The sequence below is a fragment of the Poeciliopsis prolifica genome, unplaced genomic scaffold, assembly GCF_027474105.1.
Source record: "Poeciliopsis prolifica strain line A6 unplaced genomic scaffold, Auburn_PproV2 SCAFFOLD027, whole genome shotgun sequence".
Lineage (NCBI taxonomy): Eukaryota > Metazoa > Chordata > Actinopteri > Cyprinodontiformes > Poeciliidae > Poeciliopsis > Poeciliopsis prolifica.
In genome coordinates, this window is record NW_026562402.1 from 5,526,541 (window position 1) to 5,595,901 (window position 69,361).

The following is a 69,361-nucleotide window of genomic DNA, read 5'->3' on the forward strand; positions in this document are numbered from 1 at the left end:
AGGTATTTTTTTTTGTTCTTATATAATGTGAAACAATTATTTGGTTTAAATTGCAGCCTTAAGGGACAACTCACAATTTTATTTGGATTTCATGAAGAGTGTCATATTTATGGAGAGCAAAACTAATAGGTGTCAATACACATTGCTTATTCATTTATTTGATTTTGCCTCTAATGGTACACAAGTTCATAAATAACTGAATTACTTCAAAGGTCAGACAGGTCTGTTTTGTCCAAAAGCCTTCTAAAGTTAAACTGAGATGGCACCAGATTTCTTTCCCAAACCTGGGAAGCTCTAAAACTTCCCAAACTGTTTCCCAGACCGGAAATGTGGCTGTTCAGTCCCGTACTGACATCTTCTGATAGATGGAGAAACTGCAGCTCTGACTGGGATGCACTGGTCTGGTAATACTTACTAAAGACCAACCAATAAAAATTTCTAGCAAATTATATAAACATTCAAAGCACAAAAATGATTACGTTTTAAATAGACGTGTCATGCAGACCAGTGAATACGTTTTTTGCCCTCAGAGATTTCTCCCACATCAAAGTCGTTGCCAAACTTGGATGTTTTGCATCATGAAACAAATTGGAATATCACACAAACATAACCTGAGTAAATCCAAAATGTATAAAATAATTTAATTTAATACTAAGTAAAGAAAAAAAAACATGTCATGGAAAACAAAAAATTGCTTCGCCCTTGTCAAATCGTTTATGAATTAACTGTACTTAACCAGATTTATTGGAAATCACAAGCCAAGCCCAGGTCAGATTACTGTCTGGCCTGTAAAATAAGATGAAATCACTTCAGCAGAACCTGTCAGACAAGGCTGAAAGATCAGACGGGAAGGTGAGGGATTTACGTCTCAGTCTGGAAAGAGTTTGACTCTCGTGAATTTATCCAAGACCGCATCAACAACTCGTCAGGAAGGTCACAAAACATCTAAAGCACTCTATAGAAGAGTTTCAAGATAAAAACAAATAAAGCATTGCTGATTTGAAGGAATCCAAATGCCAATCAATTCGCAACAAACATCTGGACCATCCTCAAAACATTTGGTAAATATTCTGTGGACTGAAAAAAGTTGAACTTATTGGAAAGCATCTGACCCGTTACATCTGATCTCACCTAAATATAATGGAGATTGTAGCAGTACGGTGGTTTAGGCAGCAGCGTTGCTCTCCTATAACTTTTATCCCCCATCCAACAAATGAATGACCGCCTCAAATTGTCTTCACGATCTGGGGACATTTCATCTACAATCTCTAAGGATTTCTAAGGAATCTCTATGGAGATTGTAGCCTAAGATCCAACACATCTGGATGTGTTGGATTCGATTCAGATGTGTTAAAGAAGCAGAAAGACGTCTGAACCCTTGAGTGTTATGGTCAACCAGAGTATAATTTGTGACCTTATGTCTAACTTAGGGACTTACCTTGACTTACCTTAGGGAGCCATTTTTTACTAATTGCTTTACACCTGCAATACCAAAAAAAGTCCACTAGATGACACTATGTCTTCTTGTGACCTTCCTCACAAGAAGTTTGAATGAGAATGTTAATAAAGAAAGAGAGATTGGGCCAAAAAACATCTGACAGGTGAGCATAGGTTTTCTAGTACAATGTCAAAGGTTTTTAGTGTAAACCTCAGAGGGTCAATCCAAACTTTAGCGGCTTGAAGCTTATTTGACTTGTGAAGCACGATAATAATCCAAAGAACACCAGTAAGTTCACTTCCAAATGGCACAGATTTTTGAGGATCACAAAAAAGAAAGAAAAAACCCCCGAAATGCAGAGTCATGGACCATTTAATGATCTTCAGAAGTAAGTTAAACAACCATTTATGTTACAGTTTAAAATGTCCTCATGGAGGAACAGCAAAATACACTCAAAATGAAGGTTGATCAAAAGACATTTTTTCATATTAATCACTGTTTTAAGACTGCTCTTCTTTTCCTTCTTCCACTCGGATATCAAAAATTATAAGTGCCTTCAACATGAACCATGAGAGTTTTCAGCTTGCAGCCATAGAAATATTTACACCACAAAACTGACAAGCATGGTTTTACTTTCAGCATCGGTTTCACGCGCTTCATCTCCCGTCTCTTTTTAGACTGCTTTGTTTTGTTCCACAAAACAAAAATAAAGACCCTGAATAAAGACAACTGCAAAGTGAGGGCGGCGGGGAGTGGGCATCTACACGGGAGCACAGATAAGAGACGTGGGTATTTACAGCTCGGCTCTAGGAGACAGACAGGAGGAAGGATGGAGACAGATGATCAACACATCCATTAGCGGCATAACGTCAAGTTTAAGTCACATTCTTTGCCTTTATGATCCTACCTTACAATTTAAGATATGAAAATAAAGCATGCTATACAACAGGTGACACAAAGTAGTGGCATGAATAAATTTAGTATGCAGACTTCCACATATTAAGGGGGGGCGGGTTTCAGACACCAGGGGGCAGTACAGGACAACGTGGGGAATGACGAAAAGACAGAGAACACCAACCTCTTCAGTACAAAAAGTTCCTTCAAACCAAAACGCAGCGTCGTCGTGTAAAAAGCACTGCAGTATTAGAATCATGTCGATAAACAAAATATTTAAAAATGAATCGATGTGCCCTCTGAACAGCAAAATACTAATTTAAATATGAAAATAGGTTTAGATAACTTTTTTTTTCTTCCCCCAAACACTTGCACGTAATGATCACTCGCAAGACATTTTGGCACAAAGTCCTTTTTTTTTTTTTTCTTTTTTTTCTCCTTTTCTCTGCAAATCCCCTTCCGACTCCCACCGATTCACATTCTTCCCCGGCTAAAAACAACAAATGATTCAGAAATAAATAAGAAAAGACATGAGTCAGCATACTTAAAGAAACACTGAAAACACGATCTGTCTTGTAAAATAATTTGCTTGGTCTCTCCATTTTTGCTTCAGTCTTTAAATATTTACAATATCTACAGCTTCACAATTCCCCACAATACCTTTAGGCATACAGAAGATGCAAATGAAAAGGAACAAATTAAAATAAGTCTCTCTCTTCTTTTTTTTTTTTCTCGTTTTACTGTCCCCTGTTGAGGCATTGAGTGTAAAATATACAACTCTACGGATCCCATCATGAGTTCCTTGGGGCAGGGAACACGTCGCGATGGAAACATGATGTGGCAGGAACCTGCAGATGGTGTTGGAGGAAAAGCTTTGTGATTGATGAAGCTGAGAAGATTCTCCATCATTCCGTAGGCAACAGCTTCCTTTGCTCTAGCACAAGCATGACTGATCACTAGAATAAATTCATAACATGTATCAATCTATGCACAAATATGTACAAAGTCCATAAAGTTTTGTCAACATAGTGCAATGGATTCTCAAGTTTAAAAAAAAAAGAAAAAAAAAATCACAATCACTTTTTATGAAGGTAAAAAAACATCCTACTTGTAGGTCTCCATCCACAGCTTTATGAATGTTATGAAATACAAAAAGGCAATGCAGAACACCTCCAAAAATGGCAGAAAGAAAAAACAGTAATCCAAAAATGATCATCAAAAATCCCCGTTCGACCCTTTGCGTTCTATTTTTTTAAAAAAGTCTAGCTTTTGGACTTCATCATCACAGGGTGATTTAAGGACCTGGTGAATTGAAGGACAAAACTTGAGTCCCAAAACAATTAAAGATATGTTTTTGTTGTTGTTTTGAAGTCAAACTCATAAAGATGAGGCATTTCCAGGTTCCAAACTGGTTCAATCCAAAAGGGCTGGTGTTGGCATTGTTCAGGGAAAAAGACATGTAAAAAATTTAAAAATAAATAAAAAAAAACAATGGAGGTAATTAAACAGAAGCTATAACAATCATGAGGTGAGGGGAAATGCTGGAGATGCTGTTGAGAAGGTCGGGAGCCAGGCGCGAAAGATGGCTCTCCGAGAATTCACACGGCGGGAATATTTGCACCACGTAAGCTGCCTGTAGTTGCAGAGATGAACACAGTGTGAGTGGAAAAGCGACAACATCGACAAAAGGGACGGGAAAAGCTGAAACGAGAACAAACCTGATTAGAGCCAGGATTGGGCACATTAATGATGCCAGCTGCCTGTTTGGCTTGCAGGTAAGTGATGAAGCCACTTTTCAAAGCTTGGGTTTGACCAAGGACGTCTTCTTGGTCTCGACCACAGGGTAGAGCCAGGAGCAAACAGTAGTCATTTTCCATCTGACATAAAGAGACTTGAGTCAGTTACACATAAAAAGAAACATCATGACAGACTTATGACAGATTTATGTTTTGCGACTCTGTGATCCATGTTGTTGTGGCCATTTATGTTACATTTTGTAAACTGTTATTTCTAGCCATTCACTTTTTCTTTGGACAGTCAGAACATACTTAAGTCAGGTTAGAACCAAAATCTAACATTAAGTTTTACATTTAGAATTGTTTCGATGATGTTGGCGACCTTCAGAGTGGACCCTCCCATTAATTTAAGTGATTAAGAACACACCAGGTGGTCCCTATGCTTGGCAAATGTCTGACGTGAAGATGAGAGGATTTTGTAAAATTATTTTTTTTCATCACTTTTTGAATTTGATTATATTAAGTTGTAAGAGATTTTTTTGGAATTGTTCTGTCTATATTTTTCAAGAAATAATACATGTGTATTTGGATTTTCAAACAATCAAGTCAGAAGTGCGTGCAAGAACCAAACCACCTGTTAAGCATCCCACGGCCTTTGGTGGAAATTTTTGGCTTTGGAACCTAGAAGGTTGTGACACGTGTATTTTGTTCATTCATCTGTGTTGCTCAGCTGAAATAATAAGGTGCTCACAGTCATTCTGCGTGCCACACTGTCCAACTGGGAAGCCTCAAGCCTCATCCTCTGGACAATACGTAGAAGAGATCCTCCTTCTGGGGGCGGGAGGGAGCGCTGAGCCAGGATGGTGTTTCCAGACACAAAGTGTAACTGGACGGCAGCCTGGTCATTCTTCAGCGCCAAGAGTCCTTGCCAAACTATAGGATACTTCTGCGAAAATTAAAAAAAACAGGAAGTTATTGTAAGCATAGCTTCTCCTATGCTTCAGAGCAAAAATAATTGTATATGATGATAACTAGAGATGGCAGAGAAAAATCTGAACGGCGAGTTGCAAACTCAAATCTAAGATCTGTGAATGCATGATACACAAGTGCTGGTCATTGTTCAAGAGGGACGAAGACTCAGAGGGAGCCATTTTCAACAGCAGTGAGGTGTTTAGAAAGAACGTTCGCAGGAACACAGAAAAAATAAAAGGCATGTTGAAAGAGAGCGAGACTTTTAGAGATAACAAGAAGGCTGAGAAGACTGCAGCAAAGTTGCCACATTTTATCCTTGTGAGAGTTCAACCTCTGTCTGCAAAGGAACATGCTTAATTTGAAACGTTGGAAAACACCAGAGCTAAAGTAGATTGCCGTTTTAGTAATTCTAACCTCACTAATTGAACTGTCCTCTAAAGTTAGATAATGTATTCAAAATATTCAATTCTTTGTTTTAAAATGATACAAGTATTTTTTATACAGATGCTGTCGCCTCTCACACATGGTGTGATGTTGTCTCATATTCTTTATGTTGAAATTGATGACAGCTAAGAACAGAAAGTGTAGAAAGTCTATTTTAAGTGCTCTTCTTATTCCTTCTTACACTATCTCTCTCTAACAAGCATACTGATGGGTCATATAATTCTCTTACTTTCAAAAGCTGCACCATGTCAATTGACCGATGCCCGGAATGTTCCAGCTTGGTATCATGTCGTGGCTGTTGTGAACTTGATGGGGGTACTGTTGGCGGAGGAGTAAGGAGGAACGTGCGAGGACCTTTCTGTAGAGACAGATCTGACTTATGAGTGAGACCCATGGGTGACATCAAGGGGGACTGGTATGATGGAGAGATCGTTTCTCCTGATATTCGAGAAATATGTGACGATTCAGAAGAGGTAGTGTGACGGAGATGTGGGCTTTCAGGTGTGGAATCATTTCCTCCTCCATGGGACTGAGATATTTTGCTTCGGTTTCCCAACTCGTGCTCTGCCGGGATCTGATAAGAAAAATTAAAGTCACATTCAAAGTTCAGTACACAATTCTGGTTTAACTGTAAAAATATCCTCAGAAATTACCACATGATGAAATCATGGTATGTTTCTTACCTGTGTAGATGAAATGCCCTGGTTGGCCAGATTGTGTCCTGGAAACTGGGAAGGGAATCCCCGCATGTCTCGATATACTGGAAAGGAGCTTGCTCCTCCTGGATGCATTAGTTGAACTCCATGGGGATGAGAAGACATTAAAACAGGGCTGGATGCATGGACTCCTCTAATTCTACTTTCATTGGGGCTCAAATGCATTAGCTTTCCTTCTGGTGATTTGAGAGGCTCTTTTGGTGAGAATTCAATGCTCTTTACCAGTATTGGACTTCTTGAAGGTCCAGAGATGTTGCTTGGAGATGTTATTGCGGTCTCTGAGTTGCGAGACTGCCGTGCTTCTGCAGATGCCTGTTCTCCTAGTTGCTGGTGTAGAAGTATGCGCTGGTGAATTTCTCTGTACTGGTCCATGCGGATGCCTGGGTGGAGCCCTCTGTGGTCACTGTGAACCACCATTACATCTGACTGTAAATGGGGAACTGAAGGTCGACTAAGAGCTTGGTTAAAGTGTCTTGGCTCTTCTTCACTTACACTGCTGCCACCACTCCCTGACATTGACCTTTGGGGACTTGAATGAGACTGCAAAACCATATCTCGAATAACAGGCTGTGGTGTATTTGAGCTCTTTGTAGATCCTGGGTGCGGCGAAGATAGACAGCCTCCTCGCCTTCCATAGTTTATCCCTGGCATTGTTGGGTTGTTCATTCTGGCTTCATGGGCTAACGACTGAGTGACACTGTGAGGCTGCATTATGACAGAGGACTGTTCTGGGTGGGAGTGATGCATGCTGGAAGGGTATGTAGACAGCGTTGGCATACCATGACTTAAAACCACAGAAGTTCCAATGGGAGAGCTGCTTAGTGGACAGGTTTTCACAAAGGGTGCAGGGGAATGACCAGCTGTTCGTGGAGACTGAGGTTCTTGCTTGAGATGTAAAGCAGACCTATCATTTGTGTTGCCGGGACTAGGACTCATTCGTGTTACAGGAATAGATGGGTGGTGTGGACTCGTGACTGGGCTCAAGTTAGACTGTGGAACAGCTTTGCTAATGTCCATTTTTTTTGTCAATGTATCCGTCACTAGCCCTCTTTTGCCATGTTGCTGCTGGATCACAGCTTGATTGTACATCAAAACTTGAGAGGAACTAACAGGCGACTGGAACATCTTCACCACACCTGGTGACATTGTATGATAAGGAGCTTCAGACTTGTCGCATCCATGAACATCTTGCTTGATACTGGAAATGACTGGTTGAGAATTGTAGGACTGATTGGTTAAAAGGACTCCAGGGTGCCCATAACCAGTAGGAGCTGAAGAAACTTTGGGGTTAGGTGACTGAGATGATGTGATAATAGGGTCTTGCTTTATCTGGGATTTGGACACAGATTGTTGAAACTCTATATCACCAGCACTGGCTTCAGGGATTTGACTAATTTTGGCTCTCATCCTGTGTGGTCCCTCTGTCTTTTGACCAGAATAACTTAAAACAACAACACCCTCTGATGTATTTACCCTCAAGCCAGGGCTAGAACCTGTATGGTAAGGAGTCGGCTCAACAACAGACCGCCCTCTAGAAACATCTTCTGCTATCTCCACATTATGACAGCGGTTATTCTCATTGGAGTTTGATCTAAATTTCTGTTTGGGAATGGTCAGGCCAATGCTTCGATTGCTTAGGGAAATTCGTGGAGTTTCTTCTGTATCATAAGGCATTGGAATTCTACTTATGACTGAGGTAGTAGGAGACATAATTGTATGCGGTTTCTTTTCCCCACAGTTCTGTTGGGATTCTGTGAGAGGGGCTGGCTTATGGCGCAGTGACTTGGGAGGTAGAGGTGGTCTTTGTTCAGAATTTAAATGTCTTGAAACAAGTGTATCTGTGGGATTTTCATTCTCTGACATCCTTGAATGATCCGACAGTGCCGTTGATACCATAGTGGTAGTTATAGAATTGTTGTTTGACGCAGAGACATATTTAGGTTCCATTAATATTTTTCTCAAGGTACTGGAACTTGGATCAATGTCAGAGGCCTTGGTGTCAGGGGGCATTGGAGGATTTGCTGTAGGCGTTCCAAGTGCAGTTGATGGAGGTATCGTAGGAGTTACTACTGTGACATGACAGGAAGGATTAACATAGATTCTGCTTTCTTCAGATCGCTGAGGCCAGTCAGGAGAAAGTGGCATTTTGGCAGGTCGCAACAGAGGTACACTAAGCTGGGAAACTGGTGATGAATTAGCAGGGCCAAAGGTAGGAGTACTTGGTTCTGCTGGTTGGAGAGGCTTTTTAGTGGCAGAACTGCTGCTTGTGCCTAAATGAAAGGCAGATTCCTTGGGAACAGGCTGTTCCACTTCAGGCTGTTCTGCCTCTTTGGGGTTGTCTACAGTTATGGCACTTGTAACATCACGTCTACAAGTTGCAACGGCAGTGACCACAGAAGTCACTGCAGAAACTGCAGCTGTAACAGTCACTGCTTTTGAGTCTGTTTCTGGATCTTCTGGAATTGACTCAGGTAACTTTACAGGTGAGGGCTCTGACTGAGAGACTTCATCAGCAGTGTCCCCCTTTCTGCTAGCTGAACCTTTACGATTTCTTGACTTCTTTGGGGTTCTGGCTCTAGATTTAATTGTCTTCTTGGGCGTACCAAGAAGAATGGGCTCATCAGCTGTCTTCAATTCAGTCATTGATGCTTTTGGGCTTGAAGTTCGAGAGTCGTCATCCAAGTCTCCAGCAAGGATATTATTGATTGCCATATGTGTTTCCGGTTCCATGATGTCATTGGAGGAGGATGAGGAAGAAATTACAGATTCTGGTGTAGGAACAAGAGCAGAGTAAGTAGGAGCAGCCGTGAAGCCATCTGCATCCCCACAGGTTTCTTCAGCTGTGATGGAATCAATAGCAGCAGCTAGTTCTGTTTCACTTGCAGGATTTTCTCGCTTCTCCTCTTCAACTTCAACTTCTGGTTCCACTATGACAGGGGGCAATGCAGTAGGTGGACCAGGGGGTGGTTCTTTATAAGGTCTTGGAGGCTGGTCAGCTGTAAGTTTGGCAATATTTTCAACTGCCTGCTCCAGTTCCATCTGTCGTGCCAAAAGAACAGCAGCTGGATCAGCAGGAGGTTCAGATTCTGATAGCGTGTCTTCATTTTCTTCTGTAGTAATTTCTTTGGTATCTTGTGCAAAGTCTACCATCTTTGTTTCTTCATCCTCTTTTACTACAATCTTGCCTTTTGTAATATTAGCTGCAAACGTATCTGACTCGAGATCTTCAGAGCGAAGTAGGCTTTTTACGTCATCAACGCTTACGCGGATTTCTAGATTTTTCAGAGTGTGCGATTTGTCTTCGGTTATCTGTTTAGTATTCCGTTTTAACCTTGGTGTTTTAACTTTTAAAAATTTTTCAGGCTGTTTACCCCTTTCAGAGGCGCTAATGTCAAATTCTGGATCAATGGATATTTTTTCAACAAAATCTTTTGTATCTTTTTCTTTTCTGAGCACGGGTGAGCTTTCACTTTCTCCCCTGTCTGATGACTTGCCAGTGGGTTCTGAGCTAGCTTTGGGCTTAACCTCTGATTCATCATTGCTTGATGGATCAGCTTGTTCTGCTGACACGAATTTGTTCCCAGATTTGTCAATTCTACTTCCTTTTTTGTTGGGAGTAGAGGAAGTCAGCGAAGTTTGTTGGACTTTTTGTGTACGAGGTGAACGCCATCCCTCAGAGGCTTTCACAACTTCTGCAGTATTTGATGCCTCTCTGGCTTCTGTGTCTGCTTCTACTGTTTTCTTCTGATCCCCTTTTACTGGTGATATATCTGCAACTCGTTTGACACCTCTTTTAGGTGGGCGTCCCCGTCTAGTATTGGTAGAAATTTGAACCTCTTGTTGTATCTGGTCTTTGTCGGCTGCTCGTTTGCGCATGCATCGGGGGGACTCTGTTACTTCCTTCCCAGCTTGTTCATCATCATGTAGAGTGGCATAGACTGACCTCACATTCCTCCGCCGTGTTCTCCCAACAATTAAACTCGACTCAAGGTTTTGTTCTGAATCAGATGCATGAATTGGAGACTTAGATGTAGTTTTGGATTCATATGATAATTTAGGTGCTTCTGCTCTAGGAGACGATGCCCTTTTGAGTTTCTCTCGGTCAATCCGTTCACTTTTCCGTGTCGCAGGTTTTTCCTTGCTGATAATATTGGTAGGTTGTGTTGTACGTAATACAGAAAGGGTTTTGGCCCTTTTACCCTTAGTTTGTCTGCGAGTAGGTAATGGTTTCACTTCAGCCTCTAGCTCTGGCATACACGGCTCACTATCTGTCTCAGTTTTTTGAGAGTCCTCAAAGTTTTCTATGGCCTGGCTTTCAATTTCAGGCTCTGACTTACAGACTCTCACTTCTGAGATTTTTTCTGTCTTTGAGCAATCAGAATAAGCAAATTCCATTGTCTCTGTTTCACAGGCACTTGGGGAGACAAAGGGTGTGTGATGCTTATCTTCTATATGTTCAACCACCAAACTATTATCCCCATCTGTTTTGGGTTCAATTAACTCTGTTTCAGGTTGTGGTTCGGAAACTGAAAGTGTGAGGTTTATGGGTACCTCAGGAGCAGCTAATTTGATCATATTTACAGGAGGAGAATGAGATGGGCATATCTCAAGAGATGGCTCAACTTTTTCTTTTTTGACAACTGGCATTGATTGATCTGTGGATGGATCTGAAGCTTCCTTCTCTACTAGGCATGTTTCCTTGGGGGAAGGGAGGAATGATGACATTTTTATAGTTATTGGGGGGCTTGGTGATTTGTCACGAGCCATTAGGGGAGCTTCTGGTTCCTTGTCAGATATCACATTATCACAGCTCAGAGTTTCATCTCTTTTCATCTCCAACAATACTGGGTCACTTTCAGAGTCAGGTAGATTATGGTCCTTGTCTTTTTGTTGCTGAAGCTCCAAAAATCGACTATGAAAAAGCACAATAGGCTCTGTTGGAACATCAGCTCCTCCAGATTCTGAATGTGTCTCTATAGCACCAGCCTTGATAAAAGGCCTACCACTTCCGGTTTCTAAGTCTTGGTCTTTACGTTCAAGACGCTGAAGTCGACGTGAATCCTGTTCAAAGATGGAGCTGTGCAAGAAACGAGAGGCAAATAATTCCTGACGTTCTTGGTCCTGTGGCTTGAGTTCTTCCTTTTTATCATGCAATTTTTCCACAGAATCAGTCCGTATCTTCTTTTTTTTCATGTACCAAGAAGGAATAGGGCGTGGAGCTAGCACTGCCTTGTCTTTTTCAGAACAACTATGAGACACTGGAAAGCGTGAGGGGAGAAAAGACCAATTATCTTCCCTTGAGGAATACAAAGTCTTGGCTCTTTCAAGGAGTGCTTTTGTGTCAGGAGTTATTGTTTTGTCTAATGCAAATGAGTAAAACTTATTTTTCTCCAGGGAGCCTGAAAGCTTGAGGTCAGTCATTCTCTCATCACGACCCCTGAGGATATAAGACAAAGAACTGCTTGGTTTGTGAGAAATGTGTTTGTTGTCTCCATCGTCGTCTGAATCAGACTGCAACTCTCCTGGTTCCAAGTCCTGACTAAGGCGTTTGCAAATATTTTCCCGTTTTAGAGTATCATTTGGGAATGTCATTTCCATTCTGAGAGAATCTGACTTTATTCTCCTCTCCCAGTGTTGCATCACTTCATCATCAAATCCAAGTAAGGACGTTTTCAGCTTCGGATGTGCATTGTTAGAAGACGGTAAATTTCTGGCTGTCAAGCTGAAATGATTTTTTAAGGATTCTGTGCGTGAATAGCTTTCATCAGTTGGAGACGATTTTTGTTCCTTTTTTGTAATTAACAGACAAATGCGGGAAGTCTCGTCATCTTCGTTTTCTGAAGACGGACCAGCTCCGATAGAAGATGACATGTTGTAGATGTCTTTATTGAATTCCTGGGTATTTGGAAAGTCATGCTCTCGTTTTACTTTCAGGACCTCATGTTCAAAATTCTCCAATTTCTTTTGTTTACTAGAAGAGAAGACATCGTGGGTAATGTCCAGATTTGTTTTCCCAACATCATGCAAGATATACTCTTTCTCCAAATGACAAGCCTCATTGTTTGGCGACTTTCCAAACTTGGTCATTTTATCAGGATCCCTAAGCTTGGATTGAAGCCATCGATCTTGCTCAATTTCTTTCGCACAAACAGACTGGTTAATGTTCACACAATGTTCATCTCCGTCATAGTCTCTGCACTTTGCACTTCCCTCCTCATTTTCGGACAAAACCTGCTTCTGTTCTTTTAATTCATCCATATCAAAGCTGCCGTCATCTGATATCTTTGTGAGACTGGCGCCGTTTTCCCTTTTTAGAGCCTCCAAATCCATTCTAAGGAAAGGGGAGTTCTGTTGTGATGTAGAATCTTCAAGCAGCTCTCCAAAATGCGATTGCCCCTCCAGAGGCAGACCGAGAGATTTGCCTTCGCAGTCCCGTCCATCTTTAGGACTGCTTACTGAAACAACACAGACAGCTCTATCCTTGTGTTCTTTTTTATGCACCCCTCTTATCAAAAGGACTTTCTCCAATCCTGTCTCCTTTGTGTTGTTCCACAGTTTGTAAAGTCCAGCTCTACCAGTGTCTTCTTCGTTAGATCGCCTTTGTCGATCGGTTCTCACAGATTCTTCAAATCGCCTTTTTCTTGCAGCTAAACGATCAACATCCAGAGAAACATTGTTATCAAATCCAAACTCAGACTTCCCGTGTTTTTTGGATTTGATTTTACCATCCTTTTCAGCAATCTCTATTAAGCTGTGTATATTTTTTTCTCTAGGAATCTTCCCATGCTTGTCACCTTTGGACGATTCTGAGCGGAATGTAGGACTTCTCTGGTCAGCTCCTGGCGATGCCAATTTAGGACTGTCACTGCCAGCCCTCAATGTTTGCTTTTCTTGGACAGCATGACCAATCAATTTTCCTTCTTTTTCTTTGACACGCGTTAACTGCACTACACAAGGCAGAAGATCTAGCCTTGCTTTGCTGGAGCTTTCTTTTGAGGTTTTGCTGGTTTTACTCCGTAGTCCAGACTCAGGGCTAGTGTCTTTTTCAAGTTCTGGTTCTATCTCCAGCGTCGTCGGCGATGTGACTTTAAATTTCTTAAGCCTTTGCTTCTCGCTTTTCTCTTTATCTCCTCTCTCTTTTCGCGCCGTTCTCTTCTCCTTTTCAACCAGACTCGCTCTTTCAATTTCAAAAACACGATCCTTCTCTAGTTTATCAGTTTTATTATATCTTTCAGCGCGTGCCTTTTCCAGTTTTTCAAATCTGGGCGGGGAAACCGAACTGCAGCTGCCACTTCGGTCAGATGATCGACAACAAATTCGCCTGTCCGAGTCGCTTGGTATTCTCTCAGAGAGTGAAGGCGATGCGGTGGGGCTGACAGGACGTCGAGTGGAGATGTGAGTAGGGCTTTGGCTGCGCTCGATGGTCCTTCTTCCATGATCACGACCACGATCCGTTTCAAAGCGCTCCCTCTCTCTTTCTCTCTCTCGTTGCAAGTAGCTGTATTTGCGAATGTCCTGCTCATAAGGATCAGCTCTGTATTCCCGATACTCTCTGGGGTCCTCAAAGTACTGTGGATCATAATAATCTCCTTGATATGGGTCCCATTCAGTATAGAACTCTCGACTTCTGGCAGGGTATTTCCGCCGTGGATCGTCCGTATAAGTTCCAGGTGTTCGAACATTCTCGTAATACTGTCTTTCTGTTTGAAATTCATATTGGCTTCGTCTGTCATCTCTGTCAAGAGAAACAAGAAAAAAAAAATCAATTTTAATTGTGAGGGTGAAAAGGTACTGAAGTCAAATTGCCTCAAAAAACAAAAAGATGCAAACTGCAAACCTTCTTTCAGAAAGAAACTCATAAAAGTCACGAATATCTTGCCCAGATGCCTGCATTGCACGATAAAACGCCATCTGACTTTCCTGATTGGCAAAGTCCACCTGAAAACAAAAACAGAAAATCCAGATGCAAAATTAGTCAACAAATCTAGAGACAAGTCCAGAAAATGAGTTTCCAACACAGCTATATTTCCACTTGCCTTGATTTTATTGCCCCCTATCTTCCAACCTTTTGTGTCTTTGACTGCTGCTTGGGCATATTCAATGTTGTTGTACAGGATAAGGGCCATTCCTTTCATCCTATCAAGTACGACCTGTAAGCCACCGGGGAAACAGATTTAGATGTTCAAAAATCACAAAGGTGGTAGTAGGGTACAAAAATAGACATGCTTACCTTGACAACATGCCCATAGCGGCAAAAATGGCGAGTGAGAAACTGCTCTGTTGTATTTGAAGCCAAACCATCCAACCAAACACAAGTTGTGGGCATGCTCTTTCCAAACCCCAGCTGGAAAAAAAATCAGATAAAATATTAAGTTGGAATTTAGGATGAAGCAGGAACATATTAAAATTGCTAAATTAAGTCACCATAAGGCTCACCTTGAGTCTGTTGTTACCAAGATATTCGCCATCCATCTTTTTCATTGCTTTGCAAACACTTGCAATGTCGCAGTATTGAAGAAAAGCATATTGAGGGGCTCCATTCACCTTCTTAATGTCAATATCCTTGGGGAACGGTGAAGAAACACAGCTGTCAGTAAACAATTATTTTGCTGAACTTCTTATTGCAAAAAAAAAAAAAAAGCTTACCACTATTTCTCCAAAACGTTGAAAGATGTTTAGCAGGTCATGGTAAGTGGTAGTCTTCTCCAAGTTTCCAATAAATAATGTCCGTGTGGCTTTTGGATGAAACTCATCAATCCTCTCATCGAGGGGTCGAAATTCGTTTTCGCTTTCTGTCTCTGAAAGGACAGAAAGGTGCAGTGAGTAACTTTGATTTTTTTTTTTTTTTAACTTTCTGTTTTTAGTATTAATTTGCAAAGCAGATCAAACTGAAAATTCACCGGGACCATTCCAGGCTGTGACGTCAATTTGCATTCCAAAAAACAGCTTCCCTTTGGAGGCGCAAAGCGCTTTCTCTTGATCTTCTGGTTGGCGGAAAAAGACGAGTCCATAACGCTCCTCTGAAGCCCCATGGATTTGCACAGATGTAACCTTTCCATGTTTTTTGAATTCATGGAACAAACCATCCTTGAGGCTTGTATCTGTAGCAGGCAAATTAAATGTGGCACAAGTTGAAAATGTTTTAATTGTGGCAGACAATACACATTATTCTACATAAAAAAGGTTTTATTTATTGTGGCAACTCAATATTACCTACCTGTAGAGCGCACAGGAAGATTTTGGACCTTGATGCCAAAGCTTTTACGCGGTTCGTCTTTGTCAAGGGAAGATAAAGGAAGAGCTGAGGGTGCAGGGACAGCAGCAGACTGCACTGAACGGGCCGGAGAGTCATCACTCGAACTACTGCTAGAATCACTGCAGCAAAGCAAGAACATAAAGCAAAAATATGACTCGATCCAATCTGTCGGCTCCATTAGACAAAAATCTTTTGTATCAATTTGAAACGGACTCTATGAAGATGACACACACTAAAGTGAGTTTTATTAAAATCTGACTTTGCTGGATAGAATTGCGACGGAGTTACGTTGTTTTGTAAATGACCCGATGTTGAAATGTTTTGAGAATTGGTGTGTACTTTAATTAAGTGTTACTTCAATAAATAAAGCCAAACACATGACAATAAGAACTTTTTTATTCCTGTTCAGCAAAATAAATAAATAAATACAGTTTAGTCTATTTGTGAAACCCTGAAAGCACCGCTGTCAACTTCCATGAGTCAAATCATGCCTTTTACACGCACTGGACTGGTCTCACTGGGTATTAATGAAATTCAGCTACATATGGTTTTTAATCAGGACAGATACAAAAAGGAACACAGGGCACCATGCCTTAAACTGCAGCAATGAGTTAAAAAACATAAAGGAATATTTGTTCAGGGTTTTATACTTCAAAGTCAAAATGGCATGACATAATTTTGTGAAATTCACTCAAAGACAAAAAAAAAGCAGCTTTTTCTCTCCAAATTCTAAAAATGATGTGAAAAACATGGCACACAAATTTCTGATTAAACCTACAGATAGCGGGAAAGCCCTTGCAATGCAGTAAATACCGAAAATGGCCCCTCCAAAAAACATCCTCTATTGCACACCTTTTTCTTCTTTATTTCACTGTTATACAGAGCATCCTGTAATCCGTGAAGCAGGGGGGGAAAAAATTGCACAGTTGCACATTTCTGTCTGCCTCATGCACCTACTCAGACAATTCCCATGTCTGTCTCAGCTTTCTAGGCCCTCTGCTGTTTGTGTCCTTCTCACTTTCTCCTCCTGCGCTCAGACACTCCCGGAAGTGCTGCTGACGGAGCCTGGCCTGTGGGAGTGGGCAGGCAGCCAGCGCTGGCCAGAAATTTCCAGTTCCAACTGGATCTCACGGAGAGGGTGGGAGGGTGGGGGGTTCGCAGCTACCCATACAGAGGTAGGCAGTGCGAAAAATACAGCTGCCATCTCCCGACAGTCTCCCCGCAGCACTTCCTGGACGAACCGCATGTGTCGCTGCACGTCGTTAAAAGCCACGTCCAAAGGCGATGCAGTCAAAGAAAAAAAAACTGGAGAGGAGCTAGATAGAGTCATTTCCTATGAAACAGTGTCACTGTGATTTTTAATCTTTATATTTATGCCTAGTAAAACATTTTAGAGGTGTCATGATAACAGTGAAAGAAACAAAACTCAGATTAAGAATCTAAATTCACAAGATTGAGAATAATCACTCAGTGATGCAAGACACTGAAATAACATTGCAGAAAACAACTTTAATTTATCTTTATTGCAATCTACTGCAGTGTTTGCCACATGAATAATCATTTCCTAGTTGTAATAACCTCCGTCATATTTCTTCAGAAAGAAAGTGCTCCAGCAATTGACGAGAAGCATTTAGTGAATTTACCACAAAGTATTAGAAAGAGGTAAACGTTTCATCTTTTATGATGGTTTTAAAAAGCCGTGGTCCACTGCGCTCAAAAACCACCCCCCATGAGGCAAGCTAAGTAAAAGCATAAATCGACGTTGGATAATCTAAGTGAACTTTAGCAGTATGCAAATAGTTATGATACAGAGAGAGTGCCTTTATAGCACTTACAAAGATCATTTTTCCTTCCTTTATAACCTACAGCCACTTAACACATGTGGAGACAATCTTACCAACAACAATTTAAATTGGAAGAAGGATTTTATTTTGAATATAAGTAACAAAAAGGCTGTGCGTGTGTGTGTTTTGTGACAGGCAGTATCTTTTCTTGGCAACGTGTGCCTTCAAATAAATGTTCCAACATGCAGACAGAGCACCTGAAGTGAGGCATTAATCAAGCAGAAAAACCTCAGGGTGCCTTCACTTTGTCTTATGTGACCAAATGAGGAATACAACGGCCGCTGAAATGAGTCGCCATCACCAACTGAACACTTCTGCCGATTAATATAAAATCCATTACCTGCAGGACAATGGTATGTAATATTTGTGGGACAGCTCCTCGGAAATGACTGAACACAGGAAATGGGAGCGTTGCTATGGTTGCTGTCTAAAGCTAAAGCAGGAAATCAGAGGCACATTTGGCTAAATTTGAACGTTGTCTGCAATTGCTGATCAGAAATAACCCTCACAATCCAAGCACAGCAGTAAATCTGCTGCTTTGGATTTCAGTTTTCACCATGTAACATTTGGCTGCCTAAATACACGGTAAGCAAATATTACACATTTATTTTTAGGCCTGGTAAGTAGCCTAACAATACATTTAGAAAATAAATGCAAGTGTCTCACTACCATCAAATATGATTTTATGCTTTATAGAACAATTTCCAGTAGGATAAAAGAGTGATATAGTGAGACAAGAGGTTCATAATATTGAGATGTTATTTTGCTGTCGTCACTGACAAAGCTAGGAATCCCTCTTTACCTTGACGCGATGAAAGGTTTAAAAATCCCAAACTGTGTTATAGATAATCTGTAGTCAGAGTAGAATAAGCCAATCCAATCTCTACATAAGAAAAAAAAACCTACAAAAAGTTATTATTAAAGGCCTGTACACACTCTGTAAAAACCAAAGAATTACATTTTTTATTACCGTAACCATTAGAAAAGAATGGCAGCATTATTTTTCTCACTTGTTGGAAGGCTATGTCCAAAGCTCTTTTGTGTGACACGTCCAAAATCCTGAGTGGCAGTGGTTGATCCGGTGAAGGGAAATGTTATCATTCCAAATGTTCTGCCTTATGACGACTTCTAGATCACATGTCGACTCATTAGAAGGCTAAAGACGAACACTTTTGTTGCTGCTACCATCAGGGAGAGACTAAAACATGCGGGACGGCGGCCTTTGAAGGACCAACTTTGGACACTGCTGTCTTAAATCACTCATCGTCATATTCAAGCCACATACAAATAACATAGTCATATGCTTCGTAAGGCATAAGCGTCAAAAGATTTGTCAAATAAATGTGATTATACAAACACCAGTTTTGTGCTAAATTAATCTTAAGCAGCATCCTGACGTAGATGAGATCTCCGCCTCATTGGTAGACATCTTGCACAATCTTATTTGAAAATGTGGTATGGACTTAAGAAAAGATGTTGCACAATTTTTTGAGGTCAACATAGCTGATTAAGGCATTTAATGAGGAAATACAACTTTCGTTGAGTTCCTCTGAAACACTTATTATCTTGGGTTACTTCCATGCATAGGACTTAATCATTTCAAAAGGGAAGTAAAAAAAAAAAAAAAAAATCTGACTGTATAATTCAGCTCACCTGCCACTCGTGCTGCTGCTGGTGCTGCTGACTGAGTCTGAGCTGGATGAGCGGCTGCGAGATCCTGACCCACTGTGGGAACGTGGAGGACGAGTAGTCTGAGTCACCAGTCTCTGAGGCGAGGGATTTCGCGAATGTGTCGAGTGTGGAGACCGGCTGCGACTGTGGCGGTATGACCTCTCCACACGCCGTCCCCGGTCATCCCGGTACAGGTCCCTGTGAACCACACTGGCCAACGTAAACGGTTCCCTGGAACGAGACTCATAGCGAGGCTCTGGTGCCTCAAACCGACAGGGACTCCTGCTGTGGGAGCGATAGAAGCCGACACCGCTGGAAGTAGATCCTGCGCTCCCTCCCGTCGACGCCCCAGCCGATCCGCCGGCTCCCGTGTTTCCAGCAACGGGACCAACTATAGTTCCACTGACACCTGACGGCACAGTTGTGCTACTTCCACCAGTGGTGCCAGACCCACTTCCAGCATTGCTAAGAGTCCTCTCTCTTGCATCACGGTAATAGTCTGTTTCATAGTGCCGTTGACGGTCGAAGCTGCTGCCAGGTCGCTCATGATGTCCGTAGGTGGCGTGATCGTATGTCCGTTCCCGACCTTCCGCAGTCCTAGCAAACACAAAGAGAAGCCAAGTTACTTTGCAGTTTTATCAATCCAGGTTGGTGGACAATCAACATGGTCTGTTATATACAATAAGGGGGTTGCCATAATTAGACACAGGGAAAGACGGAGCAAAATGTTTGAGAAGAATTGAGAAAGACGTTTGCATTTCAAGGGGAAATGAGTCACTAATCTACCAACAAAACTAAAAGAAGGGTTAAATACGTGCCTGATAAGACAAGTGAGCATCAGGTTTTTTCTTTTTTTCCATCTGTGACTTGAAGACCGAATATAATCGTTTCCTTTGTCATCCACAAACAAGCCATGTTGACATGCTTTATCCTTTTGCTGAGGATTTTTGTTTAGCCAATAACACATAAGCCATTAAGTCATAACTACACAGTCTGATTCCTTTAGATCTTTAAAAACAACCTCCACAGACCAATGTGTTTTTTGGAATCTACGTTTAAAAAAAAATTGGTTTTAATGAGGACACTTTGTTCAAACTTGAAACAAAATGTCTCTTCTAAATCCAGCGATCAGAATTTAAAATGGTATTACAAGCGATTTATCATTACGGGAGTCATATTACAAAACTCACCATAATGAGCGGGACGGGACAGCAATTACTGCTGTTTGAAATCAGATCGAATTATAAGCAGCAAATTAGGCACGCCGTTCCAACTCAAGGCCCAGTGTGTTTTCATCCAAAGACACTTACGGCCCTCATTATAGCAGGACTTTGCAAAATAGATGAATGGGTTTTAGATTTGGTTAAAACAGAGAAATAGGAAAAAAAAATTAATTTAAGGTTCTCAGTTTAAAAAAAATTTTAATTATGGGGAGCTGCTTAAGGTTAAGTTTTTGTAATTGTTCAAGAAGGTGCAGAAACAGAGAGTAGCTTAAAATAGTATCTGCCCACCTAAAAGACAAAATAAAAAAAAATAATTAAGAAACTAATTCATATAATAATGTACTTGCAAACCCTCAAGATGCTACACTATGATTAAATTATGTGTTGCAAACAGAAATTGTATTTACTGTTTATTTTCTTTTTTGTTTGTATAATTTACTATCCTAAATTGTATCCTGCACAGAGAAAATTAAATTATTCTGATGCAGGATTATTTTCAGAATGTACCATTTTTTAATTTTCATGTGCCATTTGTCCAGCAAAGATTAGCTTCCACAAAACTAATAAAGGCACTGACTTTTTAACTTCACTGTCTGGGCCTCTCAATGGGGACCTTTACTGGTCATGCTGACCGCAGCTGACCTGTGGTTTCTGTTTGGAGCTTTGGACGAATCTGAAGTTTTCAAACCCATCACAGCAACGTCCTGAAATTACGTATGTAAGATTTCTAGGTTACCCTAATTCAAATTACAGTGATGCATGAAGATTACTGAACTTATTTAGCAACCAGCAGCTAGTATTCAAAAACTGAATGGAATGGCCTAAACAGTAAGCATTATCTAAACAACATTACAAATCAGAGGCTGGCTATTTTTACATTGGAGGCGTGGCTGTCTGTCACACTCGTGGTCCGCTCTCACGCCTGCTGCAGTCGGTTGTATTGATCGGACTAGAAGTGTCGCGTTGTAGCAGCCACTCCACATGTTACACATTTATTCATTCTGGCTCATATTCAAAAGGGATTTAACTTTTTTTTTTTTAAAGGTCTTTTGATCGCAGTAACTGTGATATCAAATATGAGAAAAGCTGTCAATATTTTCCCATGATGGCTAAATCCTACTATCTTCACAAACTAATGTTTCCTGTCCAAAGCTGTGTGAGCTGGAAATGAATCCCCTGGACAACATGTATGTTGTTGTTTTTTTCTCTCACTACAATTTTTTTATCCAACTGCTGTTTCTTTTTTTAAAAAGTTTTTTCTGTCAGGTATTTTTGTGGGAAGCAACGGCAACTGTGACAAGATCCTTGAGAAATAGTTTTTGTTGTGCCGTACAATTGAAAATGCGGCATCTCTTTCAACGAAACGAAAATATAAAAACGTTTAAGAATTTGTCCAGATGGATTCAAATCAAACTGTCACTTCATCATATAAGCACATTTCTATGCAAGTCTCTGCTGTCCTTTGAACCAATAGAAATCCACAGGACAAGTGGTATCAAAGGCTGCTGATATATTTCTCTAATGATGCCGTTACACAAGCATCTTCCTCGGTGTCACCGTACGATGTCCTGAAGGGGGATTTTCGTAAATAATTAGTGAGGACTCAACCTGGCCTTTGCACCTGACGCCTTCATTTTACTGCCACTGACGAGAGGACTTTGGTAGAACCCTTTGTACTAAGAACATAAATCCCTTTATGGTAACCCTTTGTGCTGATATGGGCAAAATGAGAACAAAATATTTTGAATCACAAATAGAAGCCTTGCTTAAAAGAGCAGAACACTGTGTGAACTTTAGACAGTGCCCTAGATTATTTGCTTAAGGAGACAAGCATTGAGTCTTTTTATGGCACGATACATACGGAGCACGAGAGGGTCAGGGGGCGAGGTCTGTTTCGGCCTATTTGATTTGATCGTCTGCATTCTGGATTCATGAATAGCATGTATGGCACAAGGATATCTGCTGTGAAATTGATGGATTAGCTTGACCCCCAGATGCTCTCCAAAATGGTTAATTCAGTGGCGCCGGCCCAGTGCTCAACAGATACCCTTCATTTTCACGTCAAAAAAAAAAATATATATATATATATAAATATAAATATATATATATATATATATATATATATATATATATATATATATAAATATAAATATATATATATGGTTTTACATTATTCATAGAACTTAAAAATAATTCAGTTCTTTTTTTTCTTTTTCACCTTTGTACAGAATTTCCATCAGTGTGTGATTATTAGTCCACTCGGGTGCATGCTAAGCACATCAACTGTTTTGGTTCTACGTGAGCAGCATATTCATGAGGATTCATTCCTGCTGCATGATAAAAAGGAGGCTTATATATGCGGGCTCAGTCATATAGCAACAATGCATTCAAAATCTTTTGAAATGGCTTTGCCAAGCTACGGCCCAAACATAGTTATGACATAAACAGACTGACAAACTCGACACTCTTGTTCTTGCATACTAAATAAAAATCCGTAGTAATGTGATTTTCCGATATTAGTAGTGAAGTAAAGCCAATTATAGTGTTCTCTCAGGAAACACCTGAAACTGGATTTGGAAATAAAACCAGCTGAAGCGGGAGCGTGTCTTTTGTGCTCATCGAGGTTACAAATCAGTGTAATCCATCAAAATGACAATTTGGTGAGCTCGAAATAAATGATGTGCTCGATGACTTGCAACATTACCGTATGCTACACCGTAAAATCCGCAACAAAGGGAGGAAAGAGTGGGAGAAAATGTTGAAAAATAATACGCGAGGGAAGCGCAATAAAGATAGTTTCAAAAGAAGAATGTTTTTCAACATTATGTGTAGGATAACATAATAAGACAGACAGCTAGATACCAGTTTATTTCTTAAAAATTAAAAAAAAAGTTTCAAATATTAAATGTTGTAAATTTGATTAACACTGCCCTGTAATTTTTTTTTTATATAATTTTATTATGACTTTTAACAGCTTGATTTTAACATGTAGATAATCAAAAGTACTTCTAATTTAGAACTGATTCTGATCACAGGAGAGTGTTTGCTTAAAAAAGGTTTTGTGACGTAAATGTTGCCTGTCAAACCGTAAGAATGAGATCCTGGGGGAGTGTCTGGGATTGACTCGATGTTCTGCTGTACAGCTGTTTAAAGAAATAAGCTATATATATATATATATATATATATATATATATATATATATATATATATATATATATATATTATATAATATATATATGTGTGTTTTTTTCTGTTTTTCAGGGAACATTTGCAGTTGTGAGAAGGAAAATTACTTTGAATCAATTCATTAGGAATTAAAAATATTTTAATTATCAGTCTAATAATAAGTGAATTGCTTCTTGATATTTAGGTGACTTTATCTGCGTGAATGTGTTTATATATATTTTTTTTTTTTGCTTTTTGCTTGTTTCATTATGGAGTATCGTCAAAACCTGCATCGATTAAGAATCTGTCAAAGACAAGAGGGCCGGGGGTTGGGACCAGGAGCTGAGGGTGGGGTGAGGTAAGAAGAGGAAGAAAAAGGAGAATGACACAAGGTAAAGTAACATATTTCAAAAAGCAGTAAATCTATGCACCAGCTATTTGTTAGTGAGGAAATGGAGAGAGACAGGGGATCAAACTAGGGGGTTAGAGAGGACAGCTAAAATACACAGGGCAGGGCATACCAACCTTTTGAGAGAGTGGTAACTTGACCTACAATTCCAAATACAATTTAGGGAGATAGAACTTTGTGAGCAAAAACATGGCAAAAAATGTTGAGTGGAGGTGAAAAAAAAAAAAAATGTTCACATTGCAAAACGTAATCCTCATTTTCAGGCCAGCCGGAGTGTTCGGTTTTGTTCAAATATTCCTTCAGTGATCCGATTTAGGGTTTCCATTTTGATGCTGGAATATGTCTGAGTTCACAAATCCACTGGAGAAAAAACAAAACAAACAAAAAAAAAAGTTTCACTATGTCCAGTTAAATCCAGAAGTCCATCTTCAGAAAGCTGATCGATGAGTCTGCAGTGATGAGCGCCTTCTGTTTTTTTGAAGTCCTAACATCCACTGTGGTAGTAATGCCCACATCCATAAACCAGTCAGGCTCCTGTTGCACATCAAGGAAGGTTTACGGGGGTAAATAATAGGTAAAAATGTAATCCAGATTAAAGTACTGTCATTCCACAGGTAGGCAACACTAATAACGACTCAAAGTCTCCTTGACGTTTATGTCTCTTGACTGTCTTCCATGTCTTTCACATTTAAGAGCTTGTGTGCTCTCCAATCTCAAGCTAAGTCCTCTGCGAATGCGGTCCAAAGGTAAAACTTAGTCCTCTACTTTTGTCCGATTCATTAATTGTATCCATGGTTTAGTTATAGTTCCACAGTTAGAAGAGGAGCTGTTAATCCACAAAGGAGAGATAGGTTTTCTCCATTAGAAACAAAATTTAAACACTCCAGTCAAAACTACTTCCAGCATGTCTCTTTATTTATACGATCCAAATGTAGTCCAAGTTGATCCTCAACTTTTGCAATATAAAAATAAACTCCACAAAAAAAATCTGGTGGGGGAGGGGGAAGTCTTTTGCTCACGTGTTTTTGTCGTCTCTACTGTTCTGACTCATCAGTAGAGGTCTCCCAATGCTCAATTTGTAATGCCCTGATTAGATATAATCCCAAAATTAAATGAACAAAAAAAAAGTACACAAATAAATGGAGAAAAAAAAGGGAGAATGCAAACCATACCTTTAGTACGAAGGCACATTCTTCACGTGTCATGCCATTGTTAATCCAACAGTAGGGAATAAATATCCTGTGTACGGTATCCACATAACTCCAACCCATGAGAGAAGTGAGCACCTCCGTGAGGTGAGAAACCAAATCAGACTAATCCAGACAATGGGCTCTTATACGTACATGTAATGTGTGCTGGTGTCTTGGTAGATTTGTTACATGAAGAAAAGATGAGTGAAATTAATCCACTGAACAGGGCAGGTAGCTCCACATTTACAGGAATCCCAGGGATGGCCGCTGGACCACTCTCTCTCTCTTTCTTTAACTCCCTCTCTCCCTTTTTTATTTTTCCTCTCTCCAGTAACTTCCAATAATCCTGGGAAATTTTGCGGTATCCAATCTTTGCCCCGTGTTTTCCACATTTGATCATTCCAACTCACAGGGATGACCAAGACAACAAACCTGATCCCCAGCGGCTGTTTGATCTCCTATCTGCTCATAACAGCCGACAGATGCCCTCGTGCACAGACACGTTTTCATTTAGGAAAACACCGAGGGTGAATCCAGGAGCTCTGACTACTCTTTGGGGTACTTTAGAGATTATCCTCAGCAGTTTTCATTCTGAAACATGATTTCTACTCTGTACCTCTACATAAGTAAATGAATAGATGGTGGAAAGATGCTCGGAGGAAAGGCGTTTACCACAAAACACGGTTCGCTCTGTCTTCAGAGGACGAACTTTCTCCACTTACCCGTCTAGCCTGCGTTCATAGCGTCCATCTCTGCTGTGAAGCGACGTGGGGGGCCCATACACGGCCCCCCCTGTCGCCCTTGTGAACCCTGACACATCCCGGCCACGTGAGCCTAAGGACAGACTATCGTCCAGCCCCCTCGCTGCACTAGGAATTGTTCCTGGTTCATTGTAATCTGTGCGCAGGTCTCTGTCCCCCATCTTGTTGATTGCATTGTGAGCCTTTTGAGCACTTTTGATGTCCACAAAATCCACAAATGCTGCAACTCCACCCTCTGAGCCTCGCTTGGGCAGGACCTTGACGCTCTCCACTCGTCCATATCTGAGGGAGTGGGGATGGGGAGAAAGAAAAAGGGATCAAAACATGTCAGTAATCGAGGTTACAAATGAAAATGTATCATCGCACACGGCTTAAAAATATTCAGTTGTAACAGTTTATTTGTGATTCTCCTAATCCGAATAAGCGCGTGTGAGCGACGCTGTGGGAGGTACAGTGGTTTGGTTGCCGTACTCTTGCTTTCCGCTCAGTCCCAGGTTCTTACAAGGCAACAGTAACCCAGCAACTAGACTTGAACCTTGAAATGCCACATGTCAATAAACACACAGGCAGGAAAAAATACAAAAGAACATCTCAGGAAGACAAAAATACATTTCTTGAATACAAAATGTTCTAAGTTCAATGTAACGTGAATTTATTTAGCATTTCAATGCGTTGTTGGGTAGTGTGCTCCTATTTTAAAAAATACAGATGTCTAAACTGCTTACATTTCTGTCATTGCACAACAGATAATAATCTGAATTTGCTGACTTTGGAGTGATGATGATGATCTTAAAGAAATAGCTCAATAAATAGCTCAAAACACCTTAAAGGTTATTTGCAGTAGACTTCTACCACCTTCCTGTCTCAAAACCACATATAGATTTTTTTGCTAACACTGTTTTATGAGCCTTTAAGCGATTGTCACACCATCATCGGGGCGTTTATTACAAAGAAGCTGACAATTATTTACACAGCAAATGGCGGTAGAAGCAGGTGCCCCAACAATATACTTCTTGTGTTAAATATTTGGTCTGAAAACAGAACAGTGGAATAATATTGTTGTATTAATGGTACGCTAAGCTACAATATTTTACGCCACTTTATTTTTATATCAGAGAGCAACTAGATGTGTTTCACACAGGAAGACCATTAGTAGTACACTACTTCCTATCTGCTACTCTAGAGTAAATAATCACCAACTTTCGTGACAATGACTGCTCAATGCAGATCTATTAACAGCTTGAAGGTTCAGAAAATACACTTTGAATGAACCACAATAATTATTTTGAGACTGGAGTTGTTTTAAGGTGGTAGAACTTCACTTTGGTCTTTGCCTCTCTCGAACTGGCCATTAGCTTAAAAGCTTCCAGTCCTAACTAATGTGCAGTTGTGCTGCTGGAAGATGCCACAAAAGATATTAACTTAAAAAAGGAAAAAAATTGAATTGCTATCATTTTTTACGGGTTCTTGCTGCAGCCGCAACTTGGGCCGCAACTTGGGCCGCAACAGCCCGACTACAGCCTCTGTACTTGGGTAGTGAGCACATGCAACGCCACTCATTACTTCCCTACTCTAAGTTTAAACCTTATTTAAATTGAAGTGGTCACCTCTTTAATCTCCACATTGGGACCATCTGTCTTTTTGTGAGCAGAACATTTTCCAAACATCTAAATTTTGCTCTGTGGCTTTCAGCCAGCTGATGGCAATGTGCAGCAATAGGTGGGAGAAAGGTAGAACAGCTTTATGCTCGATATAGTCAGAGGAAGTTCTGGGGACTGTTTTTCTGACTCCTTAATAAAACGACTTTAACATTTGTAAAAGTTGCAATGTTTCTTTTTTTGTTTGTTTGTTTGCCTTTAATGAAACTATGAATGACAAAATTAATAACCGCCACTCAAATATCAAACCTATTAAAGCAATTGCAGAGCTTGGTGTCTCTTTCTTGGACCGGATTAATCACCAGCGCGTCTCTGCAGTTTGACACAGTCAGTGGGGAAACTCAAATGTATTGGCATCCCGGTTCCCAAACACCGAACAGCCCCCGACGCCATTTTAGAAAAGCTTTTCACACTGCTTACTCATTCTGCCGTCCCCCATCTTCAATGACTTCTATCACACACTGGGCTGTCATGCACCTGCAAACCCCAACTACCTCTGGGTGAACGCAGGGGCTGAGGCAGAGATGGGCTCCGTTTTCCCCTACACACACGCACGCACGCACACACACACACACTCTCTGCTGCAGTACCAGCCTGCCAGTCACCACCATCCCCCTCAACACAAACCCCCCTATCATTACGCACATCATATCAAGGGATTATGTAAATAAAACGGCATATAGAGAGGAAGCCCGTCACAGCGCGGTGTGCGCAGCAGCGTGAATCAGACATAAAGCTTCTCCTGTTCTGTCGCCTCACGGCGTCAAACGGGCACGAAAACAAAAGACGTCGACAGCAGCATTTCACTGCATTGATCTGATAGGAATGCTTTTCGTGTTTTGGTACATTGTTTCTCTCTCTCTCTTTTTTTTTTCTTTTGTTTAGGTCAGCCCATATGTCGACGCTTTTATGGCTTCCATCCGATATGGCGGCGTCTGTGAAGTGAAAACGAAACGCGACGTTTAGCCTTTTTTTTTTTTTTTTTTTTTTTGAGCTGTCTGGTTTTCTAACATATGCACAGAGCAGCGGGACTGCTGTTTCCCTGACAGCCCTGAAAACACACAGACACGCTCAGCCCCAAATTAACATTATTATCATCATCGTTATTATTATAATTAATTATATTATTATTATTATTATTATTATTATTATTATTATTATTATTATTATTATTGTTATTATTATTATTTTCCAGTCCAGAAAGAGACAACAAAGAGCTGAATCGTTGATAAGCGCCTGATAGGTGTTTCTCATCCTATCTGAAGCCCAACACTGCAGCAAGAAGAAGAAGAAGAATAACGGGCTAATTTAAGAAACTATGGATCTGATTTGGCTCGAGTCGCAACACCCTGCGGGCTCTGCAAGTCAGCAGCAGCGGGGAAGAAACGCGGTTTTCATGGGAGGGGTGGGCGACCTTTTTTTTTCTGCTCACGAAAGTAAACACTCCGCCACAGACTGTGTGCTCCAGCGCTGCACATCAGCGGAGCGGCATCACCGCTCAGCCACAGCCGGGCTGGCTGCAACAAAGCTGCGGCGTGAACTGCACGTCACTTCTGGGGAGGGAGGGAGGGAGAGAGAGAGAGAGAGAGGGTGCGATGGAGGTTGTAGACGGATACTGTGGACTCTGAAAGATTTATAATGCTAATAAGCACACTTTGTGCAAAAAAGTTTTTTAAAAAAAGATAATAATAATTAAAATGTGTCTGGTTAGGAAACAATATCTGAGATGGCCAAAAGTCGATGCAAAACATCCGAACCACCGAGAGATCCAGGCGGTGAAACGCGCTGCTCTCCAGCCCCCCCTCCGGGAAGGACTGGGGTTTGTTTACATTGCCTGACTTGTGTCTTCCTTTGCGGAGATCAGGGAGCAAAGGTGGGCTGCGCTGAAAGTCAGCCTGCAGCCTGATGGAAACGTGCGCCCGGCCCGACGTGAAGGGGAGGCAAGTTGTGGCAGGCGCCGAGCGCAGCGGCTGCGTCCATATGTCTGCGAGCCGAGCGGATGAGTCTCCGCCGAAAGCGCAGGGAGCTGACAGCACGGCTGCCAAATGGGACCTGGCTACAGGGGGAGACCTCCTGCTCCATCCCGACTTCCCTTACAAATATGTCACAGCACAGACTGAGAGATGCTGGCCGTGCATAATAATAATAATAATAATAATAATAATAATAATAATAATGAAAATATCGGGGGGGTGGGGGGGATGTACACATGTCCTAATAATATTCGTACTCACCGTTTGAAGTGCTCAATAATTTTATCCTCTCGTACATTTTCGGGTAAATTTCCCACCCATAAATGTCTGGTTTCCCGGACCATACTGTGTGCTCCTGCTCCCCGATCATACAGATGAGTTTGCTGTGTCAGTTCCTCCCGGTGCAAAATACAAAAGACCTGCAGAATAAAAGCCGGCCGAGAAAAGGACCGTCGCCTGCTTGACGCGAATCATTGACTGGTCGTTGTGACCCGATGTAAACCATTAGGCTGGATCCCCCTGCACGCTGGTTTGATACTCTCCTCGCTGTTAAAGCGGCGCGAGCGCTTGCACTCCTCCTCGCGAACGCGCCCCGGTTCTGTTCCCGTGACGAAGGCGCGTCCCTGACACCACGCGACCTTTGGGTGTCGAAAGAAAGCATGTAGCTTCCTAAAAAGATGCAGCAACTTCGCTTGTAAATGAGAGGCGCACCGCGCAGGCGTGGCTTTGTGTGTGAACTTCTTTTCCTTTTTTTTTTCTTTCTTTTTTTTTTTCCTTTTTCCCGATGAGATAGTTACATGCCCGTGCGCATGCGTGAGAAAACCCCTGGTTGAGCGATGGTGCTTTGACATCTGAGAAGCTCGCAGGAGGATCCCATCACTGCCTGTTAAATACAGTGAGGCGAGGGAGTTTGAATACAAAGCAAATGAGACTATCTCTGAAATTTGTAGGACTATACCTATACATATATACACACACACACATATATATATACACACACACACATATATATACACACACACACACACATACATATATATATATATATATATATATATATATATATATATATATATATATATATATATATATATATATATATCTTTTTTTTTTTTTTTTTTTTTTCTTTTTTAAATCGAATTCAGTTTATGCTTATCGGTGCACAAGACATACCTCCAGAATGTTTGATTGCTCAATATCCGCACATATTGCAGATATTAGACAGTCTGACTCCATGCTTAAGGCAGACATGGAGTCAGACTGAGGGTGTCAGTCATTTGCCATCACAGCGAAGTCGCAGCATCTCCCGTTTAAGCTCTGATTGATCCAACTCTAATGGGTTGAAAAATGGATGGGTGGACCTGCAGCTGATGACCACATGTTTGGATAATCCGAGTAATCACGTTTGAAATAAAGCGCATGCAAGTCGCAAATGTTTGTCTACACAACACAGAGAAACGGTTGCAACACACATTTTCTTTCCTGGCAACTTTGAAGCGGTATTTTCATTCCTGAGGTGCTCTGTCAAGTTGAGTTCAGGGCTTGGACCAGACCAGTCTACTTCCTCAATACTGAATTCAAAACATTTGTTTGCATGCTGAAGCATACAAACTAAATCACAGCTGTCAAACTCCAGTCCTGGAGGCCTGCAAATTTTAGATGTGCCTCTGGTGCACCACCTGAACAGAATAATTAGGACAGTCTTTAGCACAGCACTGGAGAACTGATCTACACAAGGTAGAGGTAATTAAGCCATTTCATTCCAGCGTTTTGTACTTGTGGCACATCTAAAAACTGCAGGACAGCGGCCCTTGAGGACTGGAGTTTGACACCTCTGAACTAAGGGGTCACCACAATCCCCTCTGTACTCAACTTTCCTGACTCTGTTGTGTTAAGTGTTGCTTTCCTGCCAACTCCCAAACCCCAACTTATCCAATGGATTGTCAGACAGAAAGTCATGCTTTGTCTCTCCATAAAACATGTCTCCTCTTCAGTCGAAGCATTTTCTTTTTAAGAAGTGACATTGGTTTGTCTTTTTAAATGACTGCATGTAGTTGCATTGCACTTGTGAAGCTTGGATCTCACTGCTCAACCATGGAAACCCACAAATTATACTATTCTTGCACTGCTCTTCAGGTAAAATGAGGTTTTGAGGCTTGAAGGCATTTTGAACTTGTTGCTCAGTAGCCAATGGCTGATTCTATGTGGCTTAGCCTGTCAGGGCTGAGTTATCATTGTTCCCAATGGATTCCAGTTGAGTGTGGCATTTTTAGCTCAAAGAAAATTTTACAACCGGACTTGTTGCACTTATGGCATCCTATCATATTACAAAGCTGGAAATTCACTGAGCCTCTGGGAGCTTTTTGTCAGAGGTTCGTCTTAGGAAACAAAAGACTTTGATCATTAGTTATCAGAGCATGTCAAAAGTTTCTAACAGATAAGCTTTTAAAAAGTAACTTGAGTTGATTAAAATACTTGTAAACTACAGTATGGTTTTCAAGGTGTTGATCAGAATCTCTTCCTGGGTCTGGAGACTTTAAGCTGGGAGTCTTGAGATAATATACAAAAATCAAGGTAAATAATAATAATAAAAAAAACAATCTTTTTGTGTTGTCTTTAAAAATGGTAAAAAAAAAAAAAGTTTTTTCACATGGTAAATTGGTTTGTCTTTTTATCAATTTATACCCTCATTTTGAACCCATCTGTTTCATCAGTTCCTGCTTTCATTTGGTGCTGATTAACAAATCAGTTTGTATCAATGTAGAAGTTTGTTTATTCATTTTCAAGAATTTTTTTTTTTTTTTTGAAATTATGAAGTTAGTCATCAGAATTCTAAAACGTTCACAGCATTACTGTTTCAATTTACTTTAGTTCTGATCCAGAGTTAAACTAGTTGACTTTGGCAAATACAATATATTCAATAAAATAATTTTCTTTTAACCAACTGTTGGTCAAGGATAATTACTAACTAAGACTGTTTTATTTGATACAATAGATTATTTGTATCAAATTGGCAGATTGTCACCCCAAACAATGTTTGAGGTCAAAAGTCTGCCATTGTTGTTTTGTGGGTTTCAAACAAAAAGGTTTTGGACTCTGAATTATAACTAAACTAAAAGCTGATGTGGGCAAAAACCTCTGGCATCACATGGCAAAAATGTCATAAGATATGTTTTGATGCTGTAGTCACATTTTAAAAGCAAAACCAAGAGAAAATATTTCATTACTCCCACAGGAAAATGAACCAACCCCAACAAAACCACACAGTAAAATGAAAAAAGATGTGATATAACTGGTTCGGAAATTAAATAAATTTGTAGGTGAGATTTGATCATTTCTGACTCACCGTCTCCCTAATTAGTCACAGCAGTTATTTATGAGGAAAAAGAAACTGCTACTATTGCTAGGTACATGTTTGGGTGTTTTTTTTTCTTTTCACACTTATATCACAGAAGTAGGTTTGTGCAAAATGGTGTTGGGGTGAAGTAATCCAGAGATATGCGAAAGGACAGTATTTACAGTGGGACAACAAGGACAGATATCTCCAGAAGAAACTCTTGACATTGAAATATAAATCCCCCTTTTACCCAGTTTGTCTTGTTCACATATGTGTGACCTGATTAATAATATGTGTTGAGGAATAAGTGAGATAGTACCGGGCTGGTGTTTGCTGTAGCATCTCTGACGCCTTAACATGTCAATGCATTGTGCAGATACGGAGTAGTTAGAGTACTGAATAATGCTTGAGCTCATCTGACCTGCAAGTAGGGACAGTCACAGTTCACAGACATTTATAGGAGAAGTGACGCAAACAGAACATGTCGTTCTACTTCACCACATAGTTGCCGCCCGTCTGACTCCTCCTCGACAGAGGGAGGCTTTTTAAAAATGCTACCTGGGAGGCATTTTGCTTCCTGTGTTTGGTCAGCACAAACAAAGAAAAGCAGGCAACAATCTCATAACAGGGTAATCTTTTTACTCAACGTTCGTAGCAAACACCTTAAAATGCCTGTGAGACTGCCACTACTGCACATTCAGAGGGTACAACACAATTGATAAAGATGACAATGAAGCTTTTCAAAGGTCCAACACTTAGGTCTATAATAGTATATGTAAAATCAAATGGTCACAATTATTAAGTTCTGAATATGTAATATCTAAATGTCCAATATTGGAGTTTTGGGTGGGTGGGTGAGAAGGAGGGACAGACAGATGGCAATGGTTTTGGTCAAAAATACGGAAATACAAAAATATTTCATCTCCATTTTTTCTCCGTACTTTTCCAGACATGGCTTATTGTACAGGCTGCGAGGCATGCTGCAAAATTGATTTGTGGGAATGACCACAAATTGGGAGAGTTGTTTCAGAGACCAGTGTTCATACCAGAATTTGTGCACAACAGAAGATAAAACAGTTTGTAACCGATCAATCCTAAGAAGTGATGCATGCAATAAACAAAGGAGTTGATTTTCACAAAGAAATAAATTACGCAAATTTATTATCAGCGTGGCAAAAGACGCATTGTGACAGTTTGCAGGTTGGGATGATGACCAAATGTTTTGTATGTACATTAGACTTGATACGTGGAAAATGCCTCTCTTTAAAAAATATTACTGTGAAGAATGCATGTGTAAGACACAATAAATTTGACCAGATTGATTATAATCAGGCTCTTTTGTTGTTGTGTTTATTTATTTGCCTCAGTTATGCAACACAAAATGTCCTACAGGACAAATAAAGCTTGGAGGGGGCTATTAAATAAGGAACTCTGACCAGGTCTGAGCTCTTTTCAGCTAATAAGTAACAGAATAATCTCTGTGTCCAAAGGTCTACAGTAATGGAGGTCAGAAGCTATAATATAATGTGATGTATTTTCAATGTATACAAATAATAAACTGTTTATTCCATTTTCTAAATAGATTTTTATCATTTTTATCAAAAATGCCCTCATCTGTCTAAATTATCACCTAACTGTCACGTAAGTGCATCGTGCCCAGAGCTCAGTCCAGGCCTGGATGAAACATTTTCATGCAGAGGTGTTTTGAAAAAGCTCTGTCTCCATGGCACCACATCTTTCTGCTTTTGTTACTATATTAAGCCTATGAACCCGTTGTGCGCATGCGCCCCGCGTGCCTATCAGAGGCCTCCAGAATAGTCTGGAACTCTCCGGAGGAGGCGTCAAGAATCTCTCAGTCACTCCAGCACCCTCACTGCAGTCGGCTGCGTTCGGATACCGTCTTTCTCAAACCTACCGAATCCGTCCTGATGTGGAGCTTTATATCATTATAAATCCATTAAACCCATGGGAGTACAATTTACTATTTTGGTGGATCGACCAGACACCAAAACGCAAATGTCATCTGTGGTTCTCAGGCTTGGATTACTACGGATACGGGACCGCCAGCCTCATATTGTTCCCCTTGTAAATTTTCTTTTTTTGAGAAGGAACTGGAGTGATATATCAGAAATCCTCTCTTGGAATATGTCTCTGTCTGTCCTCAGCTCTAAATAAAAGAAGTCTTCATACCGACGACAAAATGTGGATTTCATTCAGAACATAAATCACGAAAAGACGACAGGCTTTAAAAACGTGTCGCAAAGACGAGAACGAAACCTGAATGTGTGCTGGGTGTTAAAACAATGTTTGGTGAAACGAGCCAAAGAAAATGTGGATTCATTACTGTGAAAATACGTACAAAGTCCACACCAAAAAAAAAAAAAAAAATCAACAGCCTCCAGGGGCCTAGGTCTTTGTTCTACGCCATTTTGTGAGAGTAACAGTGGTAATGGTTTCGTCAGCCATTTTGCCCTTACGTTTCAATAAAATAGTGAAGTAAATAACGCAGCTAGCAAGCGACGCCGACAACTGTTAAATCCATCAACAAATGATAGTAATAGAGGCAGCAAGTTAGATTAGCTGGCGTCTAGAACTATCATTTAAAAGGCAAACTACGTCTGTAGCCAGCTGAAGTGTCCGTTTACGTCTTTTTATTCAGTTAATATAATGGCTAAACGGACAGGTTACCATGATAGCGAAGGTGAAATGAAGGATGAGTCCACGGTGGGTTTTATGCTCTCAGTCTCATAGGAAGTGTTATTGGCGTGTGTAGTTTTAAACGTTTTCTTTTCCTTTGTTTTACTGAATACTTTTGAGTGCAAACTTTTCCACTCGTGAAAAATAACAGGGGGAGAATAAAAACAATAATGCCTTTTACGTACAAATCTGGTTTATGTTTTTATACAAGCCAAAATACAATTCAGACTAATACTTTAGCACAAAAGGAAAAAAATAACAAAAATATGCAGGGCTCTTTAGTTACAAGGTAACTATATTCCCAGAACTGAGTTTTTTTTTTCAATTAACCACACTTTCAAGTATTATTGTGTCAAATTTCTGACTTTATAATAAAAATTATGTGTCATAGGTAGTGGTGATCTATTGTCACTTCTGCAGAGCAACTGCATTAAATAACATGGGAGCAATTGCATGACAAGATCCAACAGTACATGTCTACATGAACATAGCAAAAATCCGATGTTTACAAATAATGACCTCCTCAGAATAGCCCGTGCTATCTCGGATGCTGCTTCACGTGTGTTTGTGATGTTTGTCGATGAGCTCTTCTTGCGTAGTTTATAAAATCCTCTTCATCCTGTGAGCAGAGACCACATGACAGAACAACAAATGCATGAATAACTTCTGGAGACAGAGTAAGATTCTGATAAATGGGAGTACAAGTACCACCGTTTCATGACAAAGGGTGTTTTATTTAAAACACAAGTCTACACCTAAATCTGCTAATTACCACACCTTCATTGCTCAAAGCATTTGCAGCTGATCATAATGTTGTAGCTTATCAGTATTTAAATGGCCTTGTGACCCCTTATGTCTAAATTTAATAGTCTAGATATTTTAATATCAATATTTAAAGCACAATTTATATTTTAACTTAGCTAGTTACTGAAAGTCATTTGTTCTACTTTTTATAGTCTGAAGAGATTTCACTTCATTTTCTAAATCAGAGGATTAAATAGTTAATTTCTCATGTGTTCTGTTAATATCATGTAGTGTTTTAAAAGCCTAGTTATTACTGCAAGATGATATCTGTGAAAAGAGAAGTAGGGTTGGTTTTTTTGTTGGTTTTTTTACACAAGTTAGAGACTTCTCTGACCTAAATCTGTCGTCGGGCCTCCTAAACTGTTTCCCTCCTGGGATAAAAGTTTGAGAAGTTCTTTTTCTCCCTGGGATTCAGTTTGATAAGCACGTTTGGTATTCTGCCCCAGTTTAGTGGTCTCTGGAGAAACCCACTGACCTGCGAGGATGCTGCATCCAGCAGATCCATGTTTGGGATGAGACAGCTGGCCTCACCGAGGAAACATATTAGGATGTGGAACACATCGGCCCAGCGTCCCACAGTCAGCATCAGGACCATCAAGCCCCCGAGACGCACGACGACTGCATTGAGGACAGCTTGGCTGCTCGGCAGACGATGCTGTTCTTCTGCAGGGTTAAGAGATTTAAAATGGGGAAATAAACAGGAGTGGTTGGGTGTATTCAGCTGCCAAAACATCAAATTGTTTTCATTACTAATTAATGAATTATAAAAGCTTAAGCCCGGGAGTGTATTTCTGCACAAAAGTTTGCGTCATCTCAAACACGGACGGAGCAGTGGCTTCATCGGATACCCTCTAATGGAGAGCTTGAACTGTTTGACAGGATCCTCACCCTGCATGTACACCACCAACAATGTGTAGCAGATAGTGAGCGGCGTCCAGAACCTCAAGGCCTCGGTTGCAGAGAGAAACTGTTGGTTGATGATCGATACCGCTGCCAGCACGGCCACAGAAAAGGCAATGATCATAATCCTGCAAAGCATGGGCTGCAGATAGCAGCCTGATGTGAGCAGGCTGATGCAAATGCCGCAGTAGCGCTGGGAGCTGTGCAGCTTATACAGAGCGACGACATGATGCAGAAGGGCTGCTGACTTTTTTGCCAGATACCAACTGAGGGCTGCTGCCAGGAGAAGGCACAGCCAGCGCTGCGATGCCCCCTCGTGGAGAAAGTGCAAACTGCAGCTGATGGCACAGCCCAAGGAGAACTGGCTTTGCACTAACAGCTGCTGCAGAAACTTCCTGGTTTCCTAGGAGGGGAAGAGAAGATGTGATGGATCAACTATACCACAAAATAGGGAGTGGTATATAGGTGTGAAATTATGAAACACTGAAATAAACTAAGTTAAAGGCATCACTGGTATATTTGTATTTGTTGGGCTATGAGAACTTTATCACAAAATTTTGTGGTACAATTCTGATCACGAATGATAAAAGTCACAATAGTAGCTATTCATTACCTATTTTATAGGTCATTGTATGACTGTGTCTGCAAGGCAGATTGATCAGAGCCCCACAAACACAATTCATACCCACATGTAATGCTCTTCCTTAGGACATGAGACATATAGTGAAGTGTTACTCATATGTTTTGATGCTCTCATTGACAATATGGTGTTTAAACATCATTAACTGGAATTTATAGTGACAAAAATAAAGCAAACTTCTTATCATGACAGACATTTATCATGATAAATGACAAACAATATGATAAATGCCCAAGCCTATATTGGTGTAGCTATTAAGTTAAAAGATATCAAGTTAAACAATTAGGCGACTCAGACATTGCTGCAGTTTTACTTGTACTTCACAAAATGTTTAATTCTGTCTTATAAATACACAAATGTTATTAAAGACATAAAAAAAATGTGGTCACTGTCTTTGAGCTCTAGTTTGCTCTACATATTTTCTGAAATGCAATCTGTGCTTGACGTAAGAGTATATTTTATTGCGATCTCAATTTTATTGAGATTTCACTTAAAAGAAAACCTTATGAAGTTCCAGTTACACTTTCCTATAAATTTAGACAAAGTTGACCAAGTTAGATGAAATTGAAATTCTTGTTGAACTGAAATTCAGTCCTCTATTAAAATGCTTCCTGTTCCATGAGCTTTTGTTCAACATGGATGAGGGAGGTGGACAGATAGATAGAGCTCTTTGAATTGATGTTCGCAGATGAACGTCAATTCATCTGCGACCTGGCATATTTAGAGAGTAAATGTTCACGCTTTAAATGTGCCCAGCTGGGTGAGAGATGCTCTAAAAGCCTCTGCCACATTGTGGTTCTGCAAAAGAGTGGCCCATGAGGGCTGAATATAAAATAAAATGTGCAACGCAGATTTCAGATTTTTGTTTGTAAAAAAAAAAACCTGTAACTAATTTACATGTTAGCAGTTATGAACAACTTTGTGTTGGTCTATCTCATAAAAAATTGACAAAATACATTCCACCTGTCCACAAAAAAAAAGAAAGTAGAAAAGAGGTAATGTTTCTTTTTTCTTTAAAACATGACAAGAAGTAATGAGAAAGACATAAAACTATAGCGCATAACTGCAGAAGTCAGCCTCTGTGAACCTAACTTTCTGCTCCAACATGTCTGATTTAAAGGGATTAAAACCTGGTTGTCATCAAACCCTGGTTTGGGTAGCAGGGAAGCGTGTAGAACACGGAGCAAAAATCAGAGCTGGAAAACCTGACATGACGGTTTGGACCGCGCCAAAGGCTCCCAAAACATCGTGTCAAACAAAGCTGACAAACTGTGGATCTTTGCGGACCAAAGAATCCAGCTTTGACAGGAGTCACTTGAGGCTTTGACAGTACTGCTGATACCTTACCGGTCCAGCTGTAAGCAGTCCAGAGACGGCTCGCAGGCAGAATTCCAGAACCACCAGTGAGGCCACACGGGACCCCACAGTGGCCAGTATCCCAGTCACAAAGAGAAACTGGAGCACTCCAAAAAGTCCATGTTTAGCTCTCATTGGGTTACTGCTTGACTTCCCACTTGATGTGCCTTCATTCATTTTTTCTTTCCAGCTGCATATATAAAGGACAAAGATAATCTGTAGAAATATCAACATGGGACTGGAAAACTCTTGCATACATATCAGACAATTTCTTTACCTCTCCTCTATCAACAGATGTACTCTGAAGAGGGAGCACAGCACAGAAATCCCACTTGCCCCCACCAGCCCTGCAAGTCACCAACAATGTCTTTAAACAACAAATGTTGGTAAGCAGATATAGAGACATTTTAATAATGTGTGAGCAAAAAACAAAAGTTGAACGCCTTAGAATTTGCTACATCAAGTAGAAAACTAAAAGTATTTTACATGAAGAACATCATTCTGACAGCTAAATATGATTTGGGGATTTTTTTTTAGTTCAAAACCTGGATGGCTTGTGTCGTGATAACATATGGAAAGCCACCATTCTGGTATGCAGCAGGTTAATAGACCAAAGTGCATGAACCATTTAATTAAATTTATTTATATTGTACCAATTCAGAACAAATGCTACCAGCGAGTATGTCTCTGAATGGCTTAAAAAAGGTTTTAGAGGTTTTAGAGTGGTCTAGTTAAAGTTTGTACGGTACTAGCATCTTGTTGAGATGCTGTCACACTACCTCAGTCACCACTCAGATCAAAACAACCGTCTAAAGAGAAATAGATTCAATTTCCTCCACATGTATGTGAAAGACTTATTCTCAGTTTTCAATTCTTGATGACAATTATTGCTCCATAACCCGTTATTAGGTTTTAGGGAGCAACTACTTTTTCACATAGGTCCATATATATTTCCTATTAACTAATTAAACCTCCATATTAAAGTTAATTGTATTCACTCAGGTCTATCCAACTTTAAGGATCTGAACATTTTTGGTGTGATTAAAAACAAAATCAGAAGGAACCTGGAAAGGACAAATACAGCACTGCGCCTGTAGCCTGTTGCTTATTGACACTATCTAACAACCCATCTTCATCCTGCTCTGTTGCTGACGGAAAAATAAAACATTTGTGGATCACTGGGCTCTTAAAAGTACAGAAAAATCTTTTGATAAATCCTATTAAGATGTCAATAAATTTAACAGAATTCTCCAGTGGAAGCTCATAGGATGACAAAATCGACTTCTGCTAATGTCACAAATGACATTTTTGAACATCAATCTTAAAGTAGAACGTAGAAAAGACATCAAAGATATCTAAAATTAAACACATCTAAAATTAAACACGTAAAATTACTAAACAAAAATGTAAGATCATCTCAATAATGTGTGCGTTTGAAAAGAAAAGGGCTTATTTCAATAAGTCTCAAAAAGTTCAATTTTCCAGTTTAACACTAATGGGCCCGTCTGATATTTGTTGGACATATCAAGAATTCAATTCTTCCCAGATAAATCAACATTCTGGATATTTTGAAAGCCAAATGTTTGTATATTGATTTCTTTTCTTGGTTGTTTTTACTTTGATAATCAGCTAATCACTTTATGACAAACTGCCTTGCCATATAATAACAGAGTGGACATATTTTTGTCTGTCACTGACAGCAACAGTCAGTCTATAATACTGTCTCCAAAGTACACATATTTATGACATTTCACACTTAATTCAAAGAATTTTGCACCCTTGTTTCTTGAGTTCCTGTTAATGGCCAAACTACAGGTAATCTGCTGCTCCAACCTTCATTTATACAGACTACTGACAGCCTGTCAAATACTCTTTCATTCCAAAACATAAAAACAAAATCAATGAACGAGGAGCTTACCTTGAAGTAAACCAATCAGAGGGTTTGTGTCCAGTATCAGCCATCCTGGTAGGAGGTAAGAAGTCGGCAAAAAGGAGGCGAGAAAGGAAAACATTTTTTTAAAGTCTCACAGTAATACATGGAGGATACACTGAATAAATCATTGCACACTCTTGACTCATGTATTCTGGGCCTCAGATCGGATTTTTTTTTTAAAAGTGTTGGAGTTGCTGCTCTTTATTTCCTGTTGCCTCGGCGTTGAGCTTTGCTCAACCCAAACCCGGTTCTGTGTCTCGTACCAAAGGTCATCTGAGGGCTGCTGGAGCTGTTTGAGTCAGAACAAGATAATAGAGGTTATTGCACCAGTTCATGGGAAAGATATTTACTTCTCATTAATTGTTCAGACAAGGTTTTATTAAATATTGTATTATAACCGAAAAGAGAGATGTAACTTCTACCATGAATATAGACTAGCAAAAAATAACCTACAAATTGCAGTGAAATACTAGTACTTCCTGTGGTCGCCGGAAGTGAGACCAATAATCACTTCCTCAGTGAGCCTCCCAGGAATAAGGTGAAAAAATGCCCGGGGTTACAATAAAAACAACAGAAAGTGGAATACCAGGAGCACAGATAGAGATCAGACAGTTTCAGGGATACAGTTAAAGGATTTTAGGGCTTCAAGAGTCTGTACAGCTTTGGGATTGGTGGAGGTCTGTATAGATAGTGTTGTAATTCAGATAAGAACTTTTTGCCAGAAAATGTACATTTAAGGATATGAAATTTAATTAGAATTATCAACATATCAGATAAAATTGATTCTCATCAGCAGGACAGACATTGCAGAAACCAAAACATGCATTTGCATAAAACTGAAAAACTATTGAGGATATGAGACTGAACATAATAAACAAAGTCTTTCCAGAAAGAGACGGTGAAGGGTCACCTCCAGAATAAGTGGACCGTTGTCTTGTTGTCCAAATGACAGAAAGAGCAGCTGCGGTCTGTAACCTTGTGCAGGTTTTGTTTTGCAGGGTAGCACCGGTGGAGACGTTTGAAGCACACATCACGAGGTTTGTTCGCAATGAAGTATTTGGAAAATAGAGTCCAAACCATTTTTCATTTGATATCAGAAACAAACTGTCTCTAGTACAGTGTGGTAGCAACGTCCTTCTGAATGAAGGATCTTATATTCTTGTTTCTAGTGGAGGGTTTAGAGCAGAAACTAATTTTACCCACAGCCGATTCAAAAACAGAACAATGTATACGTTCAGCCCTGTCCTCCCCAGAATGAAGATGGCTCTTAATGAGCATGAGAACTTCTTTAGGAACGGCGTCCATAACGATGGCAAATTCCCTGGGAGGAAACTGGGATACAGAAGGAGGATAAAAACTCAGAGTAAGATTTTAGGTACCCATCAGAGTTAAGTGATTTTTTTTTACAAAAATAATATTATTATTATGAAACCGGTTAGGGAGAAACAGAGATTGATTTTTGTCAAGAATATTCCGGTTATTCCAGATGAGAAATATGTGAGTTTATGATTTAGAGACCAAGCAAGAAGCATCTGCTTGTGATAATTGGCTAATTTTTAGGAGAAGTTTTTCTATAATAATTAGATGTAAGTAAAAATGAAAGGCCACCAAGTGTAGAGAAAATATAATTAGAAATAAAATTCTACAAAGAGTCAGGGTTCAGTAAAATAAATTCTGATCCAATTGATTTTAACATTGGATCAGAATTAACTTTCAATTAATATAATACAATTATGTGGAACCTGCTGACAAAAAAATCTGTGAAGTCAATGATTTGTTTTTTTGCAATTATTTTAAAATATATTTTTGTACTTGAATACTATTTTTTTCACCAGGGTTTGCAACAGCATAAATGAAAATAAAAGCATTTGATTGAAGCTCTGCATTTGACATATTTTATAATTTGTTTGGTAAAATACACTCTTATTTTGGCAAAATTTAAATGACCATTTCAAGCAATGAATTCCAGTTTTGTAAAAGTTGTCAGACTATAAGCACAATAAACTGTTAGAGATCCAGATACTCACTTCACATTTGGAAAAATAGATTAATTATTCCACAGAAATTAAGAATTAGGTCAGAACATCCACAGCTACACATTGCTCTAAGTCATTTAAAACTTTTTTAAATAATGTAACTGCATTGAGCTAATTTTCCATCTGGGTTTTTTTAATAGGCTATATACATTTCTTTGTAGAATGTAGATGTGAATGTAAACTGATTGCTGGAGATGAGGTACAGCAATCTGATGCTACCAAATACAGAGGACATCAGAAACTGTATGGTTATTGTTACTCCTGCTTTGTTTTTATATTTATAACGTTGTTATAACACACTGTAGACAGGCCTATGTAAAGTGTATTTCATAGACTCTAACAAATAGTAGGCCTATGTTAGTCTCTTTTCCTTCTAAATTTATAACACTGATCATTTCCCCTGTCGCGTCTAAAAGTGCATTGATAAAATGCATAGTGAAGGAATCAGTCCATTATTGATCAATAATTATCGGGCGATGTGGGAGAAAGTAAGAAAAGAAGTTTATTTGCGTGACGTGACAGAACCCATTCAAACTAACTGAATGCTGAGACGTTTGCAGCTGCGTGACACGTCACCGCGTTCAGTGGCTGTCTTAACTCTCTTCCTCTCTACCGCGTTGGTTCTTCGGTTCTTCGGACTGTCGAGCCTACATTAGCACTGCGCATGCTCAGAGCGATACACGCTCAGACAGCGATCGTGACGCAGAGTTTAGAAAATCTGACAGGTAGCACAGATCGTCAGAGCCGGTTGTCATTATGACGCAATAAATGTTGGTGACGTAGAATGCTGAATAGTTTGCTCCTCTCATTTGAAACAGAGCGACCGCTTTAAGAAGACACGCTTAAATCGTAGGAAAAATCGATAGTTTTACGGTGAGAATGAAAAATCACTTTTGTGAGAATTTTGAAGAGCTTCTTCAACACAGGTGTTTAAAATTTACTCAGGAAATCCAACGACTGAGAGAAGCTGTGTACAATCTGGAACTTCAGGCAGAAATCAGAGAAGACGAACACCAAAGTGAAACAGAACAACTTTCACACACAATAGCTGAACAGAAACACAAAATATCAACATTGAAAATGTTGAATAATCAGATGATGGATACAGAGGAAGAAAGAGTAAAAAATCAATCCTTTTTGACACAAGAGAATAATGGATTGAAAGCAGAGATCACTAGACTGAAGTCAAAGATATCAGCACTGACGGAAGACGCTACAATTTCAAGAAACACACAAGACAGTTCTGCCGAAAAAATTTTGAACTTGGAGGAGGAAAACAGAAAATTTATGGCTCAGATAGTCCAAAATGAGCGAATGATTGGAGAGATGTATGAGCTGACAGAGTCTCTGAGAGACTCAAATAGGGACTTGAAAGTGCAGCTGGAGTTAAAGCAAGAGGAGCAAGTGCTGCTACAAAAATGTGCAAAAAGCATCAAGGACGAGTTTGATGCTGCTGGAGAAAATATAACAACAAACTTTGGAGTTCAAACACAACAGCGACCTAAAACCTTTACAAAATCGACTCAAACTGAAAATTTGAGCAATGACTATACGCAGCCAAAATTATTTTTCCAAAAATCTACACAAACAGAACATTCAACATCAGAATCTAAACAACATACAAAGGAAATATCGACACAAACGAAACATTCGACATCAGAATCTAAACGACATACAAAAGAAATATCAACACAGACAGAAGCTGTGACTTATAAACCAAAGCAGCTTCAAACTTCATCCAAAACATTACCAGAAACAGAAATTTTAAAAAGGAAATGTGGCCAAGTAAAGAATTCAACGACAACTCAAGCTAAAACTTTCGGAACGGACACATCAATGCAGAGTGAAACGTCGACTGCTGACTGTAAGAGTTGGAGGAGTATGTGTGTGGAAGGGATTTTATTTGCAGGTAAATATACGATCGTAGGATTTCTTCAAGCAGCAATTACGTCACAGATTTATGGCATGGCAAATTATTATTTTGAACAAACAGAAATTCCTTTCTAAGGAATAATTTGTAAAATTGTACTGGGGAAATTCAACATTAAGTGAGACCTAAATGGATATTATTGACTTCAAGGGGATTCTGGTTCATCATCCGGTATGTTGACCAGACGGGACATTGTGTGTCATTGGATATAATTTGGTGATGAACTTCTCAATTCCACCAAGCTGAGCCTGAGGACCTTGAGTAGAGCTTTCCAATTTGTGGTGCAGATGTCACTAAGGTGGGTAAAAAGTACCTCAGAGAAAGGCCCTGTGGGTGGATGAGATTTTCCTGGAGTTCCTTAAAGTTCTTGATGTTGTGGGGGTGTGTTGGTTATACAACTTTGCAATATTGTCTGAGCAAGAGGGACAGTTCCCCTGGATTGACAGACCAGGGTGCTGGTCCCCCTATTCAAAAAGGGGGACCACAGAACGTGTTCCAACTACTGGGGGATCACACTCTGAAGCCACCCTGGTAAGGTCTTTTCATGGGTTCTGGAATGGAGGGTTCATTGGACAGTCAGACCTTGGAATCAGGAAGAGCAGTGTTATTTTCGTCCTGGTCGTGGAACATTGGACTAGAGGGAATCCGTTTTGGTGGCCTTCATTAACAGTGATCTCCAGCTACGTTCCGGGTGAGAGGAGGGGTCACCCTGGACAGGTCACCAGCCTGTCACAGGGCAACACAGAGACAGACAAGACAAACAACCATGCACACACACACACACACACACACACACACACACACACACACACACACACACACACACACACACACACACACACACACACACACACACACACACACACACACACACGCCTAGGAGAGATCAATTAACCTGACAGTCATGTGTTTGGACTGAGGAAGGTAGCCGGAGTACCCGGAGAGAACCTGCGCGTACACAGGGAGAAAGAACATAAAGACCCCGGGCCAGGAATCAAACCCAGGACCTTCTTGCTACAAGGCAACAGTGCTACCAACTGTGCCACTGTGCAGCCCTCCCAAATGCTCATTTAAATAATTATTCTGTTTAAATGCTTTTGTTGCATTTCTAGGTGAAACACATAAAATATCCATCACTAAACCCCCCTTATTATTCTTATTATTCTTTAAATGCAGCAGATTTGCTGGATGTCATATTTTCAGACTCACCATCCATATTTTCCTCTGTCTTGAATATCACATGAATTCCTCAGGGACATTTTTTTATAGTTGAAATTAAGAATCAACTATGACCTGAGAAAATCTTTTGTGGTCCTGATTTAATAATTCAATGCTGAATATGACAAATTTCACATATAAATATTCCATCCATCCATCCATCCATCCATCCATCCATCCATCCATCCATCCATCCATCCATCCATCCATCCATCCATCCATCCATCCATCCATCCATCCATCCATCCATCCATCCATCATCATCCATCCATCATCCATCATCCATCCATCCATCCATCCATCCATCCATCCATCCATCCATCATCCATCCATCCATTGTCTTCTGGTAATCCAGGGTCAGGTCGCGGGGGTCGCAGCTTCAGAAGGGAGGCCCAGACGTCCCTCCCCAGCCACTTGTTCCAGCTCCTCAGTGGGAATCCCACGGCGTTCCCAGACCAGCCAGGAGACATAGTCTCTCCAGTGTGTCCTGTAACTTTCCTGGGGCCTCCTCCTGGTGGGATGTGCCCACAACACCTCACCAGGGAGGCGTACAGGAGCCAAGCCACCTCAAATGGCTCCTCTCGATGTGGAGGAGCACCGGCTTTACTCTGAGTCCGTCCCGGATGACTGAGCTTCTCACCCTATTTCTGAGGGAGAGCCCAGACACCTCATGGAGAAAACCCATTTCAGCCGCTTGTATCCATGATCTCGATCTTTCGGTCATGACCCAAAGCTCATGACCATAGATGAGGGTAGGAACGTAAATCAACTGGTAAATTGAGAGCTTTGCTTTTTGGCTCAGCTCTCTCTTCACTACGAAGCGGGCGCTGTATGGCAGCGCCCGCTTCATGGCAGATGTTGCACCAATCCCCCTGTCGATCTCTCGCTCCCTTCTTCCCCCATTTGTGAAGAAGATCCCGAGATACTTAAACTCCTCCACTTGGGGCAGAACACTCCTCTCGACCCTTTTCCAGCTCAAGACCATGACCTTGGACTTGGAGGCACTGATCCTCGTCCTGGCCGCTTCACAGTCGGCGGTGAACCTCTCCAGTGAGAGCTGCAGATCACTTCCTGATGGGGCCAATCGGACCACATCATCCGCAAAAGCAAAATCAACCAAGAATGCTGATTTTCACCCAACCACAAACTTAGTTACTGGTAAAGAAATTGAAAAGTATTCAATATATTAATTAAATGAATTCCACTTTCAAAACAAATTTTATAACACAAGCTGAGCCTCTTGTTTTATACAAACACACTAAATTAGATAAAATAATAGAAAGCTCAACATTTGACTCTTCCTGTGACTGAAGGATCTCTTGGCATCATATGTCATGTGTCAAGGTCTTCTGAAAAATGAGTAAATTTGTTTCCATCCAGCCTGGCTGGTGTCTTTGTTCCCTTTAAAATAAAAGAACTGAACATTGTGAAGGACGTTTGACTTACTCACACATCACCTGACAGCACATCTGTGAGCTCCCCTCTGCTTCAGGAATCTCGAGGTCTTGGTGCGTCAGAAAAATTGATTCATTCTTTTCCTGATTTTCTGTGAAACAAGCTTTTATCGGAAAGTTGGTGGATGGGAAAGTAGAGAACGACACGCTTGAACCGGGTCCAGTTAATTTAGCCTCTTTACACTGCATGAGCTGCACATCGACGCCTTTTAGTGATATAAAATATTCCTTTAAGACCTTTGTGTGTAGCATGAGCATTTATTTCATTTAGTTAAGAAAGTTCAACAAGCAGGTAAAAACACCAGCCGGTATGCTGGCCAGTCAGCACAGTAACACCACGGCCATAAAACTGAAGAGTACGATGTGCAACGCAGCAGTGATGTAGTTTCATGTCCTTCAAGTCACTGGGGATGAAAATAAAACCTGTTTTTATTGTTGCTCTTTTGTCGGTTTATACAATTTAGCAACTCGACACAAGTACTGTCACCTGATCCAAACCTCAGCATCCAGTAATGTTTTTCCATGGATATTTCCAACTGTTTTCATTGAAGATTTTTCAAGTTGATGAAAATCAAATCAAATGTAATGAGCTGAAGGCCTAGTTTTTATAATCGGCAGATAATAGCCCAACGAGTGCAAAGTGTCCCCACAGAATAATGTGCAATTCTTTTAGTTATAAATGATCAATTGTGTCCATATTGAGAATAAACAAATAATGATATTGAGGGGGTGTGTGGCAGGGGGCTAAAGCTGAAGGGATAAAATACTCTGGGGTGAACTTAAGCTGAGGGTAAAATATGAAACTGCATCATTTAATCTAAGTTTCCATCCAAGCCTTGAGACAGAGCTGTGTCTATTTTTACCAAGATCAGTTGTTTATTTTTAGCTGCACCTCTCCCAAATGTTCATAGTGTGAGGGTTTGGCCTAGAGATTATAGTGGTACTTCAATATTTATGTTCAAAAGTACTTTACGAGATGTGTTGGGGAAGCAAATGAAAACGGGAAACTATAAATGTGTCATTTAACCTGCAGACATTGGTACTATTCTTTTTTTTCCCATGGTGATCCATTTCTGGACCTGTGGTGGAATTTGTTAATCTGGGATTGTTAATCTGAGACTCTTGTCTCCCTTCAACCCTAAACAGGATTAAGCAGGTGTAGAAAATGATGTGCAGGATTTAAAGTGTGTAAACCATGGAACAGATAAGAGAAACTGTGAGGGTATGGAGACATTTTAGTGAATTACAATAAACACATTAGGCAAAATATTTGCCTCACCTTCAAATTGGTGTCAAACAATTGTGCAGCAGAACTTTTCATTTGTGCTGCTATCATTTTAAAGATACTAATAAATGTTTCCTGAGATCATCAAAGATTAACAAGATGCATGCTCCTAAAATAATAAAGAAGTCACTTCAGTCTAGTAAAACTGACTGAGGGACAGACTTACGATATGCAGGAATGTTCATTCTCTGAATTGTTTTGGAAAATTAAAGATGAGTTCCACTAAGTTTCCTGTTGTTCATGTGGTTTGATCTCATCCAACAGCTTGGTGACCAATCTGTCCAAGAACATTGCCATAAAAAAAACGCAAAGCTTTTTTTATTGTAAATCATTTCAGAACAATGGCATTTTAACGCATCATAATTTGGCAACACATAATACATAGGCACTTCTTGAAGCCAGCTAATGTAAGTTCTGGTTTTGACAGGTCAGTTATAATAAATTCATGGTGTAATTTTTTTATGGACCACAGGTAGTTAAAAACTGTTCATTAAACAGTCAAACAGGACCAAACAGCACTTTCATAAAATAAACAATGAACACATCTTGAATAGTATCAATGATTCTCTCTGGAGTTACAACTTCACACAGAAAATCCAAGCAGCATATTTCATCTATGATTCCTCCCAGTGTTTCAATCTGACTCACAATGCCAGACGCATCAAAAGGAAAGCACCTCAGATGTTTCCATGAGGTCTATCTCACATTTCTACGTTTTCAGATGAACTCATCTTGCACCAGCAGGCTGTGATAAATATTCTGCTTATGATGTGCAGCTGTCACCACGAGCTTTTCACAGCGTGATGTGTCGTCTCTCGCTACGTTTTCTGGGCTCTTTCCTCCACGTACAGCTGCATCTGTGACAGCCAAACAAACAAATATGAAGAGCAGTAAACAGAGAAGCTTAAACACATGACATGAAAGACACTTTGGCAAACAGCTTCACAGGAAATGTTTGACACGTTTTAACATCACAGTTGTTTTGTCTTCCAGCTTACCTTCACTATGTCGGACGTCATGGACTTCAGTGGAATGAGTCTCGGCTCCTTCATGTGAACTTCCTGCTCGTCTGCGACGATCCATGGAAAATCCTGAAGATGTAAATGTGCACAAGTGACTGAACCCGTGAAAATGGTTGTTTTGTGTTTACATTTTATAGCAAAGTTAACCTTTTCACATTTTGTCACATGTGACAAAATTGGACTTGGAGGCACTGATCCTCAAGCTCAAATGTCCAAATTTGTTTTCAAGCTAAGGTCAAAGGTCAGGAACAATTAGGGTTGAACAAATGTCTATTTTGTTACAATTGAAAAAAAGTTAAATGGAAAGTTGAACTAGATAATCAGTTTAAACTGAATTAGGTTTAATGTTAAAAATGCATTTCTTTAAATAAAATGATTCAAAAAATAAATCAAAGTGAACCTAAAGACTAAGAAATCACTGAAACTTTAAAACAACAGAGACAGAATAAGTAAGTCTAGTAAATAAGTTGTAATTAGTTATTCATGAAATTTAACCCTATTGAGACAGTGAGTCCTGAACAGGTTATTATTGAGAGAAGAGGGATTATTTCAGACTATTAATGGAAAAAATCTGTTGACAATAGTTCAATAAAACTGCGACAGACTGGCAACCTGTCGCAGGTTGTCAGAGAATATTACAAGTTGTTTTAAATTAATCACTCTCTCCTATTTTCAATAAATTTAAAAACATATCTACATTTTTTCCCCACATTGTTATAATTGAGTATTTGTGTAAAATTTTGAGGAAAGACATTAATTTAATTCAATCTGGAATAAGGTTGAAATGTGGAAAAAGTGAAGTGCTGTGACTGTTTCCTGGATTCACTTTATAAGAAAGTGACACACATCACAATATAAAGTAAACAAACCCTATAGAAGAAGCATAAATACTTCACAACTTATAACCAGCATGCTTTTCATGTACTTCTTTAGTTTTTGTTTCAGGATTTCTTTGGTTATTTTTCTTTGGTTTCAATTTTGCCAGTGACTGATATTTGTTCCCCCAGAGTTTCCAGCCAGTCTGCTTTGCTTTATAGTCAAGTTTTAGAAAGCTGACTTACTGCTCTAACAGCACTTTGCCTAAACACGTCACTTTCTCGTTACTTCTGAAAAACAGACTACAATTAGAAAATACATTTAATTTGGAGGCCATCAGAGTAAAGGAGGCTGAACATAAATGCAAATGACATGTTTTTATCTCAAACAAAAAACTTCCTTTACAGTATGTGGAAGATTGTTGTTTTGTAAACAAAATGTGAAAAGAAGTAGGGTTATCAATAATTTTACAGTCTTGATAAAAACACTCACCTTAATGACTTGAACCTTCTCCATGTTGCGTGTAGCAGCATCTCTGGTGTGCACAAGCACTGTGAAAGAACAACCTGAGACAGAAACAACACATTTCTCTGTTTTCATCATTTCAACATCTTTTTACTGCTGCCGACTAGGCCTGTCATAATTGCAAATTCCCAGAAACGACTGCGATAAATAATAATATTGTCACTTTGAAACCATTTTCAGCTAACATGTTGATAATGGCTTATAATGCAAGTTCAGCTCTCTAGAACATGGCACACTGGAACTGGAAGACATTTTAAAAATCAAAATAAAACAACTGAAAAGAAGAAATAAGACAAGCAAGAAAATAAAAACCGAACAACCAAAACCATAAATAAAATGGATTATGGATTATCAACAAAATCGCCCTTCAAAAAATATTCACCACCACAATGGAAATTAGCAAGATAAGTTTAATTTATCATGTGGATAATTAATTGTTTGTTGCGACAGGCTCACTGTTGACTTATTAAATCAACTTTAACACATTATGATTATTTTTCTATTTGTGTTTAGGAGCTTATAATGATAACTCCTCTCACCTGGGGGGTTGTTGTTTAAAACAGCGTCACACACACTGATCTTCAGGATGAACGCTCTCAGCAGCTGCTCCACGTGTGACAACAAAGTGTCTGAGCTGTGCCAATCAATTACTCCAGTTAGTGATCACAAACACATTTAAAGTGACTTGACAAAAGGCAGCTGCTGTTTGGTATTGCTGGTCCAAAAAGAGGCTGGAAACCTGATTGAGAGCAGAGGAGGTTGGGAGATCTCAAACACAAATCTCTCGACCGGATGATGCTCTTTGTCCATGATGACCACGACCACCTTCTCTGCGTCGTTCTACGACGTAAACATGATGAACCATCAGCACCGTCACAGAGAAAAAAACAAGCCGAACTCGTCTTACCTTCTCGATGAGTGGCTTCACACAATGTAAAGTGTCTTGGATGTACTGATTCAGCTCAGGGTGACAGGACATCTGAGGATAATTGTGCCAAAAACAGAAGACAGTCAAGCAGATCCGTCTTAAGACGTGTCATGCATTTCTTCAGAAGTCCCTACCTGCACAGGTACGTTGTATTTCTTCCTCTTCTGAAAGATTCCAGAGGGATAGACTTCACGCACATACAGGATGAGATGAATCGCAACCTCTAGGAACTCGCACAAAATATCAGCAACCACTGGAAGAGAGGAGTAACCCTGAATCAGGCCACTTATGCACTGTTTAAGGGAGCAGGATGGCAGACATGAACCAAACTGCGACACAAAGTTATTTAATGATGTTACATTAGTCAAATCAAGTAGTAATAAACATTAGCAGGAAACTAAAACTGCATTTTGGGACATCGTTAGCAAAGCATGGAATCTAGGAGTGTAAATACTTGTATAAGCCACATTTTTTCTAAAGAAATCCAATCAAAACAGCTGAAGTTTGTGGTTATAATGTGACAAAAGGTGGAAAAAAATGTCAAGAGTTTTACCTACTTTTACTTGGCATTGCACAAGAAAGAACAACAAAAATGAAATAAACACTGTTTCTCATTCACATGGTTGATGTAAAATACTGGCAATATTTAGCCTCCAATATTTAGGTTTTAGAAAAATGACTGAACCCCATGAATGGGTTTGATTTGATGTTAAAATCAGCTAAAATACCTGATTCTCTGTGAATCCTTAACTTGTTCTTATTGTTCAGCATAAGAATGAAACAGCTTAGTGATAAACTCCAGAACCATCACACAAATCTGATGTTCTATTTTATAATAATAATAAATAGCATATATACTATAGAAATATATGCTACAGTTTTAAAGCATATATTTCATCTAATAAGCTCAAATTTTGTTCATGCCCTTTATGAAAACAAGGACAAGATATGAAATGTGCTGCTGTGTTTACTCAGAGCACACAGCTAACAAAAAGAAAACAGTTTCATTAGGTTGGCTGTCTCACCTTGTCCAAAGTTCAGGTCTTGTCTTGTCAGGGTTGTCATTGTTTATTTCCCAACAAAGAGAACAGAGGAAAAATGTTTCTCCGGCTCGCTCTGCCTGGGAAGCTGTGAAATATCTCTAGCTGCTAGTTGCTTCACATTCCTCTTCTGTGTCGATGTCTGGTAGAAATGTCAAGAATTAGAATGACTTCCTGTGATCAGACAACAGTGACAGCAACGCAAACAAACTTATTATCTTAAGAGATATTATCAAAAGAGAGGCTAATTCCGTGATGTTGCCTCGTGGCGCACGTGAATGACGTAGCTCCCCAGTTGTCCAACAATGATGACGTAAGCTCAACAGATGACAAGGTTTTTTTTTTTTTTTTTTTACTTTATTTATTCCAAAAAAAACAACAATACAATTGTATTGTGAACATAACACAGTCAGACAATAATAATACTTAACCAGGGGGAGTATCAGATGAAATTTTACAATAAGAGAATGACATTACAGAATATTAACATAAGAGGTAATCCAAAAGTCCAAGTTGATTGCAAGCCCATATTGTTGATTCCGCTCTTTGGTTGGTTGAGGATTGAATTGTTAATAAATAATGTTTAAGTTCAATTAAAAAAACAGAAAAGTTTGGTTTTTTTCTTCAAAAATTTGCATTTATGTAGATGAAATTTAGCCTTAATAATTATTAAATTGATAAGGAAACTTTTCACATTCATTCCTCCATTTTGTTGAAGTCCAAATAAGACGTTTTCCCAATATAACTGAAAGCCTGTTGATATTTTGTAATCAATAAAGTTACAAAGATGTTGCCAAAAGACTTTAGAATGAGGACACAACCAGAACAAATGAGTGAGCGACTCTGGGCAAACGTCACAGAAGGAACAATTCACATCAATGTTAGAATTGAATTTCTTTAGATAAACTTTAACGGGGTATATTCGGTGAATGAGTTTAAAAGAAACTTCTTTCACCTTGTTAGTGAGAAGAAAGTGATTAGGGAGCAGCCAGATAAATTTCCAAGACAGAGTAAAACAAAAGCGATTCCAATAATGGACAACCACAGGAACAGAGGTCACGTCCTTCAGAAACAGGGATCTGATCGACTTATTATTGTTACGAGGAAAAGGATTCAGACATATTTTGCCAACAGGAGAACGTATAGGAGATAGAAAAGAAGACTGAAAATCGACTCTCGGCTTCTGCCTGAATAGCATACAGATCTTTGTAGAAATGGCACCAAAAACTTTTGCATATTCTCCAGGAGAGACAGGAAAATTGAATTTACAAAGAAATTCTTCATAAGTCAATAATAGACCATCACTGTTAAACAACTGGTCAACCAGAACAACGTTACGATTAAACCAGGAATCAAAAAATATAGTTTTCTTCTTATATAAAATGTCCTTATTATTCCAAATAAAGTACTGGTGAGGAGAGAAGTTATGTTTGTAGATGAGTAACCATGATAAAAGGGCCTGCCGATGAAAGTTAGAGAGGTGCAACCTTTCTTCCGTGTTTTGTGCTTTTTCTAAAAGTCCATTAAACATTTTGGAGGTTGTGGTTGTAATGTGGCAAAGTCTGAAAACAGATGTAAAGTAATTTGTATTGTATGGGAACATGCTACGAAGAAACGGCAATTTTTATGCATTTTGCTTTTCACATGTGAAGAGTAAAGTGTGGAAAATAACATGTATTGCCATTTTAAACTGATTTTTTGGATAAATGCTCGACAATTCCAAATCCAAACCAATATAATTCTTTGTTTTCATCTTCTGTTTCTTAAAAGCAGTGCATCTGTAAAATAAAATCAAAATTAAGTTGCATGTTCCTAGTATCATTAGACTGTTCTACAAAAGAAATTGAGAATAGGATTCGGAACACTGCTAATAAATACGAAGAAAAATTCTGATGTGTGGTCCACATCTACACATTTCTAGCACAGAGAAGTCAATGAAGTCTTTTATTTTGAAAATCTGGCTGGGTTGATTTTACAACCTGTTTAGAGTTGAAGCCAAAGATCAACCACAACCTGTAACTCTATGCGAGAAGGTAGATGAGCTTTACTTTATGCAGATCTGTCAGGAAATCATGGCAATGAGGTGACACTTTCAGATGGTAAACACTGTGGTCTCACTTCACAAACCTCTTAATTAGAGGCCATGTTTCACATTGATATAACCTGCATGTGGGATTGCTGTTTTTTACATGCCTAAACTGTTCACCCTTCTGATGAAAGTGAAATGGTTTTGATTTTACGCTTGGTACAACTCGGAGAGTCTTCTCTTCTGTAGAAAATGCTGCAGACTGGAGGAGTGTTCACTTTTCACCTAGTTTCTTTGCTTCTTCACATATTAACTATCCAACAGCTGGCCATGGTGGAGTTTGCACATAAGCTGCTGTAAATGCATTGCTGTGCATGACCGTTGAAAGGGCACAAATACCCGGATCTCCTTGCAGATTGTGAAGTCATGCCGTTTTTGGAATTCGTAGCTGGGAGCATTTCTGGTAGAAACATACTTGTGAAGCAAATGCAGCACGATGCTTGAATGGCTGATGTAACGACGTCTCGCTTGCTGGCTTTTGCAGGTGCAGTGGGAATTGCAGTGGGACATCCGCTGGACACAGTGAAGGTTACATGGAGCTCTGAAACCTGTTCATGCGTCACCGTGTCTAAATCATGCTTTTGATGGAACAATGTTTTATCTGCAGGTGCGTCTGCAAGCCAAGTCTGTGTATAAAGGGATATTTGACTGTGTGACTAAGACATACTTGAACGAAGGCGTAGGTGGCTCATCCTTTGTTTTGTTTTATATTTCTGATTAAGCACAAACCTGTTGCAATTAGGATCATGAGGTTGATGTTAATGTTTTGTATCTTCTCTATCAGTTCTATGGATTCTTCAAGGGCATGTCTTTCCCTGTTTTGACCACTGGCCTCGCCAACTCCATTGTCTTTGGCTCCTACAGTAATGCTTTAGATTACCTCTCCCCGTCTGATCGTCGTCTCAGCAGCCACTGCAAACAAGTGTCTTCACTGCAAGTTTTTACTGCGGGTTGCTTTTCAGGCATCGTGCAGGTAAGCTCACTCATCGGGTCATTGGTCTTCTTACAGAGCCTCAGGTGGATTTATGTAGCTGGGATTTTGTTACAAGAAGATTGTTCTTGTAAAGAACATAAAGTGTGAAAGCAAGCAAAAGCGTATTAATTGTGACATTAATTTTAATATGATTAAGTACAGGCTATAAGTAAGAAAGAAGTGGATGATGTCTTATAGATTTTTACATTGCTAGAAAGTCTGCCCATCTGGAGTGTAAGTCAAAACACAAATGCAAATGCTTAATGCATTACATTAAGGCTTCAAACAGCAAAAACTTATTAAAGTTGGATTTAAAAAAAAAATTTTTTTAGCTAATTTAAATCATTTATTTAATTCGCCTGCAGATGGCAGCACATGCCCAAAACTCAACTGTTACCAGAACAATAACTTTTTTGTTGTTTTTTTTATGAAAATTAAGGACAAAAAGAGATGTACAAGAAGTTTTTAGTTGGTTTTGGGTTTAATATTTTAATGAGTCAATTTATATTTATGCCATAAAAAGTAGTGGAGCTTTATAGAATTTACCATTTTGAATGATTGCACTTATTTCAATACCACAGAGAGACAACCTGATTAAATGTCAAAAAGCTTTTTTTTCTTTTTTTTTTAAATAAGGATTTAATTAATAAGGACTAAAGGGTATCTATCCCAACTTGGCCCTATTTTAAAATATAATAGCCCCTGAAACCAACCATGACAAAGATGTGTCAGATAAAATTAATCAAATGTAATTGTTGATTTAACAAGAGGGAAGTTATATTTTCACATTTGTTTGGAAATCTCTTCCTCCTAATACACAAAATCATCACTTGAAATGTACATTATTATATTCATTTACCATAACTTAATTTCTTTTCTAACTGACATTGAAATTTGTTCGGCGATCTGAAGCATTACAGATTTTCATGGGACAGTAAGCGACAATGTGCCAAAAATACGTTCAACAAATTACGTCTTCAGTCATTTGAGTGGATTATCCCTTTAAAATTCTCTGCTTCCAGGTGCTGGTTTGTGCCCCGATTGATCTGGTGAAGGTGCGTCTGCAGGGTCAAACCAAAGCCGAGCGGTACCGTGGGCCCATACACTGTGTGGCAGTCATACTCCAACAGGAGGGGGTCCGGGGTCTCTATCGAGGAGGGGCGGCTCTGGCTCTGAGGGACGTACCGTGCTACGGACTCTATTTCCTGCCTTATGAGCTCATTCGTAAGGCCCTGACTGAGACCGGAGAAGAGCCAGGTCAGGCTGAGCTCTCTGACACAAGAAATCATGAGTCAGTCAGACTATATTAGGATGAAAGCCAAATAATGTAATTATTGTTCAATATATCAGAATAAAAAATAAAAAAAAAATCATGTACTTGAAAAGAGTCACATTCAGATGGTTCATATTTGCTGTTTGCACAACTACTAATATATTAGCACAGCAAACACAAGAGCTAAATGTTGCTAAATGTAACCAAGACCAATGACTGGCTTTCAAAAATGACCAAAAAAAAGTCGAAAGTTAGGCCAGAAAGTCTATTATTGGAGTGAAAATTACAGATCAGCGGTTATGTGGCTTCTTTGATGTGTGCACAGGAGGATCACAATAAACTACATATAATAATATTGACAATACTTCTTCCACTGGCAGATTATTTCACTTAAAACAAAGCATTTTCCCAAGACACTGTTAAAAGTGAAATAATCTGCCATTGGTATTAGTACTTTTTCATCAATATTAAGAAATTATTAACTTAAAACAACTCCTATATCTTGTAAGTCAGTTTTGTCTTATTTCAAGTGTACTATGCTATTTGCACTAGAGACCAAAAGTACTTGGTAAGAGTTTGTGTTTTCGAAGTGAACACAAAGCTACAACTCAGGCAGCTTCAACAGAATTTACTTTACTTTCTGTACTTTTGTTTGAACAAAATTTAGACATTTCCCTTCCACTTCACATTGGAAGGGAAAATAAATTAACTTATGAATAGTCTCTATTCATAAGTTCATTTTATCATATTATTTTTACTTTTTCCTTTTCAAGCGTGTTAAAATTCGTCTTTTGCATTCCTTGTTTATATCTGTTGTTTTATACTGCTGTTATGTTCGAAATAATTGAATAAATAAAATAAATTGTGTTAGTCCATCACGTCAGATGAAAAATCTTTTGGCGATGATGTGATGAAAGGTTGAACATTGCATTTAGCGTGATTTAATTTTGAAACACCGACCATCAAAGATCTCCGCGATTTCCAAAGAGAATGCTAAGGTTTCCTCCGTCTTCAGGTACCTTTGCCATACTGATGGCAGGAGGCGTGGCAGGCGTGGTGACCTGGGCATGTGCCACGCCCATGGACGTTGTGAAAGCTCGGCTGCAGATGTCCGGAGCCGGTGGTCGGCAGTACAGCGGGGTCCTGCACTGCATAAGAGTGAGCTTGAAGGAGGAAGGAGTCAGAGTCTTCTTCAAAGGCCTCCTGCTGAACTGCGTCAGGGCGTTCCCCGTCAACGCCGTGACCTTTCTGACCTACGAGAGTCTGCTGAAGAGCTTCTGTCCATCAGGCAAATAAGAAAACTGTTTTCAGTAAATGAAACAGGAAGTTTTCAAGGTGACATTGCAAAGAGATTTAAAAATCTGTCCACAGATCCAGGCTAAAACAGCCAAAGTTTGTCTTCATATTAGGTAGTGTGTGCTCTGATGAAAGCTAAACAAAGCTAAGCAACAGAGAATCCAATATTTTTACTCTAAAATGTTTTCCATGTTGCAGGTGTGCAAATACTCTTCCTTTCAACATCAAAACCTATTATTACCGAACTCTTAGGTTAGATGGTCAAGTATTAAGAAATAAGTAAAACGAAGCCATCGCAGCAAAAGTAGCAAAACTAAAAGTGACACCCTTCATTCTAAACTATGTGCACTGTACATAATCATTACAGATTACTTTAGACATGACTGGACTCTTGTTTCATTTATTGTTATTAATTTCTTCAGGTTTAGAAAACCTTGTAAAATGTCTTTTAGACGCACATGCATGAATTATTTGGCTTTGCCAAGTCCTTTGGTACAAATGTGAACCTTTAAAGATTTCTGTTGTTACCACACATCTACCTCAAAGATGCTAGTTCTGCGCTCTTCTTGCAGATTTGGATGATCCGTTAGGCCAGTCCTAATCCCAGAACATTTGAAATGTTGTTTTCTAACCCTGAAGGTTTTATTACAAGCCCTCAACATGTAAGATCTGAATTTATGTGTTGAACTAGTTTTAGACTTTCCAATCCGATGAGATTTGCCTTTAAAGGGGTCACCAATGCAAAACACTATTTTTTTTCTGCACACAACTTTCAAATACACTTTATGCTGTAATTCTCTAAAATAATGAACTGTATTAAAAGGGTTACTTTTTATTAGTGTTTTTATTTTTTTGTCCTTGAAAACATGAGAATTATTTTGGTCAGATAATGAAAGGCAGAACTTTTACTTATTAAAGTCTGTTTTGGTATGTTTATAAACTCTTACCATAGTTTAATTGCTTTGAAATAAAGATTAAGTTACTCAAGTCATATAATCAACCTTGTCAGCTAAATATGACTGTGTGCAATCACAACCCAACCTTTTCACCCATGCAATTTGTATAAGTGAGTTCTAAACCAGGTTTCTGCGGCTACGGATCCACATCCGACTCCGGACCTTTGACAATGGCTCTTAAAAAGTGCCTAAAAATGCTAAACAACTTGAATTTTAAAAAGAGATAAAACAAAAGTGTGTTTTATCTCTTTTATTGTGTTTTATTTCACAGAATTGCTTATAATTCCCATGACAGAATTACATTATTTTTTATTATGCTAAAAACTTTGTGCAACTAGCAACATCCAAGTAAGAAAATGTGGTCATTATCCTTTTGAAAGTTTGCTTTTCTTTGCATTAAAACCTAAATAGGAGTGAAGTTGTTGCTCTTTAAAAATAACTTTCTGTAGTGGAAATTTATCAAAAATTGTCATTTTTCAAACGGTTGGGTAATATTTATTTACAAATATTAAACAGATTTAATATTTGCTCGACTGAGGCCAGGACTTGCAAGCTGAATAAACGACTTAGACAACCTGCTGCAGGGAGAACTTTTATTTTTCTGTAGTGAACAGCACATTGATAAACTCTGATAGATTTACGGCCTTAGTTTGGAAAATTCAGATCTACAGCTTATGGTTGGTTGTTTTCACCTTCTTTATTTAAAAACAAATGTAAAGTTTGAAGACAACAAAAACATCCTCATCTGCTTATGTGCACAATCCTGAAAACTGTCGAGCCATAATCAAAAAGCAGCAGCGTAAAGTGAAGGCTGAATGTTGATAAACGTTCGGTTCTTTCAGCTGTAAATCTGATCACAAAGGAAAATATAAAGCTGCACCTTTTGGCACAAAACTTCATGAAAGAGTAGAACAATAATAGTGATAATGATTGATAACCAGTGTGTCATAAGACCCTTTGCCAGCATGACTATGGTCACAAAGTCCTTATCTATACATTTCTTTTTTTATACAGAAACAAAAACAAACATTTACATGACAGAAGCATTCTTAGAATGCAAATCATGGCTTTCTAATATTTCACATTTCCTATCAATGTATCAAGCCAAACAACAACAAAAATTCAGGCACCAAAGACTCTTTCACTTATTATAACCTTCAATGAGTTTTTAAGGGCGCACCGGACGATGCAGTACTGACTGCACAACCCGTGAGTTTAAAAGCTGCAGCTCCGACACTTTTAGCAGCGTCTCTACCACAGATGAAGAACCAAGCAGTGCTTCCCTGAGCTTCTCATGTTGACTGCTTTAATAAAAAAAAAAAGACATAAAAAAAGGACGCTCAAAGGGGTCATGAGGTTAAGAAATACTGTTTGCCTCGTTCCACGGGAATGTTGAAGGGTTTGTCTCCATGAAGGCCGTCTTTATCTGGAATATGTGGCATTTAATCGTCACTTAGTCTGTGAGGGCTCAAAGTCCTGGTCCCGCAGGAGTGCTTTGTTGCTCTGCTCGGCCACCATCGCCTGCAAGGTTTCCCTCTGGATCTGCCGGGCTTTGTTGTACAAGAGGACGCCGAAGAAGACGACGACGGTGCCAGTGGCGCTGAGCAGGGTGATCTGGTTGCTGAACACGATGACGCTCAGCCAAACCGACAGGGCGTGCTTCACAGTGCTGGCGACACTGAGGACGAGGCAAAGTGTTTGCTGCTGGTTTTGAAATCTCAAGCTCACCTACAGAATGAACCCTAGCCCTACGCTAAGTTGGATGGATATTCAGATCATGTATTCTTGTCGCCTGTACACTGTGAAACCATACCTACATTTCCATTTTAGATTTGTGCATCTACAGGCTTCTGCAAGTCAAATTTAAGACTTTTTAATGCCGCCTCAAATAAAAGTTGAGATAGAAAACTATAAATATAAGGGATCGTCGAGGGGACTTACTGAATTACAATCAATATTATTGTACTGATTGCAAATATTACTATTCTAATCATACTTCTCTTCTGTCTCAGCAACCATATGGATGGTGAAATCTTAACAATCAGATATAATCTAATGTATGAATGTATTACAGTTTCAGCTGCTGTGTGCTGAGTGAAGATCAGCGATAGAAGAGGTTCTGCGGTGCTGACGTTCACCGCAGATATGAATACGACAGCAAAGGATCAGCACATTGCATCTCTCAATTCTGCTGACTCATGGCAAACAGGTCAAATTCAAAGCAAGGAAGTTACTTTGAGTAAGTTTCCTTCACCCATTTAAACCACATTTCTGAATACCTCAAATGAGAACGAGCACCAACGTGCTCATTTCTCCACACACCGTTAAGCAGCATTTTTGTTATGAGTATGAACAGCGATGAGATGCATCTCTAATGCGTCTTATTTTCACTACATCTTCTTTGCATTTTAATTTGGCATCCGCTGTGAGCTGCTCTTAGATTTGTAGTTATTTCCTGCTATGTTTTCAGGTTTCACTCAAACTCAAAGGAATAATCACAACGATCAATTTGGCTTTCTGACAGCCATCACAGATGGCGTTTGATTTTTCCATTTCTCAACAAACCAGCAAAACCAGTTTTTTTAACTCTCTCTTAAAATAAGAATGGGTCATTAGGACCAAACTGTGGTGTGCATTAGGAGGGAGTACATGTGACCACATACGACACGTTATCTCAGGATTATGCCCAACTTCAACTGGACTTTGTTGCGCTGGAGATAACGGTGAACATGTTCAATAACTGGAAAGCTCACTTGATAAAGTCAGTTGTAAAATGTTAGAATAGGTCAAAGAAGGTAAATGAAGCCAAAATAAATGGTTCCCAGTAAGCCTGTCACAATAAGCAATACGTCAATTAACTGCAATGTAAATTAAAATGAGTGAGATCATTTCCATTTGGGCAACAGTGGTTAACGAGATGCTCATCTTAAATGTCGTTGAAAAGCCACCATTTTGAGAAACTCTGCAAACATTTGTCAACCAGCATAAAGTATTTATTTTGCACTGCCTGCCACTTTTACCTGTTTTTCCCCAAATAATCATTATTTTGCCTAAATCTAATTTTGGCTACAGAGACTTCATAACTTGTTTTAATTATTGTTGTTTCATCTTTTTTGTTAGTTTATTTTCTATATTTATAGTGTCAAACGTTAATAAGCCATTATTATTACTACTGCTATGCATTTTGAGACATTGCTGTCTCAAAATGACAGTAATGTCCTTTATGCCAATCATTTCTGGGACAATTTGTGGTTCACCAAAACGTATCATCCTGACAGGCCTGGTTCCCAGTGAGAGTTTGTGGATTGGCGCTACCTGAAAGTGACGGGGGAAATCCGGCCCATCAGGGCGTAGGCCGTGACACTCTGCAGATGAAACAGACCGCCGTCAAAAAGCAGCAGCAGGACAATGTCCTGATTGAACAAGAAGCTCTGTCCACTCTTCCCAGCTGCTGGGGCGTCCTGGAAACATGGAGGCAGGAGTCGTTAATTATTCCATCTGTACTTTTTCAGTCTTATCAGTCATCAGTGGAGAACTTTGACCTCAGCAAACAGAGCTGGACCGATACGTCGCCTGTCCCATGTTTTTGGATGCCGTCGCTTTATAATCAAAACCTTCCATGAGATTTTATCTGAGCAATTTTGTGTTGCTGGAACAGCTTCGCACCATGTTCACTTTTCTCGCAACTAAAAGTTGGAAAAGTGTGGCAAGCATTTCAGTTTATTTTAATGGAACTATGGCTTCTAAAGATATTTAATTAGCAGCATCAACAATTCAGATGAACATAAATAAGGCAATGTGTGTTTACTCACCAGGAGGAACAACCAGGCAGGGATCAGCATAATGACAGCTGCTGCACTGGTGTAAAACTGCAGTTCTGGGGGGCTACAACAAAAGCAACACTGATTTAGAGAGTCTTTAAAACACAATGTTAAAAATGAGGTGATTTTTTGTTTTGTTTTTATTCTTCTACCTAAATCTGTATGTGTCCCCACTCAGCAGTTTCTTGGAGAAAACGTTCTGCAGGCTGGGACAGAGAAATGAGCGGTTAGTCAAAGTGTTGGCAGCCGAGAAGCGGCTGCGTGGAGCGAGCTCTGAGGCAGAGACCAGTCCATGATGTTGGTGGAGAGCGCGGCGCAGAACCCCAGCATGTTGAAGCTGATCTCCGACGCCGTGCAGAGGGCCAGGCCAGCCATGACAGGAAACAGGGACAGGTTCACCCAGAGGCCTGAAGATTTAAAAACAAATAAATGAGTCACCGCTCAGGTTGTCTGCAGGTTTGAGCAAGTCAGATTTAAAACTTTTCATGCCACATTGAATCAAAGATATGTATAATAAACAGGATGGTTGGGAAATCCTGCTGGATTGCAATCAGGAATAGCAACTGTAACATTTCTGGGGTCTATTTCTGACTCTTGGTAGCTGCTTCGTGTTTTTCACAGCGCGTATGGCTCTCGACAGCCTAACCTCCCCAGACTGTCACAATTAAAAGTTTCTTTTTTTGCACTGAAAATACTCAGAAGACAGGTATTAGCTGGCAAATGTCATCCAGTCAGCCAGCAATAAATTTGCAATTCCTCCTGCTGTAAGCAAAAAAGCCAGCTAACAAGGGTATATTAGCAGTTAGTTAGCAACTGCCTCGAGTCACAGTGAATGAATTTTTGCCTTACTGAAAACTACATATATAAGGTTAATTAGTAATGCCACGACAAAATGCAAGATTTGACGTATTATAAAAAAAAGGCCAACTTGCACTTTTTTTAATGACATTTTAAGGCCTTCATTTTAGGTACATTCATTTTTATAATGAAATTAAATCTGGTGTCGTTCTGATTTGAAAAGGAGCAGTCAAGTAGACAAATAGAAAACAACGCCTGATAGAACATGTCTGTTCACCTGTATATTCTCCAAGGATCAACCTGGACATGATCACAGTAAAAATGGGCGCCGAGCTCTTCACCGTTTCAGCAAAGGACACCGCCACATTCTTCAGACTCACCAGTCCCAGAACCACAGTGGTGAACCTAATAAGAGCACAGACAATGGAGCTGAGTGACGTCTAAGGCTGCATTCACACTGAAGAGACCCAATTCCGATTTTTTGTCAAATCGGATTTTTTCTGCCAGGGCCGTTCACAGTGCCATATATGTGACCCGTATGTGTTCTGCAGTGTGAACGGGCAACGACGTGAAAGTGTCCCTCATGCACAGCAGAGAGCGCTATAGTGTCAGCGGTCTGCCAACCAATGAAAACAAGAAGTGCTCAGTGTTTGCGGAAGTAAACAAGGATGCTAACGGTGGAGCATAGCTCACACATTTGAAGTTGTTGTCCGACTGCAGCAGCAGCAACAACTTACTCCTCATGGTTGTTGTTTTCTTCCTGCTATGCGTTTGAGAAAGTAAACCAGTGAGATTTGTTGAGCATCAGTGATGTTTTGTTCAGATTTGAATTTGTATCGGATATGGGTCGCATTCGAAAAGAATCCGACCTGTTCTGTTCAGACTGTCATGAAAAGATCGGGTACAGGTCGCATTACGTCAAAAAGCATCAAATAAAATCGGAATTGGGTCACTTCCAGGCTGCAGTGTGATTTGTAATTTGCATTTCTGAAGGCTGTATGGGTAGATTAATGATGCTCTAATCTGGTTTTGCAATTCAAAAGCAGGTAGTCGATATTTGCACATGAACTTTGTTCATATGCAGTTTTAAAGAAAAAGGCGAGCACCTCATTAGTCCAACAAACAGCATAATCATGATGAAGTTGGATGGATATTCAGATCTGGACTTGTGCTGGTAGAGGCAGCAGGGAATGAACATCTTCAGGCAACCTATGATAGTGGTGGAGAGCATCTGAACAGCACCTACAGGAGCAAAGAGAAGAAACGGTAAAAGACCGAGTCGCTAATGGAGAAGTTAAATACAACTTAAAAAACACCTGTTAACTTCACTCAGCAAAGTTACGAGCTTTTCTGTATATTCTAACAATTGACAGTTTGCAGAGGTCTTTATATACGTAAAACATTTTCACATTTGCTAATATTACAGCAAGAAACCATAATTTTATGTGATGTACCAATGCAAAAACTCCCTTTGGTCATGCACTTTTTCCACGGTGAAAATCTGCACTTTTCAAGCATTTTTAACGCCAGTTTAAAAACTCTTCCCGCACTTTTCAGATTAAATCAGTGCAAATAAATGAAAGAACAGTTTCAATTCATGATAATAGGACATCATTTATCCTCCAATTTCAATCATTTTAATATATCGCCTATGAGGCAATCTTTATTTCACTGACACAGATCAATAACTAATTGAACTATTGATAATAATAAATATTCATTACATTGAACAAGTTTAATGCAAATGCATTCCTTACCCAGCATGCTGGGCTCCCCCTCAAGCAGCGATAAGATGTACTTGTTGAGAAACAGGGTGCAGAAGCTGAAGAAGTACCAGAGACCCAGGTAGGACAAGGAGCGCCAGTTCCACACGCCGGACTCCGCCTCGATCACCGTGGTTTCTGTAACCGTGATCTTCAGCACCTGCTCCCACGGCAGGCTCTCGCTCCGGGCCAGCACCACCCGCTCCTGCCGGGTGTGGAACGGCGACAGGAAGTGCCAGAGCGAATGCTTGGCCGGCGGCTTGTTGCCCTGCATCTCACCTTCTGACCTGGGTGGATTCACGGGGCTCTGGTGTAGCTGATGGGTTTGAAGGTTAGTTCATCTTCTGACAAACAACAGAAATTATGAGCCTCTTGAGTCTCCCTGTGACAGAATTAAAATGATTTGTTAATTGAAATCGTAAGAACTAAATTTTTCACTTTTTTATTATTATTACAAATGTATGGACCATGTGTCATTTGTCTTTTCTGTTATTTATTGCAAACATGGAAGATGGATGGAGCTAATTACAGTTCAGCCCTGGACGAAAGCCTCCAACAGGCTGCAAAAGACTTGGAACTGGGACAGAGATTCACCTTCCCTCTTGATGTTGACCCTAATTACAGAGTCGGATATACAATGGAGTGGCTCAAATTAAAGCTTATTCATGTGTGTGTCAGAACGGTCTGGTCAAAATCCAGCTGTAAATCAAACTGAGAACATGTGGCAAGACACGTGCTCTTATATTTCTGAGCTTTAAAATTTGCAAGGAAAAATACACAACATTTAGTTTTGGTTATTTGTGACAGCCTGGAAGACATCACCCAAGAAATGAGCAACTGTATAGAAATATAATAATGAAACTGAATCCAAATGTGCACCAAACTGCCAGATTTGATTTTGTGTAAACTGTATGGACCACATGGCATTTGTCTTTTCTCATACATATATATGTGTGTGTATAAAAGCACACAAGCTTTTGTGACGTGAACACACATTATTTTCAGAGTGAATGTTGTGTTGACCGCAGTAAAGCAGAACGTTTCCTCTGTTCCTCTGTGTCGTTAATTAAGCTAAAGTGAATTCAGGCGTTTTGATCAAGCTTGAGTGAACACTAAAGTGCGGGATAACACCCACTTCTTGCGGTAGAACACTATCAAATAAGTGCATTTGGCGTTTTCGGTAATAAAAAGCTCACAGCCAGAAAACAAACTCTTACCTCTGGGTAAATCTGGTTGCTTCAGCTTTGACTGCAGAGCCAGCTGCTCTGCGGAGGCTTTCCAAAGAAGGAAGCTGCACATTAGCGCTAGCTTGCTAGCTGTGTTTGTTTTCTGCAACAAAGGGAGTGCCTCCTCCCATTAAACCACCCGCCATGTTTACGATGCCGCACTACCTGGCGGATCAGTCACTGACCCAACCTCGGCCCCATCAGAAACCGTACGGCTCACTGAAAGTAACAGGTTGGGCAGGTAGGACGTTCGGTTGAGACTTGGCCGCTAGCAAATTACACCCTGCGTCAAGCTGGTGCTACACAGGCAAAAGACAGGAAGTGGTCATGTTTTAATTAACTGTTTAAATTAAGACAACTGCTGAACAGAAAGCCATTGAATTAAACATACACATTTTATTATTTCACCAGAACACGTTTTCCTCAGAATGAAAATGTGTAATGCTACAAAGTCCGTGAACGTAACAAGACAAAATCGAAGCGCTTTTATTTGTGTGGTCAACAGAACTCACATCCGGTAGAGTTGACAACAACTTGACACAGCAACGCCACAAAGTCAAACGCCAGACATTTGGTTTTGATATTTTTTCCGAATTTATCATACCTAATCTGAATCTAAAGTTTTATCTAATGTTCAGATTGAATCACTATCTAAAAAAATTAAAGTATTTTGCATATTAGCAAAAATAATGATAATAATAATAATGAGAAGAATTTAATTACAAGTATTGACCACTAAAAAACATAAAACCTTCCTACAAAAATTATTTAACTTATTTTTTAATTATCCAATTTCTTATTTTTATTTTTATTGTTATCTATCAAGATATTAAGAAGAAAAAGCCTAAAAAACACATTGTTGGAAGTACAAGTTTAAAAATCCCAATAACACAGATGATAACATGGATGCATTTCGTGGTAGTCAAACATAATTTAATGTAGATTAAAGCTGACAAAAAAGCAAAGTGGTGGGCAACAGCAGCAGTGGAAGTTAGAAGAAGTTTATTAAATGTACCCGTCTCATGTCTATAGTTTAAATCATTACTTCTGATTCAATAAAATGCTATTTATTTATTTTTTCGGTCACTCACAAATCTATTAACTCATGGGCAAAATGTCACAGCATTTCATCATTGCGTGCATGGCCACATTCTACAACTTTCAAATGGCTACTTTCAGTGCAAAAGACCCTGAAGCTGGACCCCATGGAGCTCCTACTAAAACCGAGAACAAAACATTAGAAATATAAATGTGCATGTGCAGAGCCACATTACAGCTAACCAGACTGTGGTGCAGATTTGTACTTTATTTTGACAAGCTTTCATATTTTTGTAAAATGTTGATTTGCAGTTGAGTTTTTTTTTTTTTTTTTGGGGGGGGGGTATTTTTTTTTTTTTATTATGATCTTATTATCATTACTTGGACTATGCTCCCATTTTTTTGGAAAACAAATATGACTAATGCTTCAAACAAGGGTTCACTGGACTTTACTGCCTTTTTACTTTTTTACTTTTACAATTAAGACAAAAATTATCCATACCCTTGAATTTTTCTTTTTTGTTCTTTATTTTTTTTTAACCAAAATGTCTCTTCAGTACGGATAGCTGCGGTTTTTAATGTACGAATGAAGGCTTGAGGGAAAATATTTAGAAATGTATTGTAAAAAACAATTCTCTGATGTAGACACTGATAGGCTTGGAAAACATTTGACATTGGCCCATTGTGCTCTGTATGAAAAGATTCAAAATTCCAACAGTGGAGGCGAAAAAGTATAAACCTTTGGATATTTATCAATGAATCATTTATCAATGAACAATTTATGAACATAAATTAAGGAAAATCTGAAATGTTTTGAATTGTACTGCCTGTCTGTGTCCTCTAGGGGGCAGGAGCACCTC

General features: G+C 39.6%; 6 protein-coding genes across 9 annotated transcripts; 2 read left to right on the forward strand and 4 right to left on the reverse strand.

Moving 5' to 3' along the window:
• Positions 1 to 1,792: 1,792 nt before the first annotated feature.
• On the reverse strand, positions 1,793 to 30,020 carry spen (spen family transcriptional repressor). Its single transcript, XM_055048398.1, has 15 exons — positions 29,612 to 30,020; positions 25,681 to 26,001; positions 18,954 to 19,568; positions 15,418 to 15,575; positions 15,101 to 15,301; positions 14,847 to 14,998; positions 14,637 to 14,762; positions 14,431 to 14,544; positions 14,237 to 14,350; positions 14,038 to 14,138; positions 6,168 to 13,935; positions 5,714 to 6,058; positions 4,820 to 5,014; positions 4,051 to 4,209; positions 1,793 to 3,965 (listed from the first exon to the last, which is right to left on the reverse strand). Exons 1-15 carry the CDS (start codon positions 29,692 to 29,694, stop codon positions 3,834 to 3,836), a joined length of 10,584 nt encoding a protein of 3,527 aa, XP_054904373.1. The 5' UTR covers positions 29,695 to 30,020; the 3' UTR covers positions 1,793 to 3,833.
• A 5,481-nt stretch (positions 30,021 to 35,501) lies between these two features.
• Positions 35,502 to 41,260, reverse strand: tmem82 (transmembrane protein 82). Of its 2 annotated transcripts, XM_055048259.1 has the most exons (6): positions 41,003 to 41,260; positions 39,362 to 39,431; positions 39,076 to 39,274; positions 37,077 to 37,491; positions 36,664 to 36,851; positions 35,502 to 36,003 (listed from the first exon to the last, which is right to left on the reverse strand). In XM_055048259.1, exons 1-6 carry the CDS (start codon positions 41,094 to 41,096, stop codon positions 35,923 to 35,925), a joined length of 1,047 nt encoding a protein of 348 aa, XP_054904234.1. In that variant the 5' UTR covers positions 41,097 to 41,260; the 3' UTR covers positions 35,502 to 35,922. The 2 variants fall into 2 exon arrangements, with proteins under 2 accessions (XP_054904234.1, XP_054904233.1); XM_055048258.1 differs by lacking the exon at positions 35,502 to 36,003 and having other exon boundaries at positions 36,014 to 36,851.
• Positions 41,261 to 43,900: 2,640 nt separating this feature from the next.
• LOC129371616 (cytoskeletal protein Sojo-like) lies at positions 43,901 to 45,248 on the forward strand. The gene is made up of 3 exons (XM_055048306.1): positions 43,901 to 44,962; positions 45,134 to 45,154; positions 45,226 to 45,248. The coding sequence occupies exons 1-3, from the start codon at positions 43,933 to 43,935 to the stop codon at positions 45,246 to 45,248; spliced, it is 1,074 nt and encodes a 357-aa protein (XP_054904281.1). The 5' UTR covers positions 43,901 to 43,932.
• A 4,049-nt stretch (positions 45,249 to 49,297) lies between these two features.
• Positions 49,298 to 53,554, reverse strand: LOC129371749 (mitotic spindle assembly checkpoint protein MAD2B). Its single transcript, XM_055048527.1, has 8 exons — positions 53,257 to 53,554; positions 52,366 to 52,484; positions 52,211 to 52,282; positions 52,043 to 52,143; positions 51,843 to 51,937; positions 51,271 to 51,344; positions 49,939 to 50,031; positions 49,298 to 49,797 (listed from the first exon to the last, which is right to left on the reverse strand). The coding sequence occupies exons 1-8, from the start codon at positions 53,294 to 53,296 to the stop codon at positions 49,759 to 49,761; spliced, it is 633 nt and encodes a 210-aa protein (XP_054904502.1). The 5' UTR covers positions 53,297 to 53,554; the 3' UTR covers positions 49,298 to 49,758.
• Positions 53,555 to 55,296: 1,742 nt separating this feature from the next.
• On the forward strand, positions 55,297 to 59,734 carry LOC129371782 (solute carrier family 25 member 45). Of its 2 annotated transcripts, XM_055048583.1 has the most exons (6): positions 55,297 to 55,760; positions 55,842 to 55,885; positions 55,965 to 56,036; positions 56,142 to 56,330; positions 57,353 to 57,587; positions 58,619 to 59,734. In XM_055048583.1, the coding sequence occupies exons 1-6, from the start codon at positions 55,724 to 55,726 to the stop codon at positions 58,897 to 58,899; spliced, it is 858 nt and encodes a 285-aa protein (XP_054904558.1). In that variant the 5' UTR covers positions 55,297 to 55,723; the 3' UTR covers positions 58,900 to 59,734. The 2 variants fall into 2 exon arrangements, with proteins under 2 accessions (XP_054904558.1, XP_054904559.1); XM_055048584.1 differs by lacking the exon at positions 55,965 to 56,036 and having other exon boundaries at positions 55,842 to 55,964.
• A 700-nt stretch (positions 59,735 to 60,434) lies between these two features.
• Positions 60,435 to 67,753, reverse strand: LOC129371784 (solute carrier family 35 member E2A-like). 2 transcript variants are annotated; one of them, XM_055048586.1, is made up of 9 exons: positions 67,455 to 67,753; positions 66,232 to 66,581; positions 65,581 to 65,716; positions 64,752 to 64,879; positions 63,963 to 64,083; positions 63,829 to 63,882; positions 63,668 to 63,740; positions 63,171 to 63,316; positions 60,435 to 61,533 (listed from the first exon to the last, which is right to left on the reverse strand). In XM_055048586.1, exons 2-9 carry the CDS (start codon positions 66,509 to 66,511, stop codon positions 61,305 to 61,307), a joined length of 1,167 nt encoding a protein of 388 aa, XP_054904561.1. In that variant the 5' UTR covers positions 66,512 to 66,581; positions 67,455 to 67,753; the 3' UTR covers positions 60,435 to 61,304. The 2 variants fall into 2 exon arrangements, with proteins under 2 accessions (XP_054904561.1, XP_054904560.1); XM_055048585.1 differs by having other exon boundaries at positions 66,232 to 66,619.
• Between the last annotated feature and the right edge of the window lie 1,608 nt (positions 67,754 to 69,361).

Excerpts from the sequence above, each read along its gene's own strand:
- spen (XM_055048398.1), bottom strand. The coding sequence starts at position 29,694 with ATGGTCCGGGAAACCAGACATTTATGGGTGGGAAATTTACCCGAAAAT. Across the intron at positions 15,302-15,417 it reads TCTTCCTGTGCGCTCTACAG|ATACAAGCCTCAAGGATGGT; the intron begins GTAGGTAATATT and ends TGCCTGCTACAG. Across the intron at positions 4,210-4,819 it reads GTGTGGCACGCAGAATGACT|ATGGAAAATGACTACTGTTT; the intron begins GTGAGCACCTTA and ends TCTTTATGTCAG.
- tmem82 (XM_055048258.1), bottom strand. The coding sequence starts at position 41,096 with ATGTTTTCCTTTCTCGCCTCCTTTTTGCCGACTTCTTACCTCCTACCA. Across the intron at positions 39,432-41,002 it reads TCTGATTGGTTTACTTCAAG|GGCTGGTGGGGGCAAGTGGG; the intron begins GTAAGCTCCTCG and ends GGTGACTTGCAG. Across the intron at positions 37,492-39,075 it reads GACTGCTTACAGCTGGACCG|GAAACCAGGAAGTTTCTGCA; the intron begins GTAAGGTATCAG and ends TTCCCCTCCTAG.
- LOC129371616 (XM_055048306.1), top strand. The coding sequence starts at position 43,933 with ATGAAAAATCACTTTTGTGAGAATTTTGAAGAGCTTCTTCAACACAGG. Across the intron at positions 44,963-45,133 it reads GGAAGGGATTTTATTTGCAG|GGGATTCTGGTTCATCATCC; the intron begins GTAAATATACGA and ends ATTGACTTCAAG. Across the intron at positions 45,155-45,225 it reads GGATTCTGGTTCATCATCCG|CTGAGCCTGAGGACCTTGAG; the intron begins GTATGTTGACCA and ends AATTCCACCAAG.
- LOC129371749 (XM_055048527.1), bottom strand. The coding sequence starts at position 53,296 with ATGACAACCCTGACAAGACAAGACCTGAACTTTGGACAAG. Across the intron at positions 52,144-52,210 it reads TGAAGCCACTCATCGAGAAG|AACGACGCAGAGAAGGTGGT; the intron begins GTAAGACGAGTT and ends TTTACGTCGTAG. Across the intron at positions 50,032-51,270 it reads AGAAGGTTCAAGTCATTAAG|GATTTTCCATGGATCGTCGC; the intron begins GTGAGTGTTTTT and ends TTACATCTTCAG.
- LOC129371782 (XM_055048583.1), top strand. The coding sequence starts at position 55,724 with ATGCCGTTTTTGGAATTCGTAGCTGGGAGCATTTCTG. Across the intron at positions 55,761-55,841 it reads CGTAGCTGGGAGCATTTCTG|GTGCAGTGGGAATTGCAGTG; the intron begins GTAGAAACATAC and ends TGGCTTTTGCAG. Across the intron at positions 57,588-58,618 it reads TGAGACCGGAGAAGAGCCAG|GTACCTTTGCCATACTGATG; the intron begins GTCAGGCTGAGC and ends CTCCGTCTTCAG.
- LOC129371784 (XM_055048586.1), bottom strand. The coding sequence starts at position 66,511 with ATGCAGGGCAACAAGCCGCCGGCCAAGCATTCGCTCTGGCACTTCCTG. Across the intron at positions 64,880-65,580 it reads CTGTTTGTTGGACTAATGAG|GTTCACCACTGTGGTTCTGG; the intron begins GTGCTCGCCTTT and ends TGCTCTTATTAG. Across the intron at positions 61,534-63,170 it reads ATTTCCCCCGTCACTTTCAG|TGTCGCCAGCACTGTGAAGC; the intron begins GTAGCGCCAATC and ends CCTCGTCCTCAG.